The following is a 71,894-nucleotide window of genomic DNA, read 5'->3' as shown; positions in this document are numbered from 1 at the left end:
ACACAAGACCCAAGACACTTTGTGAGGATGTAAGGTGGACCAACTATTGATAAACTAGTACATATATAAAACTTATTGTTGTACATGCCCGCTAAGAGGTTGGCTGTATATGACATGGAAACTTCTTAAAGCCGACCCTTGGTTGTATTATTAACCATGCATGCTCTTAGTGATGTAGCTAGTATATCATAGACGACTAGCTAGTATCAGACTAGCCACAGTGGGAGTAACTTCAGCAGTAACACCGACTCCAACTCAGCAAACTTGCTTATGTGGCAATAAGTTAATGAGGAGAGAGATAGTTTCAGTAACTTAGCTAGTTACTATAGCATCACATGTCCCAATGCAATATGAGTCTGTAACCTAAGAAATGAAGCTTTGCATGACATTGTACTTATGTTACTACCCACTATGAAGGTAGTAACATATATAGTCTAGGGATATCTGTATGTTACTAGTGTACTACTCTCCATTGTGGCTAGTCTCCTACTCCCTCCTTTCCGATTTAGGCTGGTTGTAATGGTATTATCATAAGCGGTATCATACATGCCAACTAGACTTTCCGAATGATGTGGCACACAAGAGAGGATGTGGTATCATATCATGATACCGTGTCATATTAAATATTATACTACTACTTTGTGTGATGCATGACAATTAGTAAGGCAACCTAAGATGTTAACTAATGATACTATGCATTACAGAAGTAGTATCCTAGCTACACTATCATATATATGCATGCATGATACTACTAGTATATATATAATACTCCCCATTACAACCAGCCTTATAGGGTTAAATTCATAAATACGGTCATCTATAATATATACTCCCTCCGTAAACTAATATAAGAGCGTTTAGGTCACTATTTAGTAATCTAAACGCTCTTATATTAGTTTACAGAGGGAGCTAGTACTACTCTATGATACTATATATGGACTATGAAGGTACATACGTAGTATCATACAATAGTATCATATGCATGATACTATATATATATAGTATATGATACTCCCCACTATATAAGGCTGGCCATAGTGGCCGACGATGTCATGCACTCGTAAATAGCAAGTATGCTAATGTGGCAAAGAATTAAATATATATAAAGAGGGTTAGAGTAACATATAGTAGGTAGATACCGTATCATGTTAAATGCGATGCTAATTTGTGTCATGCATGGCAATAAATATGATATATATATATATATGTGATACTATACTCTATGTATTATACTATGCGCTATAATTAATCAAAGGTAGTATCATACACTAGTATCATATGTACTATATATTCATGATACTAGTATATGACACTCTCCACTATACTCATGATTTCTTACCGTGGAAAAAAAATTGGAGGCGAAACGATGAACTCATGTTTTCATTCGAACAAAAATATGATGTTAGGTAATGTAAATGTTTTCAAAGAGCACACGGTTCACTTACGAAAGCCGTGTGTCCACTAAACCGTGGCCGATGCACCCCCAACCCTCTGCCACGCGCACGATCTGAGTCGTGCGGTCTGATTGGCCAGAAACCAAACCCCACGGATCATATGTCTGCACCATTGGATTCTCCATGATTGAACGGCGATCCTCATCCCTTTCGACAACACATGTACATGTTTTCAAATAGCCCCTCCCCAAAAAATGTTTTCAAATAGCACACGGTTCACACACGAAAGCCGTTTGCCTACAAAACCGTGGCCGATGCCCCCCTCGCTGCGCGCGCGATCTGAGTCCTGTGTTCTAATTGGCCAGAACCCAAACCCCACAGATCGTACATCTGCACCATTGGATGCTCCCAGATCGAATGGCAATCCTCATCCCTTTCGACAGGAAATGCAGTCCAGCTAGGAATTGATTTATATGCCAACATGCACGGTAAATGCCAAAAAAATGTCTTACATATAGCACACGAGACCTGAAATGCGCCAGCAAATCAAACCCGTGGTAAAATTGTGATTGGTTTACGTGCAAAAAATTTAGAGGTGAAACGATGAACTCACGTCTTAATTTCAAAATTAGTACGTCTTCATTTCAAATGAAATTATTCTGTTTATGCACACGAGCGCTTTTAGAGGCAACCGTTTGCATAGGCCTTTCCGCGCGCGCGGCGACTGGGGATATTTTTCACCCTTTTCACCTAGGCCGCCAACACCCCCCACCATCCGCCCACGTTTCACTCAACTAGTCCACCCAATCTCCTTCGCCAGCTCCCCCTCCCCCAGATCCACAGCAGAACCCTCTCCGGCGTCGTCGTGCTCACCCCGGTCGTGTGCCCGCTCTTCGGCGTCAAGCCTACCTCCACTGTCGTTCCCAACACGCGGCGGCCCGTGCCTCGCCCTCTTCGTTTGCTCGCCAGCCACCCTCGAGCATATCGATGCAGTGACCCTCGCCTCTCCTATGGTCTGGTCGGGTTTGCATTAAGAAGCATGTTAGTTAGTGCTCTCCATCGCGGTGAGGCATATTTCCTCGCAATACCTCTTCCAACTTCATTCCGTATGTTCCCAAATTGGCTATAAATAATGGAGAGCGTATATATGTTCATTATCTACCTTCCTTACTACATATAAGCTGTATTTGTTCCAATAAGTTACTGCCTATTTACAGATCGCGGGCGCCCGAGTCACACAAACTTAACAAATTAGCCGTACATTTTATAAATTATTGCATGGCATGTTTAGAAAGCTTGATACCAAATTGTTAGTTTTATACTTATCCTCCTTTCTTGAGTTTCGCATGTGTTCTCTGTAGATGCCGAGTAGCAGCGACAGCACTCATTTAGGCCATGTATCTTCATCTGATTCAGACAACCCTAGGTCTTCAGTAGATTGTGAGGGATCAAGTAGTCTTGAACGGGATAGAGCTGCAACAATTACCCTTTCGATCAGGACACAGAGGAACGCTCCAAGGAAGCCCACACAACAGCCTAAAGGTGTATATGAAGTAACCGAGATTGATTTAAAGTCCTGGGCTCCAACTAAACCAGATAGAGCACGCATGAGGTTCAGGAGTGTGTGTGGATTTGTTGGCAGGGCAAGGCTCAACATTAATCTGTCGGGGTTTCGGAAGGCTGACACAGAAACACGGTGAAGGATAGTCCGGGAGATCATGGATCACTTCAACGTTCCAGAGCAGTGGAGAATGCAGGTGGAACATGCTGCACTGAAGAAGGCTAGGGATGCTTGGAGAAACTGGAAGCACGTGTTTTACAAGAAGTACTTGAGTGAAGGCAAGGACCCAATCCCCGCATACCCCCAAATTATGAAGGCAGACTGGGCAGAATTCAAAATGGTTGGGGCAACTCCAGAGTTTGCTGCGAAGAGTTTCAAGTAATCAGAACTTCAGAAGAAGAACATACACCCCCACCGTATGGGTGTGGCAGGATACTACAGCATGAAACTGATATGGGAACAGGAGGACAAAGAAGCAGTAGCGGCGGGTGGGAATCCGGCCTTTAGTGAAATCAAGGGCAAACACGCCATAGACTACTTGTGAGCACGTGCAAAGAGGCGTGATGACGTAACTTATTACTTTGAAAACGCACGTGACGCCAAACTATATGAAGTGATGGTAGAGGCTTCCAAGATCCCTGGAAGGTTCTACAGGAACTCAGGGCCATGTGACATTCTGTCCATTGCTCTAGACACAAAAGAGCCCCCTGGCCGTGCAAGGGGTATAGGTGTTAATGTCCCGCACAAGAGGGCTTTCACACTCAGCAAAGAAGAGAGGCTCAGCATGAAAAAAGCAAGGAGTGAAATGAAGCAGAATGCATTGTTTGAAAAGTTGAAGAAGGAGATTTATCTGGCTGTTCAAAAGGATGTTGAGGAGTCAATGATGATGCAGAAGACTCTAACACTGACAGATATCCAGCAGATGGGAGGGGAGGCGGGCATGGATGATGCTGCTTATTGCGCGACAACACTGCACAAGAGTAGTTGTGCATCAGCTGACCCTAGCGACACTGAGACTGCAGCTGCTCATGATGATGCTATATCTAATCTATCTGGAATGAAAGACAGACTGAAGGGCATGCTTACACATTATGAAGGTACATTAAAATGTGCAACAGCCTGGGTTTGCCCACCCTTCTTGGAAGATGGCCTCTTCTTGGACAATGTGCCATTGAAGCCGGGCTGCGTGAAGTGCTACGTGACTGAAGTAAAGCCTGGATTCAATGAATTTACCCTGAAGAATGTCCTAGGAGACTTCAATGAGCAAAGGACCTTGGGAGAAACACTGTTACATCACATCCAGTGGCCATGAATGGAAATAGAGTTCATCGATGAGATTCCTGAAGCCCCCCAAGAGAAACCATTGTCGCCCCTCAACCGGTGACGCTCTCCTTGCCACAGCAGCTCTCGCGGGCTGATGCATCAACCTATGATCAGCCGGCCCGACTTTGTGGCGTACAGTCCATGTCATCCTCCGCCCCCAAGAAACAAGTGGCAAGGCCTACAACTGCTGATGACGCATCACCGGTTTAGATGCCGGCCGCTGAAGCAGCGGGGGGAGACCCAGCTGCAGCACATGGGTGATGAAGAAGTACATTTTTTTCTTGCTAAAAATAAAGCGGGCGTACTTGAAGCACACAATTACATCCATGGCCAGCCATTTCTTGTTGGCGAATACTTTGATGAGTGCAGCTCCAGTTGCCGCGAGTTACATGAATATTGCATGGATCAAATGTCACAAGGTCATCATCATTTGCCAGTCCACTACAACAGTGATCATTTCCGACACGATGCTGGTTCCATCATTGTGAGTTTCGAGGACTTACATATCTTCCTCAACTTCAACGTGCTCGATGCCACTCTTGTTAGATGCGTGATTTTGTAAGTACTTAACAAACTCTGATCAACTTCTCCATACAAGGTTGTAAATGATAAACAACTAACTGCATTTTATTCCTCTCAGGGGATTGAACGCGCAGAGAATACAAAGTGAGAGTGTGTATTTCATAGATCCTGCATTAGCAAATGACACAACATTACATGAAAAGGACCGATGGGACTGGGCCGTTAACACGGTCGTCCGTATCTTCGAAAACACGTCCGATGCAGAATCATTTCTCTGGCCATATCATGAATGGTAAGTTAAGTAAACAACCACACATACACTGATTGTCTTTCAGATTTTGACATCATTCGTAAGTTCATGGCTTTCTTAATATGTACAAATTACTGGATATTTGTATTCATTGTTCCAAACAAGAACACAGTTTACTACATCGATTCTCTCAGAGAGTCAACAAACGCTTAGGATCTCACGCATCTTCAGCAATTCTTGGATATGTATTGAATTGTATGATGTTGAAATTAATTTTCATTCATATCTGGTTCAATAATTAATGTTGTCAAAATTCCTCATCATTTGCAGTGTGCTCGCATTGTGGAAAACTAAAATAGGGAACCTGTTCAAGAGGAAACTACCTTTGCAGCACGAGATCGTTTCTCCGGTAACACACCGAAATCCATTATTTTCGGAAAAAAATTATCCAACAGTCTGTAAATACCTTTCCTTACGCTAGTCAAATGTTCAAGCTTCTAAATAAACTTATTTCTACAAAATAATACATCTAACACCGGTTAGGTTGTTCCTAACAGGACAAATACATGACTAATTTTGTACAAGAAAATTTAGTGTCCTCAGCAAGAAGCAGGGACCAACCTTTATGGATACTATGTTTGCAAACACATGATCTCCATCTGCAAATCTGCTGATAGTTGTGACGATCCTCGCGAATTAGTACCAGTAAGTCTATATTAATTAATATCTTCTACTCCACTCATATGGCACATTTTGATCTTAAAAATAATGCAGCTCATCTTAAAACCGAGGACCCCTGAGCCGCTCCCGGCTGGTGAATTGCTGATGGTTCGGAGATTTATCAGCGACTTCTTCCTGGATCACTTCATCAGTCCCACTGATGATAATGAAGATTTCAACATGCGTTCTCTTGAAACATTGAGTAAGAGTTAGTCGCTAAACATATAATGCATGGATCCATTGTTTTCCATCCGATGAGGTCTTCGTATTTCGTGCACTATGATTAATTATGTAATGCATATATATGTGGACAAATCATTGGAATTTAGCTACCATATGTTCAATTGCAATTATTGCAAAATCTGATGAATGTTCTTCATGTGGACACTATTTGTTCAAATGAATATTGTGGCAAATTTGTTTTTTGCATGCCGATTCAAAATGGGATATTTTTGTTTATTTGTTCAATTGAATATTGTGGCGAATTTTCTTTTTGTGTGCTGATTCAAAATGGGATATTTTTGTTTTAACCTGGCAATTGCTCCGCACACGGTTCAACTAAATGAGTGTGTGTGATCCACATCGGAAAGCATATGTCAATCGTAGCGGAACCATCGGTGATACACAGCAGATCGCAAATGATTTGCGGCGCTACTACATGTGCATAGGTTCTCTGGAACCATTTGTGATATCGCGTTATCGCACACGAGAACTGGGAGTAAACTGTGCCCAATGCAAAATACAATCCCGGTCGTATCTTTTTTAGGAAACATGTGGGATCCCAAATGAAAAGCACATGTCACTCTTGCGGCAACCATCGGTGATACCTAACAAATCACAAATGGTCTGTAGCACTTGTATGTGTGCAAAGGGGCTCCTGAACCATTTGTGATAGAACATTATCGCAGATGGTAATTGTTGGAAAACGTGTGCGATGGAGTCTAGCATGGTAGACGGGTTACGTAGAAAACTCGTCTGCGATAGGGCACAAATCGCACACAGTTCATATGTTGGCCCATGCGCCTTACATACTGTTTCTGAAATGGTTTGTTACAACAGACCGTATGGTTTCATTACATCATTAGAAACACTTAATCACCAATACCACACGTGCGAAAGAATTTAGTGTGTGTTGCATCGCACACGATTACATTTTGGAACGCCTCTGGATCACTGTTCCATATCCCCGACGGTTTCTAGGTCGTGTGGTAAGGACCCCCTATCGCACACACTCACTTGGCGACGGTTCCGAAGGCCATCGTGGAAAGGGGTTAAAACCATTTGTTTAGGACCGACACGCACTAGTGTGTGTTTTCATTTAATGAACGGGGTTACATCATTAGAGAATGATGTGATGGACTAGACCTATCCGTTAGCTTAGCACTATGATCATTTAGTTTATTGATATTTCTTTCTTCATGACTTATACATGTTCCTATGACTATGAGATTATGCAACTCCCGAATACCGAAGGAACACTTAGTGTGCTATCAAACATCACAACGTAACTGGGTGATTATAAAGATGCTCTACAGGTGTCTCCGATGGTGTTTGTTGAGTTGGCATAGATTGAGATTAGGATTTGTCACTAACTGTCGGATAGGTATCTCTGGGCCCTCTCGGTAATGCACATCACTATAAGCCTTGCAAGCAATGTGAATAATGAGTTAGTTGCGGGATGATGCATTACGGAATGAGTAAAGAGACTTGCCACTAACGAGATTGAACTAGGTATGATGATACCGACGATCGAATCTTGGGCAAGTAACATACCGATGACAAAGGGAACAACGTATGTTGTTATGCGATTTGACCGATAAAGATCTTCGTAGAATATGTCGGAACCAATATGAACATCCAGGTTCCGCTATTGGTTATTGAGCGGAGATGTGTCTCGGTCATGTCTACATAGTTCTCGAACCCGTAGGGTCCGCACGCTTAACGTTTGATGACGATATGTATTATGAGTTATGTGATTTGATGTACCGAAGGTTGTTCGGAGTCCTGGATGAGACCACGGACATGACGACGAGTCTCGAAATGGTCGATACATAAAGATTCATATATGGGAAGGTTACATTCGGACACCGGAATGGTTCGGGTTGTTTCGGATAAGTTTCGGAGTACCGGGGGTTACCGGAACCCCCTCCGAGAAGTTATTAGGCCTTATGGGCCTAGTGGTGGAAGAGAGGAGGCATGCCGAGAGGTGGCGCGCGCCCCCCTAGCCCAAACCAAATTGTACTAGGGCTAGGGGGCGGCCCCCCTTTCCTTCTCTTCTTCCTCACCTTCCTTCTTCTCCTACTTGGACTAGGAAAGGGGGAAACCTACTCCTACTAGGAGTAGGAATCCCCCCTTGGGCGCGACCCTTGAGGCCGGCTGTCGGTGTCAAAACCGGCGGATCTCGGGTAGGGGGTTCCAAACTGTGCGTCTAGGCCGGATGGTAACAGGAGGCAAGGGACACGAAGTTTTACCCAGGTTCGAGCCCTCTCGATGGAGGTAAAACCCTACATCCTGCTTGATTAATATTGATGATATGGGTAGTACAAGAGTAGATCTACCACGAGATCGGAGAGGCTAAACCCTAGAAGCTAGCCTATGGTATGATTATTATTGTCTATGTTGTCCTACGGACTAAAACCCTCCGGTTTATATAGACACCGGATAGGGTTAGGGTTACGTGGAGTCGGTTACAATGGTAGGAGATCTACATATCCGTATCGCCAAGCTTGCCTTCCATGCCAAGGAAAGTCCCTCCCGGACACGGGACGAAGTCTTCAATCTTGTATCTTCATAGTCCAGGAGTCCGGCTGAAGGTATAGTCCGGCTATCCGAACACCCCCTAATCCAGGACTCCCTCAGTAGCCCCTGAACCAGGCTTCAATGACGACGAGTCCGGCGCGCAGATTGTCTTCGGCATTGCAAGGCGGGTTCCTCCTCCAAGTACTTCGTAGAAGATTTTGAACACAAAGATAGTGTCCGGCTCTGCAAAATAAGTTTCCACATATTGCCATAGAGAGAATAATATTTACACCAATCTAATCTGCTGACGTATTCCATAGCGTGACACACCACGGCCAAGCCTTTATCCGAGTGGTTTCATTATCCCACCTCAGCGCGTTATGCGAGGCGGTTTCCTTGGCACGTCTTGTTAAAGCAGAGATCGTGTCCCCTTATCCCGGGATTCTCATCAATACGGGCGTGGGTAACCCAACCATGCCATTGATTATGGCGCTTGGAGATAGGCGAGTTTTACCAGGCTGGTGGGGACATGTAGTTGCATCCACCCATATAAGGGGATAAGGATCCACCTTTTCACCTACGCCTTCTTCCTCCTTCGCCTATCCATTCTTGCGCACTCGAGCTCCAGCGCCCAAGTCCGCACTCCCCACCTCAACCTTCTCCAACCATGTCCGGAGCGGGAGGCAAGTGGATGGTCTCCTCCGTCACGGAGGGACATATCAAAAAGCTGAGGAAGGCCGGATACCTGTCTAACGACATCGCGTACCGGCTCCCCGGAAAGGGGCAGCTCATCCCCACCCCTAGGCCCCATGAGAGGGTGGTGTTCCTCCCCCATTTCCTCCATGGACTGGGCTTCCCTCTCCACCCATTTGTCCGGGGGCTCATGTTCTACTATGGCCTGGATTTCCACGATCTGGCTCCGAACTTCGTCCTCAACATCTCGGCGTTTATCGTCGTGTGCGAGGCCTTCCTCCGCATCCACCCCCATTTCGGCCTATGGCTCAAGACTTTCAACGTCAAGCCGAAGGTGGTGCGCGGCAACCAGGCGGAGTGCGGAGGCGCCATGGTGGGCAAGATGGCCAACGTCCTATGGCTCGAGGGCTCCTTTGTGGAGACCCTGAAGGGGTGGCAATCGGGGTGGTTTTACATCACCGAGCCGCGCGACGCCGAATGGGTCGCACCCCTCGAGTTCCGATCCAGACCCCCTACGTGGCTCACCTCCTGGAAGGAGACGGGCCTGTCTTGGGGTAAAAAAGGAGAGTTGACCGGACTCCAAACATGCATCCAAACCCTGGCGGACGAGAAGCTCAAACTTGTCAACGTAGTTCAGGTTATGCTCATCTACCTGATCCTCCCGTGTCAACAACGGGCTTTCAACCTGTGGGAGTTCGACCCGGCGCGGCACCAAACTCTGAGCAGGCTCTTCGACACGATGTACGAAGATGCCTGGAAGGTGCTTTTCAAAGGCGCCGAGGCTCCCGCATCCGCTACCGAGGATCGCGGATTCAGTGCGCAGCATCACGCTCTCGCGGTAAGCTGTTTTTTTCTTTTACAGGGTATCAGTTTTTCATAGTTTGACTCCATGCAGGATCTAAGCTCCCTTACCTTTGACAGGATTGGCAGGTGATGTCCGGACAGATCAACTGTCCGGCTCCTTTGCCCGAAGGCCCAGCGGACGCTCGCTTGGCGAAGCTGCTGGCTCCGGCACCCTATGTGGTGCCGGAGAAGAAGGCCGCAAAAAAGGACGCGAGGACTCGAAAGAGTGCCCGGCGCCAGGAGGTGTCAGATCCATCATCCGATGGTTCCTAGGCGCATTCCTCCCGTGAAGATGAGGAGGAAGAAGAGGAGAACTCTCCCCCTCTAGCGGGAGGAGAGAAGAAAAGGAAGGCCGCCCTCTCTGGGGAGGCCGGAGGGTCCAAGAAGGGGAAAACCCTTCCTCCGGACTACTCCACCGACGCCGACGGCGGAGAGGAGTGGCAGCCCAGGGCCAAGCCCTTGGCAAAATCGTAAGTATCCGGATACCAGAGTAATTCATAGTATTCGTTTATTGCACAACTTTCCCTTATGTCGAATATGTTTATGCAGCCCACCCAAAGACCGGCTCGACGCGTCATCGAGCGGCTCACTGGACTCGTCGGACGTGAACTCGCTTCCGACGGCTTCCTCCCCCCGCCCTACGGACGACACCGAAGTGTTGTCCCAACAGGTTCCAAGCCGGGAGGACGTGGTCCTGGAGGCGTCGCAAGGCGACCTCCTGGACTCCAGGAGTAAAGGGGATGAAACCCCTCAGGGCTCCAAGTCTGGCTCTAGGCCGGACACCGCTCCGGAACCTTCAAAGGTTCCAGAGTCCGGCGGGGGACCTCCTTCCAAGAGGAGCAAGTCCACCGTGCCGGCGGCCCCCGTCCAACCGGAGGCGCCGGAAAATATGTTGGAGGCGCTCCAAGGCGCCTCCATCGACGAGGAGCACCGCACTATTATGAGTGTGGTGGTCCAGAAGGTTCAGTCCGCCAAGAGCGGGCTGACTGAAGCTTGTACTAGCCTTTTGACAGGCTTTGAGGTAAGTAAAGAATATGTAAATAATAGTACCGCATAGACAGTAGCCCCTGATGCTCTGTTTGGCGTTCGGGAAGAAAAGCCGAATAGAGGATCAAATAGAATTCGCAGGAGTCTAACAAAAATGAGTCAATATGCATATGCAGGCTTCCCTGCTTGCGTCCGCCGCACTAACTGCGAAAGTGGACACGCTAAAGCAGAACCTCGAGCGGTCCGAGCAAGAGCTCGGGCGTGCCAAGAAGCAGCTCGAGGACAATGAAGGTAAGAAATACCTTGTTTTTAAATATATATATAAAAAGGTGCAATTGCAAAGAATGACAGGATTATCGTGGCTATTTTAGGGGCCATGTCTGAAGTGGCGACCCTTAAGCAGGCGCTGGTCGAGGCCGAGAAGAGCGCGGCCTCGGAGCACACCGAGCGGGAGAAGTATGAGGCCGAGGTTGGCAAGGTGCGGCAAGAGCTCCAGGCTCTCATGGAAAAACATGAGAGTTTGGAGCTTGACTCAAAGATGCGAGCGTCCAAGCTCGCGGTGGCTATTGAAAATGCCAAGTCTGCCAAGGCCGAATCCCAGAAGACCCTCCAGGAGTTGGATGAGGTGAAGAAGATAGCGGCGGGTAAGGCATTCTTTATGCAAAGCAAACACATAAACGTGAGTTACTTGTTACTTACCCGAATCCAGAGCTCTCCAGGAGCGTTCGCAGATCTTCCCCGGAGTGTGTCCGATGCCGCCGCATTCTATCGAGCCGAGGAGGGAAGCTCGACAAAGAAGGTGTTCTGGTCTCAGTATGCTGAGGCCGGACACCCCGTGTCCCTGAGCGACCAGCTGAAGCAACTGGTCGAGCTCCACAAGGCGGCCGAACAGGCCATGAAGGGCCTCATTGTTCGGCTGTGGCCTGGAGGGGCTCTGCCTGGGAGCTATTTCAGGCTGGTGCGGCAGTTGGTGGAGGCCTATCCAAGGCTCGAAATCATCAAGCGCTCCGTCTGTATTGAAGGTGCCCGTAGGGGCCCTTGCCCGTGCTAAGGTGCACTGGGGCAAGCTGGATGCTGAGAAGCTGGTGAAGGACGGGCCACCGCCGGGGAAAGAGCATCGCAAGCCCGAGAATTACTATTAAGAATGTTCCGAAGGGTGCCTGCCTTGTGGCGGATGAATGTTCTAGGGATGTAATTTTTGAGTGAAACTTGCTCGTTTTGTCTTGTGCGCTGAAAACTTGTTTATATGTGCTAAGCAATGCTGTTGGAATTTAAAACATTACCTTCTGTGCAGCTATTTATCAATTCTGAGAGATGGTGAGTCGTCGGCTTCTGCCCCCATGCCGCTAGTGCTGGGGTGTTCGGGGATAAACCTGAGCGCTCTTTTTCCCATGTTTGGGTCCTTCGAGGGAGGCGCGCAGCCCAACGAACAAGGCAATCGGACTATAATGCGTGAACACTCTCACTTAGCCATAGAATTCTATAATTTTAAATTTCAGCGAAGCCCCTGGTATTCAGAAGACCGAGTTCGGGGCGCTATCCACGCCTTGGCTGGATAGAGCCGGCTCCTCGCCCTAAGCGGCATAAGTCTTTAGGGACTCGAAAAACCTCTCGAACAGCGACCAGCTCTCGCTTCATCATGACAGTCAGTTTTAGCTTTCTCCACTGAGGTGCTCGACCCAGCTCAACTAGGGCACAATCGCAGTGGTTCTCCTAGTGCTACCTTAGCCGATATAGCGGAACGTAAGGCACCAAAACATAGGAGCCGGGAAAACCCAACTATTGACCCTAGACATGATTCGGAGCCGATGCATATAATGCTATAAGTTCGGGGTGCCGCACTTGTTAAAGTGTTCGGACTTCTCACACCGTATTGAGGGGTACTAAAGCCCCTGGCGTATTTTGGCCGTACCAACGTGTGCGGGTGCAACATGTCGTTTAAGGAACATATATAAAGAAAAAAAGGTAATGCAAAAATAGACGAAAGCTATGCATTGTTTATTAAAAAGGGTTGCGATCAAAGCAGAACGATACAAATAATGCGATAAGTGGAAGGTTGGACTAGTTAACATGTCCATTCCAGGGGCAAGCTGCAGAATAGTATGCGGAACAGGTATACTACTCGTGATAGAGACCACCTGGGAGTTCCGTACTGCGGCGTGGCTTGTCTGCTTCCCTGGTTCTTGCATCGTTTGTGCGGCAATTGAACTGCCGAACAGGCCTTCCGAAGGATGGAGTCCTGAAAGTAAGAGAAAATTAAAAAATCGGCAGCCCCTGGTACGGTTTAAGCCGTATTTTTGGGCGTGCCGTGATGGTGCCCCTCCCCCTGTACCCATGGTATCTCTAGAGCGTAGTTATGTACGTGAAGTATTGGCGTCGCCTTTTTGCGAGGGTTGGGATTGGGCCGCATTGCTACGCCTGCTCGGATCATGCCAGGCGGTCTTGTTGTAGGTTACTCCGGGCGCGCTTGACGGTGTCCGGTCGTTTAGTGGCCGGACTGGAGAACTGCCTGGAGAGGCTGCTTTGTACTTCCGCTGCAAGGGCCGCTATGTGCTCCTCCGTTCGGAGGGAGCGTTCGGTGTTTCCATTGACCGTAATTACTCCTCGAGGGCCTGGCATCTTGATCTTAAGGTATGCGTAGTGCGGTACCGCATTGAACTTAGCGAATGCGGTTCGCCCGAGCAGTGCGTGATAACCACTGCGAAACGGGACTATGTCGAAGATTAACTCCTCGCTTCGGAAATTATCCGGAGATCCGAAGACCACTTCAAGTGTGACTGAGCCTGTACAGTTGGCCTCTACACCTGGTATTACGCCTTTAAAGGTCATTTTGGTGGGCTTAATCCTCGAGGGATCTATGCCCATTTTCTGCACTGTATCCTGGTAAAGCAGGTTCAGGCTGCTGCCGCCGTCCATAAGGACTCTAGTGAGATGAAATCCGTCAATAATTGGGTCTAGGACCAATGCGGCGAATCCGCCATGACGGATGCTAGTGGGATGGTCCCTTCGATCAAAGGTGATCGGGCAGGAGGACCATGGGTTGAACTTTGGGGCGACTGGCTCTACCGCGTATATGTCCCTTAACGCGCGCTTCCGCTCCCTTTTGGGGACGTGGGTTGCGTATATCATGTTCATCGTCCGCACTTGTGGGGGAAAACCCTTCTGTCCACTGTTGTTCGGCGGTCGGGGCTCCTCGTCGTCATCGCTATGCAGCCCCTTGTCTTCATTTTCGGCGTTTAACTTGCCTGCCTGCTTGAACACCCAACAATCCCTATTGGTGTGATTGGCCGGCTTTTCAGGGGTGCCATGTATCTGGCACAAGCGGTCGAGTATTCGGTCCAAACTGGACGGGCCCCTAGGATTCCTTTTGAATGGCTTTTTCCGCTGACCGGATTTAGAGCCTCTGAATCCGGCATTAACTGCCATATCCTCAGCATTGTCGCCATTAATGCGGCGCTTCTGCTTGTTGCGACGCGACCTGCCACTACTGTCCCTGGTGTCTGAATTACCAGGGTTCTTGGTCATATTGTTTCTACGACCAAGCCAGCTGTCTTCTCCTGCGCAAAAGCGAGTCATGAGTGTCGTGAGTGCTGCCATAGATTTCGTCTTTTCCTGTCCAAGGTGCCGGGCCAGCCACTCGTCACGGATATTTTGCTTGAAGGCTCCTAGGGCCTCAGCGTCCGGACAGTCGACTATTTGATTTTTCTTTGTTAGGAACCGTGTCCAGAATTGCCTGGCCGATTCCTTTGGCTGCTGAATTACGTGACTTAGGTCATCGGCGTCTGGGGGTCGCACATAAGTTCCTTGGAAATTGTCGAGGAATGCGGCTTCTAGGTCCTCCCAACAACTGATTGATCATGTTGGCAAGCTGTTAAGCCAATGCCGAGCTGGTCCTTTAAGCTTGAGTGAGAGGTATTTGATGGCATGGAAATCGTCGCCGTGGGCCATGTGGATATGAAGGAGATAATCCTCGATCCATACCGCAGGATCTGTTGTGCCATCATATGATTCGATGTTTACGGGTTTGAAACCCTTGGGGATTCAATGATCCATTATTTCGTCTGTAAAGCATAGTGGGTGTGCGGCGCCTCTGTACTAGGCGATATCATGACGTAGCTCCAATGAGCTGTGTTCGGCCCTACCGAATTTGTGGCCGGCGAGACGGTTACCGTCTCGAGCCGTGGGGCGCCCACGCGATCCGTAGATCAAGCGTGTTTGCCTTGCCTTGTCCTCCAACATGTCTCGTAAGTCCGGCGCATATTCCCGTGCCTTGGTACGGGGTGCGGCTTGAGTGGAGGGCCGGGAGGCCTCTCTGTCGCGGCCACGAGGTGGCCGGTCGGCCGCATCAAGTGCTTCCTCCTCTAATCGGGGTAGCAACCTACGCTTTGGGTAGCTCTTGGAGGGGCGTTCGAGTTTATGCTCTTCGGCCGCAAGGACTTCAGTCCATCTGTCGACCAGCAAATCTTGATCAGCTCTAAGCTGTTGCTGTTTTTTCTTGAGGCTTCTTGCTGTGGCCATAAGCCTGCGTTGAAAACGCTCTTGCTCGACAGGATCCTCTGGCACGACAAATTCGCCGTCGTCGAGGCTTGCCTCATCTTCGGAGGGAGGCATATAATTATCGTCCTCGGCCTCTCTGTCTGCCGCTCTCTCATGAGGGCTGGTTTCTCCATCCTCCTATGCTAAGTCTTGCTGGAGGGGGTTTTCTTCGGCACTTTCCGGAGTATTATTATCTCCCGTGCTGGAATCGCCGTATTTGTTTTGGCAGGATTTTGAGCGGCGCCGCTGACGCCGGCGCTTAGGCTGTTTCTTGGAGGGGTCATCCTCCGCTGTTCCATCGCCATCTCCCTCTTTTGGGGTGTCCACCATGTATATGTCATATGACGAGGTGGCTTTCCAGGGCCTAGTAGGCGCTGGTTCTTCATCATCTCCTTCATCGGCGTCCATACCGTCGATGTCTTCGGAGTCGAAGTCGAGCATGTCGGTTAAGTCGTCGACAGTGGCTACAAAGTGGGTGGTGGGTGGGCTTTGAATTTCTTCATCGTCCGTACCCCAACCCTGCTGACCGTAGTCCGGCCAGGGCTCTCCTGATAAAGAGAGAGACTTCAGTGACTTCAGGATATCGCCGAAAGGCGAGTGCTGAAAGATGTCCGCGGCAGTGAACTCCATAATCGGCGCCCAATCGGATTCGATTGGCAGGGGCGCGAAGGGTTCAGAGTCCGGAGAGGAGTCCGGCTCCTTGGAGTCACGAGTCTCGCAGAGTACGGGGCTGGTGTTTGGCTCAATCACCGTCGGGGTCGCAGTCCCTGAGGTGGCGTCCAACCGCCCATCCTCGATCGGCGCAGTTGGCTCCGAATTAAGGGTCGGAGCCGATGCGGGTGCGGCCTCCAGGGCACTGTTCGGCGGCAGAGCTAGATCATGCTCGTCGTGATAGTGCGACGCGCTCGGCAGTGGCTCGAATCCGTCGAAGATCAAGTCCCCGCGAATGTCACCGTGTAGTTTAAACTTCCAAATCTGACCTGACGGCCAGGGGCGTAGCTTTCGATCTGCTCCAGACGGCCAAGCGAATTGGCCCGCAGTGCGGAGCCGCCAAAGACGAAGATCTGTCCGGGAAGGAAGGTCTCACCCTGGACTGCATTGCTATCGATGATCGTAGGAGCCATCGAGCCTGGCAGCGACGACACAGAGGAACTCTCAATGAAAGCACCAATGTCGGTGTCAAAACCAGCGGATCTCGGGTAGGGGGTCCCGAACTGTGTGTCTAGGCCGGATGGTAATAGGAGGCAAGGACACGAAGTTTTACCCAGGTTCGGGCCCTCTCGATGGAGGTAAAACCCTACGTCCTACTTGATTAATATTGATGATATGGGTAGTACAAGAGTAGATCTACCACGAGATCGAAGAGGCTAAACCCTAGAAGCTAGCCTATGGTATGATTATTGTTGCCTATGTTGTCCTACGGACTAAAACCCTCCGGTTTATATAGACACCGGATAGGGTTAGGGTTACACAAGGTCGGTTACAATGGTAGGAGATCTACATATCCGTATCGCCAAGCTTGCCTTCCACGCCAAGGAAAGTCCCTCCCGGACACGGGACGAAGTCTTCAATCTTGTATCTTCATAGTCTAACAGTCCGGCCAATGGAGATAGTCCGGCTGTTCGGAGACCCCCTAATCCAGGACTCCCTCAGCACCCCTGCAGGGAATTTTATCTATTCGAATAGTCGTGTCTCTCGGTAAAAGGACGACCCAGAGTTGTACCTTGACCTTATGACAACTAGAACCGGATACGTAATAAAACACACCCTTTCAAGTGCCAGATACAACTCGGTGATCGCTCTCTCATGGGCGACGAGGAGAGGATCGCCGGGTAGGTTTATGCTATACGAAGATACTTGGTGAACTTACCTTCTACTCTCTTCTATATGCTTCAAGATTGAGGCTACCAGAAGTGTAGTCTTCGATAGGACTAGCTATCCCCCTCTTATTCTGGCATTCTGCAGTTCAGTCCATAGTTACTACCCATTTCATTGATAACTATGCATATGTAGTGTAGATCCTTGCTTGTGAGTACTTTGGATGAGTACAAACGGTTGCTTTGCTCCTCCTTTTCCCCCCTTCTATACTTGGTTGTCGCAATCAGATGCTAGAGTCTAGGAGCCAGAGGATCCCGAGGATGATTCTATGTGGAGTTCGACTTCGAGGAGTAGTTAGGAGGTCCCAAGCAGGAGGCCTTGCCTTTTCAATCATTGCTACTTTTGTGCTAGCCTTCTTAAGGCAATCTTGTTTAACTTATGTCTCTACTTAGATATTATTGCTTCCACTGACTCTTGTGTCTTCGAGCATTTGTATTCGAGCCATCGAGGCCCCTGGCTTGTAATATGAAGCTTGTATTATTTTATTTGTGTCTAGAGTTGTGTTGTGATATTTTCCCGTGAGTCCCTGATCTTGGTCGTACACATTTGTGTGTATGATTAGTGTATGGTCAAATCGGGGGCGTCACATGATAGTGAAAGTGCGTTATATCGACTAGAGGGGGTGAATAGGCGATTTTTATGAATTCTTCACTGAGGAATTTGCGGGTGAGGAAATTCCTGAGTGAAGAACTACTTGCAGCGGAATAAGTACTCAGAAGTAAACATAGCAGTGCATGAGCATGGTCTCCATGATGAAATGAAAATAAGTACAGAGTACAGAAAGCGTAAACACAGGATAACACAGGATAAGATAAACAGACTGAAGTAATTGAACTGAGGAAATTGAGAAGGTCTTCAGTCAAAGTCTTCAAACAGATACGAACAAGCACTCAACACATAAAAGAGAAAATGGAAGGGTTGAGGAAATGGAACCAGGTACCTTGGTGAAGACAATGATTTGGTAGACCAGTTCCAACTGCTGTGACAGTTGTACGTCTGGTTAGGGCAGCTAGGTATTTAAACCTGAGGACACACAGTCCCGGACACCCAGTTCTGAACACGCAGTTCAGAACACTCAGTCCTCACCGTATTCCCCTTGAGCTAAGGTCACACAAACCTCGCCCAATCACTCGTGGTAAGTCTTTAGGTGACTTCCAGACCTTCACAGACTTGGTCACTCGCGATCCACAATTTCCCCTTGGATGCTCTAGACCATGACGCCTAACCGTCTGGAAGATCCACAGTCTTCAAAGGTAACAAGCGTCAGATCCACGCAAGATAAGTCTCTTCAGTGATGCTCAATCACTTTGGGTTTGTAGGTGTTTGGGTTTGGGTTTTCCTCACTTGATGATTTTCACTCAAAGTCCTCGGAGGATGGGATGCTCTCAAATGACAAGTGTCAGTTTCTCTCGGAGCAGCCAACCAGCTAGTGGTTGTAGGGGCGGCTATTTATAGCCTAGGGAGCAGTCCGACATGATAAGACATAAATGCCCTTCAATGATATGACCGTTAGGTGGGTAGATATTTTGGGACAGCTGGCGCATAGCACAACAATGGTCAGAATTTTGAGTAGCAAAATCCTCAGGGCTATCATGTTCCTCACTATGTACGCAATCCGTAGTGGCGAATTCCTAACTCCTCAGTCAGAACAAATTCCTCAGAGACCAGAAAAACTTTGTCTCTGTCACTGAATAATATGACTGAACTGTATGAGATTTCCAATGGCTTCACTCGAAGGGATTGGTAGGTGTAGGATTTGAGTTGAGCATCACATGGAAATTTTTTCTTAGTATTTCCTCGACCCCCTTTAACAGTACGGTGTTTCCTATGACTCAAGAAAGAGAAAATGAAACTACGAAAACAAAAGTCTTCATGCTTCATGTTCCTCGAATGAATACCAAGTCTTCAGGATTGCATCAATTTCTTCACTTTCAAAGTCTTCAGTTGAAGAACTTCATTTTTAGGGGTCGAATTTCTCTGTAAATATCAAACTCCTCATAGACTTATAGACCTGTGTGCACTCACAAACGCATTAGTCCCTTAACCTATACGTCTTCAATACACCAAAATCACTAAGGGGCACTAGATGCACTTACAATCTCCCCCTTTTTGGTGATTGATGACAATATAGGTTAAGTTTTCAACGGGGATAAACATATGAAGTGTAAATACTGGAATTGAGGAATTTGATTGCAAGATATAGAAGAACTCCCCCTGAAGATGTGCATAGTGAGGAATTTGCTTTTGAAGCAATGCACACTTGAAGAGTAGAATCATGGAGATCTCCCCCTATATCTTGTAATTCATACACGCATTTAACATATAATATGAAGAATTTGAAATGCATGATGAAATATGGTGACTGATGTAATTCAGGATGCGTGCATTAATATTAACAAGGAATAAGTATGCAGAAAAACTCAGCAAAAGTATCAGACCACCATAGAGTTTAAGTTTACAACTCGATCGAATAAAGTCTCAGAAGAACGAGAGTTGTAACTTAGAAAAAAAATGCCCATATAAGTAGACCCGCTTGAAGACTAACTCAAATTTCTCCCCCTTTGTCATCGAATGACCAAAAGGGTTGAAAATGAGGACTAACGCCCCTGAAGAATATCAAGTTGATGGAGGAGCGCCAGCATTGTTGTGGTCGTTTGTCATTGTAGGGCTTGCCGCAGTGTCGTCCAAGTCTTCATACTCGTCGGTGTCGCGGGATGAAGAATATGAGCTGGCCACCAAGGTAGGAACTTTGACCTTCTTGAATTTCTTCGGAGGAGGTGAAGACCAGTCAAAATCTTCCTTGAGACCCATTTTCTTCATATCTTCTTCACCATACAGATGTGATAGGACAGCCCAGGTGCGACCGAAGACTTCATGGAGGTAGTAATGGTTTTTCTTCACTCATTATGTGTAGCAGTCATGTTGTGAAGAATAGAACCAAACTAACGCTTAACCCATTTATGATTTCGATCCACCTTCTGGTGAAGACTAAGAAGCAGCTCACGGTCAGTCATCACACGTGGAGTTGTGGCTTGAGGAGTAGACTTGGGTGCATTGGCAGCAGAATCATGAGTGGCAGAGTCATCATTGGTGGAGTAAGATGCAGCTTTGCGAAACTGACCATCCAATGGACGAATGCCTTCATCAATGACAAGAGGTGTCTTGCCCTTTTCATCAGTTGAAGTAAAAGTCTGCTTGAGGACTTCAATCAGGGGCAGATAGCTGAGGTGATTCTGAAAACCAGCCTTGTAGTTGAGTGAAGACCTTAATCTGAGGAATCTCATAATCCAAGGAGCATAAGGCTTCAGCTCAAACGGAGAGAGTGCAACATTTGCCAGAGTCCTCATGAAGAAATCATAATAATTGATAGGAATGCTATGAATGATGTTGAATAGCAGATTCTTCATGATGCCAACTATTTCCTCATCAGATGAGTCGTGGCCTTTGATGGGACTCATTGTCCTCGTCAGAATGTGATAGATTGTTCTGGGCATATAGAGTAAGTCCTTTACGAGGAATTTGGTCCCTGTGGCTTGACTGGGCTTCAGAGACTTCATTAACACTTGCATGTAATGAGCAGTGAGTTCAGGTTATTAGTACAGGCAGCGAGCTCCTTCACTGGGTGGACTGATGGGCATGGCATGAAGCAATTCAGAGGCCGGCGCCTTATAATGAGTATTATCGGTCATCCAGTCGAAGACCCAAGAGTTGATATCTTCATGATCACCTGTGATATGCAGTGTAGCATAGAACTGAAGAATAAGCTCTTCATTCCAATCAACAATGTCAGAGAAAAAGTTGAGGAGGCCTGTGTCATGAAGCACACTGAGCACAAGAGTGAAACAAGGCAATGATTCCATGTCCACATGAGGAATATGCTCATGGTAGAAGATTTGGTCCTTGTTGAAAAGCAGCAAAGAATAGAAATTGGCCTGGCTGGCAGTCCAGAAGCGCTTCCTCCTAAGACGAGCAGAGTCATAAGGATTGTAGTCAGTGAAGAATACATGCTCGCCAAAGAATTCATCAGCCTTGAATTTTTGTTTTTTTGAGAAGGGATCCTTTGGCTTGGGGTGAGGAGTGTCAGTCAATTGCATCACAACCTCAGGGATCTCAATCTCAGGTTCCACGGGCTGAGGAATTTCAGGTACTTCTTCAGTGGCAGCCTGGGACTTCAATTCTTCATTTACATGTTCATCAGCGCTAGGGGATGGAATTTCTTCATGGATGGACGGAGTTGCACGAGGTTCTTCAGATCCCATTTGGACTTCAGTAGTTACTGGGGACTGAGGAATTTGTTGAAGAGGTGTGAATAGAGGAGAGTTGGGGTGCTGACTTTCCCAAAAGTCATCATTCAACACTAGCGTGGTGCATCCAATGTCCACATCAACTTCTTCATCCATTTCTTCAACGCCGGCCTCTTCAGAAGTGAACTGAGGCATGGGCGAAGAGATAATCGGGGTTGAAGGGATTTCATCCACTTCAATTTCTTCATCCAACTGCTCTGACGAAGCAGCAGAGGGATTCTCTTCATCGGATTCACTTGGAATCGCATATTCTTCATCAAAAGGAATAAGGCCCTTTGATGGCATGGTTGAGATAGGAACAACATCAATTGGGTTGGCAAATGAGCTGGTCAATGGCTTCATCTTCTTCGGGGCTGAAGAATCTGATGAAGTTGATGCCTTCCTTTTCTTCACTGCTGCGCGCTCTACAGCCTTGGTCTTCTTCACATCTGATGCAGATGGAAGGATCAAAGTTGGTGTAGGCGCAGGAGGAGCAGAGGTATTTGGTTGAATTTCTTCAGGCGCAACTGATGCAGTTGCCCTGACGTCTTCACTTTCTTCGGGCAAAACTCTAGTGGTTGCCCTGGCAGTTTCTTCAGTGGCTGGAATGCAATCATCAGCCCTGGAATTAGCATTTTCTTCAGCGACCTGATTGTCATCAGTGGTGCTGGCATTTTCTTCGGTAGGCTGAGCAGATGCTTCAGCTTGAGGAATTTCCTATTACGTTGGGGTTGCAACATTTGAAGTGAAGTTTTCAGCGAGTCTCACAAAACGAACCTTCGCTCCCAGCCAATCAGCATGGTATGCATCAAATTCATCACTGAGTTTCTTGATCTCAGACTGTATATTGACGAGTTCTTCAGTTGTCATAGAGGCAACATTTTTCTTCTGGTAGCGCTCCTTTTTGTACTGCGCTTTCTTGATCTGCCTGGCCTTCTCAAACTTCCATTTTTCTTCTTGTATGAAGTGATTCAACATATGACTTTGGCCAGGAGTCAGCTTGAAATCAGACATAGGAGTATTTGGGTCCTTGTGCCATAGGTCAATGTACTCAAGGATCAACTTTGGATCCAAAAGCAGAGGCACACTTGTGCCCTTGGCTCTAGCAGCCTTGACCTGCCTGTCTCTGATGATTTCTGCAAGTTCATCATCATCAGCTTCGTCTTCGTCTGACGGCACTTGAAAAGCGACCTGCTTCTTTTGAGGACTTGGTCGAGAGCCTCGTCCAGCAGTTGCCTTGGTCTTCAATAGAGTGGGACCAGTTGAAAAATGCAGTGGTGCTGAGGAACTAGCAGATGCTCCTGAGGCAATAGAGATGCCCCTCGTCCTTTGGCACGTGGCAAGATGCGCAGGTGTTGAGGATTTGGTTGGAGCAGCTGAGGACTTTGGCGGAGGAGCTGAGGATTTTGAAGTGGGAGCAGCTTGAGGAGTTGGTCGTGAGGGCTTTGAAGAATCTGGTTGTGAGGGCATTGCTGAGGAACTTGACCGTGAGGGCATTGAGGGTGAAGCACTTGGCTTGTGAGCAGGCTTCTCTGGCATGGCCTTCTTTGGCTTGCTTGTAGAGGCCTCAGCAGTGGCAGCAGCAGTAGCAGAATCTTCATTGAATTTCCTCACTGCTTCTCTTGCTTGTCTGGCCAACTTGGCCTGGCGCTTGGCCCATTCATCAGGATAATCCTCACCGCGCTTGAGGCTGCTGGGATCTTCTTCTTGGCCAGGTGCCAATGGAGGTCTTGGGCATGGAGGATTTAGAGGGAATTTCTTCATGTACTTGGGAGTAACATACCTATACTCCCTCCACTCTCTTGCCCATCTCCTCTCTATTCTTTGAATGCGCACTTTGCGCTCATTCTTGGTTTCGTTTCCATGAGTGGCCTCATCAGGAGTGCAATAGTCCTTGTATACGTCATCAGGGATTTCAAACGCAGTATTGACCTCAGGCCTCTTTCCTCCCTTCTGTGGCTTCTTTCTATCAGCCATTTTCTTCAGATGAGTAATTTAAACAATGGAATTCTCTGAAGATGTATGCAACTTTTCTTCAAGGAACACTGCAAATGAGTTAAGTTGATGAGAACCTAGTGATTCAGCAGCTGACAAGAATACCTGTGAATAGAGTATAGTTGCGAGGAATATGGAGAGGTCATATGCATTCTCAGAGGTTTTTCAAAAAGGAGCAAGTTTGAGGAATTTGACCAGATGAGTCTTGAAGAATTTCACTAAGCATTCTTTGTCTTAGGTTCCAGAGATGTATAGATCGAAAATCCACACATTTGAGGAATCTTGAAGAAAAATATAGCTTTAGAGAAATGACTCAAGAACAGATGACATGTGAGGTGTTCAGTGTGTGATGAATTTGAAGAATAAACACCTTTGAAGATTTTGTAGTTATCATTTGAATCAAAGAGGGCAGTAAAAGTAACTTTTAATTACCCAGGACGAAGAACACGATGAACTGAGAGATGTAGATGTGAAGTTCGTCAGTTCAGATCTTCCACGCCCTAACTTGGTAGAGGAAGACAGCTACGGCGGCGGCGGAGTGAAGAAATCCGCAGCCGGCGCGAGTACGACGGCGACGAGGTCAAGGCAGTGAAGCTCTTCCTCGCCGGTGACGATGAAGTAGCGGCGGCGCTAGGGTTTGAGAAGCTCGAGCTGGAGTGAGAACGAGCGGAGTAAAAGTGAAGTGAGGAAGGGAAGGGGTATTTATAGCCACGGTGAAAAAAATTGTCCGCCCGAAGAAATTGGACAAACGTGCCCCTGTCCCTTCTCATTCGCTTGACATGTGTCACCCACGTACTGAGAAGTGGAGATCGTGTGAAATCGTGGGTGAATGGATAAGTGTTGTCGTGGGATGTGGAACGGTTTGAGCGGCAAAGCCGAAAATTTAGATAAGATAGGTTTTAAAATTTCGTCGCAATTTCTTCAGCTAACAAGGACACAGTGAAGATTTTGAACGAGTTTCAAATAGAACGCACATGAAGAATTTGTGAATAGACTGGGTTGAGTTTACCTTAGAGGGGGAAGGGTCCGATCACATTCACTTAGCGAAACAAGCAACTTAAAGAAATAGCAATAAGTGAATGTTGTAGAGGACATAAACTCATATATTTATATAGCCAATGAAGAAAAACGACGGAAATGGTGAAGATAATGCAAATTGACAAACAACTGAGGAATTTCAAAGAACTGAGGAAAAGCTCAATTGAAGATTTTCAACATTTGTGGTGGCATGACCCATCGTATAAGAATGATGATTTCAGACACCACGTACAATTGTCTTAGGGTTCTGAGAATCAAATTCTTCATTAATTTCTTCACACTTAGAGTGTTAGTCTTCATTGATTGAAGAAAAACGTTTCTTCATGTGTTGCACATCTAAGTCATCAATTTTGCATAAGTGTTAGGATGGGTGTCCTTTTCAAAGAACATTCGAAGATTCTAGGATATTTAGCTCACACTGCAACTTGCTAAATCTCTTCCCATCCAAGGGCTTAGTGAAGATATCGGCTAGCTGTTCTTCAGTCTTCACATGCTCAATAGAGATATTGCCCTTCAACACATGATCATGAAGAAAATGATGACGAATCTAAATGTGCTTTGTCTTCGAGTGCTAAACTGGGTTATGAGCAATCTTGATGGCACTCTCATTGTCACAGTAGAGTGGCACATTCTTCATGTTGACGTCGTAGTCCTTGAGAGTTTGCTTCATCCATAGCAGTTGAGCACAGCAAGAACCAGCAGCAATGTACTCAGCTTCAGCAGTAGACAGTGATACGCAGTTCTGTTTCTTCGAGGACAAAAAGACCAAAGATCATCCAAGGAAATGGCATGTCCCAGATGTTGACTTGCGATCCACACGATCACCAGCATAGTCAGAGTCTGAAAATCCAATGAGATCAAAAGCCGAGCCCTTGGGGTACCATAATCCAAGTGTTGGTGTGTGAGCTAGATATCGAAGAATATGCTTTACAGCTTTATGGTGTGATTCCTTCGGTGTAGCTTGAAATTGGGCACACATGCAAACACTAAGCATAATACCTGGCCTAGATGCACATAGGTACAATAAGGAACCAATCATGGAGCGGTATACCTTTTGATCGAAGTCAATACCATTTTCATCAGTGCATAGATCGCCATTTGTGGGCATAGGGATTTTGACTCCTTTGCAATCTTGCATGCCGAATTTCCTCAGTACATCCTTGAGGTATTTCTCCTGGGATATGAATATGCCATTGCGCTGTTGACGAATCTGAAGACCTAAGAAGAATTTCAATTCTCCCATCATAGACATTTGATATTCTTCACTCATCATATAGGCAAATTCATCAGTATATCGTTGGTCAGTACAGCCAAAGATAATATCATCAACATATATTTGGCATACAAACAATTCACCATCATAAGATTTAGTAAAAAGAGTTGGGTCAAGTGAACCGGGTTTGAAGCCTTTCTTCATGAAGAATTCCTTCAAAGTATCATACCACGCCCGTGGGGCCTGCTTGAGGCCATAGAGGGCCTTATTGAGTCTGAAGACTTTGTCAGGATGCTTTGGATCTTCAAAACCTGGGGGTTGAGCAACATATACTTCTTCCTCAAGCTTACCATTGAGGAATGCACTTTTCACATCCATTTGATATAAAGTGATATCATGATGGCTAGCATAAGCAAGTAATATGCGAATAGCTTCAAGTCTAGCAACAGGTGCAAAAGTTTCATCGAAATCAATTCCTTCAACCTGTGTGTAGCCTTGAGCTACAAGCCGTGCCTTATTCCTCACCACAAGGCCATTTTCATCTTGCTTGTTGCGGTAGATCCACTTTGTGTCGATGATATTGTGCTTGCGAGGATCTGGACATTTGACCAATTCCCAGACGTTGTTGAGCTTGAATTGATGTAATTCCTGTTGCATAGCTTGAATCCACTCAGGCTCCAGAAATGCTTCATCTACCTTAGTGGGCTCTGTGATAGAGACGAAAGCAAAGTGCCCACAAAAGTTAGATAAATGTGAGGCTCTTGAGCGTGTGAGAGGACCTGGAATGTTGATGTCGCTGATGATTTTCTCAATTTGCACTTCTTTTGCGACGCGACGATGAGTGGGTTGACGTTGAGGAATTTGATCAGGATTTTCTTCAACACCATTTTCCTCAGGTGCATTAGCATGACGTTCTTCATGCTCTGGAATAACTTCTTCAGCTGATTCTTCAGTAGGAATGACATTCTCTGTAGCCTTGAGCTTAATAGATTCCTCAGGAGGTATTTCATCTATCACAGGAGGTAGGTGCTCTCTTTGCGAGCCATTAGTCTCATCGAACCGCACATCTATAGTTTCAACAACCTTGTGATGATAGGTGTTGAAGACTCTCTTGGTGTGCGAGTCCTTACCATAACCGAGCATAAAACCTTCATGTGCTTTCGGTGCAAATTTAGAACTGTGATGAGGATCTCTAATCCAACATTTAGCACCGAAGACTTTCAAATAACTCACATTGGGTTTCTTGTCAGTGAGAAGTTCATATGTTGTCTTCTTGAAGAATTTGTGAAGATATACCCTGTTGATGATGTGGCACGCAGTATCAATTGCCTCAAGCCAGAAGCGAGGAGGCGTCTTGTACTCATCAAGCATAGTGCGGGCCATCTCAACAAGAGTCATGTTCTTGCACTCCACGACGCCATTTTGCTGAGGAGTATAAGGAGCAGATAACTCATGAGTAATACCAAGTTCATCAAGATAGTCATCAAGGCCAGTGTTCTTGAACTCAGTTCCATTATCACTCCTGATGTGCTTGATCTTCACACCAAAGTTAGTTGAAGCCCTCGAAGAAAATCGTTTGAAGACTTCCTGCACTTCAGATGAGTAATCATCAACAATGACAAAGCCATATAAAGATGCAGCATTGGTAAATGTGGCATAGTGAGTAGGGCCAAAGAGATCCATGTGAAGCAATTCAAATGGTCGAGTAGTAGTCATGATAGTCTTTGTTGGATGCTTGCCCTTGGTCATCTTTCCAGCTTCACAGGCTCCGCATAAGTGATCCTTGAGGAATTTGACATTTTCAATGCCAATGACATGCTTCTTCTCCGCGGGCGTGTGCAGATTCCTCATGCCAGCATGACCAAGTCGTCGATGCCATAGCCAGCCTTCTGAAGCTTTTGCAAGAAGACATGTGGCAGGTTGTGGTCCTGTAGAGAAATCAACAATATACAAATCTCCTCTCATAAAGCCTTCGAAGACTTTGGAATTGTCAGTTTCCATGATCACAACACAACGATACTTGCAAAAGAGAACCACCATATCAAGATCACAAAGCATTGAGACAGACATGAGGTTGAACCCTAAGGACTCAACAAGCATGACTTTGTCCATGTGTCGATCCTTTGAGATTGCAACCTTACCTAGACCCAATACCTTGATTTTGCCTTTGTCAGCATAGGTGATATGCTTCAGATGTGATGGAGATAAAGCAGTGTCCATCAATAAGCTCCTGTCACCAGTCACTATCGAGGACCCACTCAGTGGCTTTGGGTTGATCATCCTGCAGATGAATTAGTGCAACTTACGAACTCATATACTTCACCAATGAAGAATATGGTATCAATTTCATCAGACAATAGAACAGATAAAACAATATGAGGACGTGAGAAATGAAAATTCATTTCTTCATGATTAGCTTGCAGGTGAAGAATTAGCAGTTTCACGTTCAACGCACTTCAAACATGGAGGAACAAATTCATCCTGGGTAGCGCTGATCTGTTGAGCAAGTAATGAATCACGCTCCTTCTGAAGATCTTCATAACTCACTCTTAGCTTCTCAAGATCTTGCTTTCTTTGAAGAAATTCGTAAGAAAGCTTCTCATGATCAGATAAGAGAGTGTTATGATGAGCTTGAAGATTGTCAACTTGGATTGAAGTCTCTGAAGATTTTCAGTCAAGATTTTAGTGCGATCAATTTCCTCGCCTAACATATCATCGCTTTTATCTAGCATATTTTGAACCTTTTCAAGAGCTTTTTGCAGTTTCACAGCAATCTTAGCAAGTTTAGGATAGCTGGGTTTGAGGTTTTCATCAGATTCATTCTCACTAGATTCAGATGACGGATATTTGAGTACCTTTGAGCCTTTTGCCACAAAGCAATAGGTGGGAGCGTAGTCCTCATCGCCGTCATCGCTAGTGTTGGGGAGGTCCTTTTCTTCAGAGTTGAAGATGGACTTGCTGACGAACGCGGTAGCGAGGGCTAGGCTCGCCACGCCAGAGTCTGACTCATTAGATTCCTCCTCTTCCTCATTTTCCTCAGATTCAGCCCCAGAATCCATTTCCTTGCCAATGAATGCTCGAGCCTTCTTGGAGATGCTCTTCTTGTGAGATGAGGACCTTGAGGGTCTTGATGACGAGGACTTTGAAGATTTATTCTTCTTCTTTGAATCATCAGAACTGTAATCCTTGTACTTCTTCTTCTTCTTCGATTCCTTTTCCCACTGAGGACAATCTTGAATGTAGTGTCCAGGTTTTTTGCATTTATGGCAGAGTCTCTTCTTGTAATCATGGGATGAGGAATATGATCTCAAGTAACCACCTCTTGAGGATTTACCAAAACGACCATGTCTTGAAAACTTTTGGAACTTCCTCACGAGCATTGCTAGCTACTGGCTCAGTTCTTCATGGTCACCAAGGCTGCTGTCAGAATCTTCACCATCAGATTCGGATACTACCTTGACCTTCAGAGCCTGTGATCTACCATAACGTGGTCCATAGATATCTCTCTTCTCAGCAAGCTGGAACTCATGAGTGTTTAGTCTCTCGAGGATATCAGCAGGATCAAGTGACTTGTAGTCTCCACGTTCTTGTATCATTAATGCCAAGGTATCAAATGAGGAATCAAGCGGTCTCAGCAATTTCTTCACCACCTCATGGTCGGTGATATCAGCGGCACCAAGTACTTGAAGCTCATTTGAGATGTCAGTGAGGCGATCAAAGGTTTGCTGAACATTTTCATTGTCGAGTCTTTTGAAGCGGTTGAAGAGATTTTGAAGAACGTCAACTCGAGAGTCACGCTATGTTGAGACTCCCTCATTGACCTTGGACAGCCTGTCCCAGATAAGCTTGGCTGTCTCCAGAGCACTCACTCTGCCATACTGCCCTTTGCTCAGATGGCCACATATGATATTCTTTGCTGGAGAGTCGAGTTGCTTGAATCTCTTCACATCAGCAGCAATGATGGTGGGAGTGACAGAGGGACACCATTCTCCACAACGTGCCAGAGATCGTTATCAATTACCTCAAGATGCATGCGCATCTTATTTTCCAGTAGGGGTAGTCCGTCCCATCGAAGGTAGGACACCCAGCAGAAACCTTGATCATACCTGCGGTCGACATAACTAAAACTCCAGGCGATTAAACCAAAATCACACAGAACAAGAGAGTGCCTTGCTCTGATACCAATTGAAAGTGTGTTATATCGACTAGAGGGAGGGTGAATAGGTGATTTTTATGAATTCTTCACTAAGGAATTTGCGGGTGAGGAAATTCTTGAGTGAAAAACTACTTGCAGCGGAATAAGTACTCAGAAGTAAACATAGCAGTGCATGAGCATGGTCTCCATGATGAAATGAAAACAAGTACAGAGTACAGAAAGCGTAAACACAGGATAACACAGGATAAGATAAACAGACTGAAGAAATTAAACTGAGGAAATTGATAAAGTCTTCAGTCAAAGTCTTCAAACAGATACGAACAAGCACTCAACACATAAAAGAGAAAATGGAAGGGTTGAGGAAATGGAACCAGGTAGCTTGGTGAAGACAATGATTTGGTAGACCAGTTCCAACTGCTGTGACAGTTGTACGTCTGGTTAGGGCGGCTAGGTATTTAAACTTGAGGACAAAAAGTCCCGGACACCCAGTTCTGAACACGCAGTTCAGAACACTCAGTCCTCACCATATTCCCCTTGAGCTAAGGTCACACAGACCTCGCCCAATCACTCGTGGTAAGTCTTCAGGTGACTTCCAGACCTTCACAAACTTGGTCACTCGGCGATCCACAATTTCCTCTTGGATGCTCTAGACCATGACGCCTAACCGTCTGGAAGATGCACAGCTTCAAAGGTAACAAGTGTTGGATCCACGCAGGATTAATCTCTTTAGTGATGCTCAATCACTTTGGGTTTGTAGGTGTTTGGGTTTGGGTTTTTTTCACTTGATGATTTTCACTCAAAGTCCTCGGAGGATAGGATGCTCTCAAATGACAAGTGTCAGTTTCTCTCGGAGCAGCCAACCAGCTAGTGGTTGTAGGGGGCGGCTATTTATAGCCTAGGGAGCAGCCCGACATGATAAGACATAAATGCCCTTTAATGATATGACCGTTAGGTGGGTAGATATTTTGGGACAGCTGGTGCATAGCACAGCAACGGTCAGAATTTTGAGTAGCAAAATCCTCAAGGCTATCATGTTCCTCACTGTGTAGGCAATCTGCACTGGCGAATTCCTAACTCCTCAGTCAGAACAAATTCCTCAGAGACCAGAAGAACTTCATCTTTGTCATTGAAGAATATGACTGAATTGTATGAGATTTCCAATGGCTTCACTCGAAGGGATTGGTAGGTGTAGGATTTGAGTTGAGCATCACATGGAATTTTTTCCTTAGTATTTCCTCGGCCCCCTTTAATAGTACGGTGTTTCCTATGACTCAAGAAAGAGAAAATGAAACTACGAAAACAAAAGTCTTCATGCTTCATGTTCCTCGAATGAATACCAAGTCTTCGGGATTGCACCAATTTCTTCACTTTCAAAGTCTTCAGAAAGTCTTCAGAAATCCAAAGTCTTCGGTTGAAGAACTTCATTTTTAGGGGTCGACTTTCTCTGTAAATATCAAACTCCTCATAGACTTATAGACCTGTGTACACTCACAAACGCATTAGTCCCTTAACCTATAAGTCTTCAATACACCAAAATCACTAGGGGGCACTAGATGCACTTACAGATAGCAGTAGTAACTTAGCAGGAATAATATAAGATAAATTCGTAGGCATTGGATCGGTGACTTGTTGGATGATATTCATCATGAGACAGTTATAACCTAGGGCGATACGGCACTAGCTCCAGTTCGTCAATATAATGTAGGCATGTATTTCATAAATAGTCATACGTGCTTATGGAAAGAACTTGCATGACATCTTTTGTCCTACCCTTCCATGGCAGCGGGGTTCATATTAGAAACTAAGGGATATTAAGGCCTTCTTTTAATAGAGAACCGGAACAAAGCATTAACACGCGGTGAATACATGAACTCCTCAAACTACGGTCATCACCGGGAGAAGTCCTGGTTTCTGTCACTCCGGGGTTGCCGGATCATAAAACGTAGTAGGTGACTATAATTTGCAAGATCAGATCTAGAGCATGGATATAATGGTGATAACATAAATGGTTCAGATATGAAATCATGGCACCGGGGCCCAAAGTGACAAGCATTAAGCATGGCAAAGTCATAGCAACATCAATCTTAGAACATAGTGGATACTAGGGATCAGGCCCTAACAAAACTAACTCGATTACATGATGAATCTCATCCAACTCCTCACCGACCAGCGAGCCTACGAAGGAATTACTCACTCCCGGTGGGGAGCATCATGGAATTGGCGATGGAGAAGGGTTGGTGATGATGAAGAACGAAGAACCCCCTCTCCAGAGCCCCAAACGGACTCCAGATCCGGCCTCCCGATGAAGAACATGAGGTGACGGCAGCTCCGTCTCGTGGATCACGATAATTCTTTCTCCTTGATTTGTTCTGCAAAAATAGGATTTTATAGCGTCGGTTTCAGAGTCTGCGGGGCCACCAAGTGGGGACAACCCACCTGGGCGAGCCAGGAGAGAGAGGCGCTCCCTGGTGGGTTGTGCCCACCCAGGTGCCCCTCTCCGGTAGGTCTTAGCTCCAGAAATTCTTATATATTATATAAAAATTCCTCGCAAAGTTTCATTCCATTCTGAGAACTTTTATTTCTGCACAATAACAACACCATGATAGTCCTGCTGAAAACAACGTCAGTCCGGGGTTAGTTTCATTCAAATCATGCAAATTAGAGTCCAAAATAAGAAGAAAAGCGTTAGGAAAAATAGATACGTTGGAGACGTATCAGCGGCAGTTCTGTATCGTAAAACGTGATGATTCCTTCTCTCTAATTTATTTCTCCGCGAGACGGTATTTGTGGAGTTGGAGGTGGGGCAAACGGAGGCTCGTGGGACCCACAAGCTCAGGTGGTGCATCCTAGGGGGCGTCACCTGAGCTTGTAGCTCTGTGGCGGCCCCCTCCAGCAGCTATTTTCGTCAATAATTCTTATATATTTCGAAAAAAATCTTCGTTTATTTCTGCAAAAAAATAACATCATAGTAGTTCTGTTGAAAACAACGTCAGTCCGGGTTAGCTTTATTCAGATCATGCAAATTAGAGTCCAAAACAAAAACAAAAGTGTTTGAAAAAGTAGATACGTTTGGGACGTATCCCCCCCCAACACACACCCGGAGTAGATGCCCGCTGGAGGAAAAGGTAATAATTTAGGTAGTCAATGTTCAGTCGATTAGGTCGGCCAACCCCATATTCCGGTTTCTATGGCCCGCAAGCTCGATCTTTTTCTCTTCCTCCTCCATCTCTTCTACTCCTGCTCCCTCTTCACTCTCTTCATAATGCAACAACTCCTCCACCCGCACCTCTTCTCCCCTTTTTTCTCCATTGCTAATTTTTTTCCAGTTGAAGGTCGCGTGGCTTACCTCCATGAATGACCCACGGCTAAGAAGTTGTTATTGAGGGATGGATGGTTCCGAGCTTGCCCGACTGGGCTCCGGCAATACAAATTTGCCATTGACGAGCCCATATTGGTGAGGGCGAAATTTTCTGAACATTGTCGTGATGTTCCAACACGCTGCAAGCGTATATGATGTTTTTTCTTGCGATGGAAGTATATACGGTGAGTTTTCTTGTGACGGAAGCGTGTATGATGTTTGTTCTATACATATGAGAAATATGTTGCAATGATTATGGACAACAATTGGAAAGGTCAAATTTGTATATGCTGCAAAGTTTGTTAACAGTTATATGCATGTTCTTGTATATATACTCCCTCCGTTCTTAAATATAAGTCTTTGTAAAGATTTCACTATGAACTATGTACGAAACAAAACGAGTGAATGTGTACTCTAAAATGCATTATATACATCTATACGTGATTCATAGTAGAATCTCTACAAAGATGTATGTTTAGATAGAAAGAGGGTATGTTGCATGCATTCTGCTTTTCATGTTCTAATATGCACTAGTTAAAGAAAGAAAGATCACGGAAACTCCTGTCCATCCAAATACCTCGCGAGGCTGCGCAACCGAAAGACGCGAACAAGACACGTGTGGGCGGTAACCACCCTTCCCGCCAGCACCATGCATGTGCCAACGCAGAATCAGGATCCATCCGAAAATCCTTCTCCTCAGGCGGATCCGGGGTTAGGAGCTCGAGCCTCCGTCCGGGCCACCGCCGCCCACCGTCGACGTGTAGATCTCGATCGATCGCCCGCCCGCCCGCGCAACCACTGCATGCCGCCACGACGCAGCAACCGGGACGCCACCGCCGATCAAATCCGATGCCCTCGGCCGATATCCCATCATAATTCTGCCCCGCGCGGGCTGCCGATGCGGGGCAGGGGCCGTCGTCTCCGGAGAACACGAGTCCGTCCCCGAGATCACGCGATCGAGATCAGGGACAAGAGCATGCGTACGTGTGCGACAGGGACGCGACCAGCGGCGGAACCCCGGCCGGCCGGCACATGGGCCGCCGAATCGTTGCGGATTAATCTAGTCCGACTACGCGAACCCGGCCGGAATATTTACCTAAGCTAGTAGGAGTAGCATAGTGCCGCGGCACTCAACCACCGTCGGGTTCCCCGGCGCCGGCTGTCCACTTGTGCACGATCAGCGCGCGTTCGTGATTCATGCATGAACCGTCGGCGTCGTTTACGGTTTACTACTCGATCAGGGGTCAATTTGAATACCCAAGGGCCAAGGTCGGTTGTATAAACGAAAACAAACAAACAGTGCTCGAATGCTCGATCAAGGTTTCGTTGAGGAGAAAAAAGATACTAGTACTCCCTCCGTTTCTTTTTATTCTGCATATAAGATTTGATCAAAGTCAAACTGCATAAAGTTTGACCAAATTTATATAAAAAATATAAACATCTACAATACTAAAACTATATGGTATGAACATACGTTTCATGAGGCATCTGATAATATTAATTTTAAATTGTGAATGCTTATATTTTTTAATATAAAGTTTGTTAAACTCTAAAAAAAATGACTTCGATCAAACTTTATATACGGAAAAAAAAATGGAGGGAGCCATCAATTAGCAGGTAAATATCCTCCGTTATGCATGATGACAATTCTGATGTCTAGCTTGTACTTGGAGGAAGATACGGAGTATGTAGTGAAGAAATGTTTGGTTCGGCAGCAATTATGCCCCGGCGTGCCCTCTGTAATAAGCAATTTGCACGATTAAAATGGCTTCACGAAACTTCACCGCGAAAGAAATCAGCTGATGGAGCAGCCGGCGTATTTCGGCCTGTGCCCAGACTATAAAAGCATCTACAGCCGGGTCCTCCAAGCCCGCTTTAAATGTCCTGGTGGATAACTCGATCACAAAAATTCAATTCAGACGGGCTTTTTAAATAAGCTTTAAACGTTCGGATTGACCGGCACACTTCACATCCAGTCAAAATATTGAGAGAATCTTTTATTTAACATTATCTTAAATTTTGTTTCCCTATTTGACACTTAAAATATTTCTCTTCCTTATCTAACATCAAGATTAAATTTTATGCTTTTTATAACACTTCCGTCTATTTTAAACCTTAACGGTGTTAAATGACACTTGAAAAGACCCTTTTGCCCCTAATGTGATTTTTGACCAAAATTTTAATACTTGCATGCATGTATAATTAGCCGGGTGTATTGGGTGTATACGCATACAAGACAACACACGAATACCTGAATACGCATGCGCACATGGTATGGTGCGGTCATATGTGAGATAGCACGTACGAGTACATGCATACACCAGCTTCATGACCAATCGTGCATATATATTTAACCTGCCGTTAAAGCTCATCGCGGATAAGAAAAGAAACGTGACCCTGCTGGCACTTGCGCTGCTCCCGGCCTCTGCTTTCCTACGCAGCACTGGCCCCACTCGTCTCATAGTGCCACTGCTCCACCGTCTGCCTGCCGCCGGCTGCGCGCCACGCCACAGTGAGCTCCATGCATACCGTATAACCGTAGGCACATGCCGTCGTGCTGCCACAGCTGCTGTTGCCATAGCCCAGGTCGCGGAGGTGAGCACTGCATCCTGCACGTCGCTGCAACCCAAGCCGAATGAGCTGCACACAGCAAAGCTTTCTTCCACTCACGTTGCTAGTTGAACACACATGCAAGAGCTCTATGTGTAAGGGCAAAAGTATCTTTTTACATGCAATCTAACACCGTTAAACCTAAAAATGGACGGAAGTGTCATAAAGGGCATAAAATTTACACTTGGTGTTACATAGGGAAGAAAAAGTTTTTCAATGTTAAATAGGGAAACACAATTTAAAATAGTCTTAAATAAGGAATTCTTTCCAAAATATTAGATGGATATGAGGGCGTCAATGCACATCCACCACGTTGGACCTGATGGCCCTATCCCACCTTAAATTGCATCAAATCCATCAAACCCTTCCTCCTTCTCCCGCCTTCCTCCTATCTTTCCCACGCCTGAGTCCTCATCGCCTGCCACCCTTGGTCCCCATCCTCACCACAGTCCTGATCCGCTGCCCTAGATGTCGTCCAGCCCGTCCCTGACCACCGTGACGAAGACTGCGTCCGCCTTGTCTGTCGGCGTCCCGTCCTCGGCTCTGTCGTGCAAGGCGGAGAAAGCCGGCCGGAGGATGCGGCAACGCCGGCAGCAAGAGAGGGAAGCGGCGGCGGCGGCGTAGGGAGATGCGGACATGGACGAGCAACTGTCCCCCCCCCCCCCCCCCCCCCCCCCCCCGGGCGCCCTGAACCCCGCACCCCATCCATCCGTCCGTCGACGCGGGTTGCGCCATCGAACCAAGACAGAGGAGGATCTGACGGCCGGTTGGGGCATCCCGGAGAGCTTTCCGCCCACACAATGCCGGCAGTAGACGTATGTCATTCGCCGCAGCTCGTTCGGGCACGGATGAGCACGGGTACCGAAGACGCCCGGGCTGCCCATGACCTGTTCGACAGAATGACACAACAAGAGTCGGTATGTTTTTGTTGCTCCTGTCCAATCAACTTTGCATATGGCATGCTTGCGAAGGAGAAGGAGAAAAACGAGTGTTGGGAGTACGAGGCGGCAAGGGCGACAGCGGAGCATGCGGCAAGGATGCAGGTGGAGCACGCAAGCGGAGCGGCAAGCAAGGATGGCCTCGAAGCAGGCGGCATGGAAGGCATCCGACAAGTGATCCGGCTAGCAAGCGAGGCATTCATCATGATCAAATATTTATTTCATTTTGGCATGTCGGGATTGTTGAACTATGATTTTATTTGCTTTTTTTGAATTATTGAATTCGGACAATTTGTATCATATGATTGACATGTATAGATTTGAGGCTCCGCATTTAAGACATATGAATGTGCAGCAGCCCATATGAGGGACCGCAGGGGCTGTCTGCGGACGCGCCCGGGGCGTATAGAGAGCTGGATTTGTGAAGTCCGGTCGTAGATACTCTAACCAACCAATCTACAAGATCTTGCACCGAAATGTGCGACGCACATTCATTTTGCTCAATATCTTCCAGCTAAAAACACAAAACGTGGAAAAATATCTCTGAATAAACAACATTTTTGCGAGGCGACCGCCGTCCACCACAACTCAACCACAACACTAGCGCGAGCGCCCTGCACTTGTTTATTCCAATTTGGAAGAAGAAGAAGAAGAAGAAAAAAGGAGTGGTTGTTTATTTCATATTTTTCTAAAAAGGGATTTGTTGGGTTTTACATATGCAACCGATTCAGTCATCCAAACCCACTACGTACCCGCCCAGGCCTAGCAGAGAGAGAGAGAGCAGCAACCACTGCACATGGGGCGCCCGCTAATCAAGCTCCCCAACCAATCCGTCGCACGAGTTGCGTTCCAGGACAAAAATCCATCCGGCCGCTGCATTATCAAGTTTGCCATATCGTAACCAACAAATGATCCACCTTCGGAGCAGCAACCTCCATCGCAAGCTTCCTCTCCATTGTTTTCTGCAAAATATGCTCTCTTTTTTTGCGGGTCTTCTGCAAAATATGCTGTGTAATGCTTCGTGGATGTGAACAAAATGTGGTGTGATGTGTAGTGCAGGACACCATCTGCATCGATCATCCGTTTAGAAAAATGTTCCCAGTACGTAGCCAGTTCTGTCAGTGCGTGCTGACAGAGAAAGAAAGGCCAGATACTTAATCTGAAATAATGTTCGTCATTATCTTGCTAGAAGAAAACGCACAGCCAACTCAAAAGAAATACACATGGATTAGCACGAATGATCTACGAAGAAAACGAAATTTCATTCCATTTCTTTGGGATGGTGATCGAGGGAGCAGTACAAGAAGCGATCGGGATGAACAGCATGGGGGAGCAGAAGAGAAGCTTCAAAATAGGGAAGCTGCTATATACACACACCAGCATCAACATCAGCATCAGCATACGGATGATGCATGGGAGGGGGAGCTTCCGGCGTCGCCTGCTCGCCTCTCAGCCCAAATCTCCCTCCGTTCTCGCTGTTCTTCCCGCTTTCTCAAGGACACGACGCTACATGATAACACACGTACGTGCACGGTGCACCTACGACGACTCCTCCGGGATGCTCGCCAGCGCGGGCCGCCACCCGGCCGCCGCGGCGGCATTGGCGGCGGCGCGGCGCGCCTCCATCCTCTTGATCTCGGCCACGATCTGCGCCGCCGTCTTCTGGCCCCCGACGGTCAGCGACAGCAGCCGCGCCGCCTCCTCCTTGCTCAGGAGCACCTTCACCCGCACGACGCCCTTCCTCTGGCCACCGCCACCACGACCTGCCGCCGCTCGTCTCGGGGAGGCCTTGATGCTCTTCACGCCCGCCCCACCTACTTCGGATTCCGGCGAGGACTTGCCGCCAATCTTGCTGCCGCGCGTCGTCTTCTTCATCGTGTGGAGGACCTTCATGAGAAGCTGGAGCGAGTACATCCTCCGCCTGGGCTTCGCCGCCGCCGGCAGAGCCTTCACGCCCTGGTCGACCAAGCACGGCAGAGCGTTGCCCATTACTCTCGTCTCTCTGCTGCTTGCCGTGCGCCGGCTCGTGAACTTGTGGCTGTGCTTTGGGTGCGTGAGCAGAGGTGGGGAAAGAGAGAGAGAGCGAGAGATGAGCAGTGCCAATGGCCGCCTGGTGGTGACAGCCATGGCGTCTATATAACGGACGGCACAGCCGCGCGAGGACAAGGGTAGGAAGGAAACGTAACTACGTAGAATATAGTACGTGAGGAGTAGGTTGCACTGCCCAATGGACAGCATTTGCTGCAAGAGCTTGGGGGTCAAAATGGGGCTTGGACAGTTAGCACTTGTCCACGGCAAGTTGACACATATTATTACTACCACTGCACAAACCAAAACTAATCACATCAAAGCAAAGTCGGCACATGCATGCTGCGTACCGCAATACAACTTGGCCAGCATTTGTACTGTTACATCACTTGTTATTTATTCGGAAAGGAGAGGAACACGTGTGTGTGATGGCACTTGATCAAAGTGGGTGTTGCATGGAGTTTTGTGGGCGGTGACATGCGCATAGGGTTCGTGGATGACTACGTTTCTGCGGGAAAAGGAGACGCCGTGGGGTGGAAAGGCGACTGAAAATACGGGTTATCGTGACCAGGATAATAATCTTGTACTTGAGCTTGGACCGGAGTAGGCCGTCCATTGCATCATGTGCGGGATTCCAACTAGTCCAATGGAGCAGAGACCCTGGAGAGTGGGGAGGATCAGGCTGGCTGGGTCGCGGAACAAGTAGATCACAGCTACTCTGCTTGAGCCCGGCCGCTAGGATCCAGGTGCACGCGGACAGAGGTGGGTGCTGTTGCTGATTTGCCTAACCACGTGAGTGGTAACCGGAACGTGTGCAGCATTTCGGGCTCCAAATTAGTATTACATCCGTCTCAAATTACTTGTCTTACATTTGTTGTCTAGATACGTATAGCATTTGGCGCTGGCGAAGAGGGCCGGGGGAACGAGCCGATTCGGTATGACAAGTTTGCGCCTTTCAGAATTGCCATGCCCAGTTGATGGAGAAATCAGTCTGCAGCTGCGAGTTCAGACTTCAGAACTTGAAGCTCTCAACACAACAACCAGCTTAAAGCTCCACTGCGCACGAACAGCAGCTTTCCAAGGAAGAAAAATTACCGGTGATCCTTGCTGCACCGCGTCTGCTTTAAGCCATCTGCACTGCTTCTGCTTTCAGGTTGCTAGCTATCTCTTCTGTTCTGCATTTGTGTTTGCCTAGCCGTATACCAAACCAACTCCATTCTACTGCTTAGATTTACACACACGTTGCAAGGCTGCTACGAAAGGAGAAATATAGGTCTTGTGGGAAATGCATTTTGCCAACAAGGTACGAAGGAACCCACAAGATCGATGGCCATAATCAGTACTACTCTAAGTACTAAAACTCCCTCCCCTTGCACCCTCTGACATCTACAGATGCTCCATCCACTTAGCGCGTCTGTTTCACAACTGAGTACTCCCTCCTTCCATCTATATAGGGTCTAATGCATTTTTCAAGGCTGCCTTTGACTATTGATAAGATTAATAATACATGAGATATATAATGTGAAAATTATATCATTGGAAGCTTCTTTCACGTACGAATTTGATGGTATGCTTTGTGTAACTTGCATGTCATATATTATTGCTCCAAAACTTGGTCAAAGTTAGTATCAAAAAACATATTAGGCCCTATATAGATGGAAGGAGGGAGTAGCATTATACAGAATAGAATCAATCACACAAGAAGTTTGCACGAAAAAAAAACAATGAGTGGACAAAATACATAAGCAGAAGAGTTATCCTTGTTTTTTTTTCAGATTTTATTCAAGTTGTGTCAATCGTGATCTAACAGTGCATGGAAAAAGAACACTGCCCGAAATAACTAGGAAGCATCTAAAGTTCACCAGTGCTGTGTTACCCATGTCTGAAGAACTCTAATGCTGTGCATCCAGTCTACTATGCACACGGTAGATAGAGAAGCAGCAAGCCAACCAAGCAAACAGAGTAAATCCAGCACATACCAATACCAAGGTAAGCTCGAATAATCCACAAGGTGCTATATATATTTATATATATGCTCAAAAAACTGTGCAGCTCTTCGACGAAGTACAAATATACTGCATTAAACATTGATCGATAAAACAAACAACAGAGAGCCCGCCCCATTTGTGCAATTTCCTACTTTCCTTTTCTAATCGCCGATTTAATTACTCTACTCTCTTTTTTCTGCGATGGAATTTATCTACCCCACTGTACCCCTTCCTTTGTGACTATCCCCCTGTCAGCGCTAGCATCAGAGCAAACTAAATACCAGGCATTAACACATTTCCACAACGCAGCATCAAGGAACCCAGCCAGAAATGAACCAAGCACGAACGAATCACAGGAGCTGCTGCGTGATCCTGACAGATACGATCTGCCCACCCCTCGACATGTCCCGCATCGCCTGGAACCTCGACAGCAACCCTGTCATGAGAGACACGCGCATGCCATAGCATGTCAGAACTAGACTTCAGGCAGATAAATGCTTTGCTTCAGGTCATGATCTTGCTGGAACTAGACATACCTTCGTTGGGCTTGAGGTTGCTGCTGAGGGCGACAGCGACCGGGGTGAAGCATCCCTTTGGCAGCAGGTTGGTGCGATCCCGGATCCAAGACTTGGAATTGAGAATATCTGCACAAACGATGCCACAGTCAGCGTGAGTGTCATCCTCATATCCGGGCAATCACACACGAGTAACGAAGTGCTGGAATGGATGAATAGTTCAGGAACAAACTTTTGATGCATGGGGAATCGATGTAGTCGTAGTTGAAGATGGCAGCGGCGGCAGTATCCAGCTTCCCATTGCTGAAGTGACTGCCAAGGTCCTCGTACTCCCAGGTCCCATCCCTGAACTTGTTCTCCAGGTACAGCTCGCAGTGCCGCGCATCCAGAACCTGCATCGTCCCTGTACCACAGGTTGTTCCAATCCAAACCAAATTCAGAAACAAGCACCACAATGGCAGGACCAAGAACAAACTCCAGCCTAGGATCATCACCTTCGCACTTGTTGAGGTTGCACACGGGGCATCGCACCATGTTCATGTCTGCAACATTCAGAAGAACCAAAGAACAATGAAGAATGTCAGACATTTTAACAAGACCAGCAAGTGAGCCAGGAATGGCCAAGAAGAAGGGCACATGATCATGATGTATGCACGTACCAGCGATCCAGATGCCGGGGCGGACATTGGTGAGCAAGCAGGCTCCCATGAATCCGATGGAGATCTCCGGGCCATCATCTAGGATCGGCCTCCACTGTGGCAGTGCCAGCTTGGCCGTCAGCAGCAGCTTCGGCGTGTCCATCAGGAATCCACCAATGCGAAACCACTCTGCACCACACCAAGTCGTCAGGTAAACACATGACAGTAAACAGCAAGAAACAGGTCAGGAGAGGATTTCGGTAGCCGGCACGTCGCTTGAGGTGTGCTCACCAATGTGCTTCTCGGGCTGACGGAAGCAGTACGCATGGGTATCGTCTGAAAGAAACAGAGGGCGGAGGAGCACGCATGTCAGTACGTGCGACTGGTGTCAGTGGGAGGAAGGAGAAGCACACGGAAGACTCGGCGCATACCGAAGGCGGTGGCGTAGAGGAGGCGCCAGGAGCGGTGGAACGGGCGGGGAACGTGGAGGAGCCTGAGCATCTTGGGATCGTTGGTGCGGAGCGAGAGGTCGCGGAGGAAGGCGTAGCGCCAGATGGAGTCCTCGTAGAGGAGGCGGAAGAACCAGAGGCAGGTGGCGGAGAGCCTCAGCAGGTCAGCGCCGTGCAGGTGCTTGGCCACCTCCGTCCAGATGTCCGGCTCATACCTGCACCAAACAACATGACGAGAGTATTCAGATTTCAAACCTGCAGCACAAATCACAGAATAGACAGATAACGAATTCCTGAATCACAACACAAAGCAGGAAACCACGACTCCAATCCCAGTAGAATTCCTGAAGCATCGGAATCACAAGTAATCGGTTCATGCGTCAGGCATTATGCGTTGGTCAGCAAACACTTGGCTCCAGCGAATTTGAATTCGAACCAAAAAACAAGATGACACAGCAGTAGTCCTAAACTGCGACTAATTCGAACACCTACTGCTTCAAAACCACCAGCAGAACCGGACCCGAATCAATTCAAACACACGAAGCTATGCCCAGCGACTCTGCATTCCTAATTGGGAACACTAAGCCCAGAATTTCGAGGGCGCAGCGCACCAGTTCTTACCCCAAACACATCTGACGCAACAGAAATTCGAATAATCTCCAAGCTCCAGTCTACTACATCCAGAGGATTCAAACAGCAACACACACTGCAAACTGGTTTAAGTTGCGATCGCTTCAGTACCAAGCTCGATTCACAGAAGCAGAATTCAAAGCAGGTCAATAAGAGATTCAATAAGCAATTCGGTAGGTAATTTGCACGGATTCATCACACAAATGCTCAAGTCCAATTCCCTCCCTCCCATCCGACGCACCAAAGTTCCAGAACCACACACGCACACTTCATGACCACAGGATTCAAACTAGGAACTCGAATCGATTCGAAGCGCAGTCCAACTAAGCCCACCACCACGGGAAAATTCAAATCGACAGACCCGCACGCACGCATACACCAGACAGAGCAGCGGGAGAGCAGAGAGAGAGGGGGGGAGAGGAGGCGGGGAACAGCTTACCAGTTGAAGGGGACGCGAGAACGGGGGATGAAGGAGACGCGCGAGAGCGGCGCCACGATCCTGCAGCACCTGGAAGGCTGGAGCCCGGCGACGGGGCTCCCGATGCCCTGCTGCACGCACCTGGCCCTCTTGCTCGGCGCTGGCGGCTTCTGCGCCGCCGCCGGCCGCCGTGGTGGCTGCTTCCTCTCCGCGTCCTGCTTCCGCGGCCGCTTCCTGGGCGGCGTGGGCGGCGGCGACGAGACGAAGTCGGGGTCGAGGCGCCGCGGCCGCGGGCGCTTCCTCAGCTCCATCACCATCCCCTCCCCCGGCTCTCTCTGTGGCTGTGGCTCCGGGCGCAGGAGGGAGAAGGCCTTGCCCATGCAGCGCCTGGGGCTGGGAGGCGGAGGCGAGGTGCCGTGCGCTGCTGCTGCTGCGTGTGTGGGGGGAGGAGGAGCAGCGACGATCGCATATATAGGTGGAGGCGAGCGACACGGGTTTCGAAATTTGAAAATGGCTGGGAGAACTGAAGCAGAGCTGGAGTCCACGCGTGCCGTCCCACCGGTTCACTGGCGTGTGGGCCCGCCGCGACGTCCATTCTGGTGGGCCCCACAAGCCAGCGGACACGAACGAAGGTTGCCTGGTACACTTTCTTCTGCCAGAGGGGAATGAAAAGTGCAGGATTAATAAATAACTGTATGTGCAGGAATGGCTGCAGCTTCTGAATGCAAGCACAGAGACTACTCTTGCAGAGCAAAGATGCCGTTTATATCTGGGTTTTGTAGCAACTACTGTAATTTGCACAGAATTTGATTCAGTTCAAATAAACAAATGGAATCAAGGATTACAGAAGGGAGTTGTGAGCTGCACAAGTAAAGTGCCGCTCGTGTAGCATTTATGCACAATACGGAGCTTGATCCAGCCACCAGTCATCAGAGAACAGGGAAATGGGCGGAATACATGCACTGCTGGAGCGATGGAGATGAACCGGGTCTCTGATTTTGCTGGAGCGATGAAATCATAGTTCAGTGTCGCAGAGCTTCACCATCAGGTCGGAGACGATCCGCCGAGCAAAAGGGATGTAGCTCAAGCTATACCTGAGGTGAAATGAGGAAAACATGGTCAGGTAATTCTGTCTTCTTCTTCTGAAACTAGGTAATTCTGTCAGTTGATTGAAAGGGGGAAGAACAGGAAATAGAGATACAATCAGCGCATTGTTTCCTGGGTTGGGTGAATTTACAGTGTCCAAATATCCTGCATCTATGTTCACCGCATGCTATGTACACATCTGCGTTCAAATAGAGCATTATATCATGTTTCCCTTTGGTTCAAACTGAGATACCGTATCCTACTGTACACTGCTGCTGGACCTTGATTACAAGAAGAAAAAGTTGCAAGGACACACGAGAACTGCATGTCATGATTCAGCAAGGAAAACGCGACGGCAACACTATCATACAGGCCAGTTTAGCTGGTAACTCCAGTTATATTTTTTCTTCTGGATCCTTGCAGCATTACTTATTAGTTCTTACACTCGACAAAAGTTTGGCTACTGATTGCCCCAGCACTTTCAACAGCCCTGAGGAGCTAATAGTCAGGCATTGCTTACTCCAGGTTCGCACATGCCACGGACCGTTTATACAGAGATGATGCTATGACCACTCATGGTTATGGGCTACTAATAGATTATTTGGTACTCCCTCCGACCCATAATGAGTGTCGCAGTTTTGAACTAAGGTTTTACTGCGACACTTATTTTGGATCAGAGGGAGTGGCATTTTAGGTATGTGCTGTTTACAATTGTATACTTGTATAGCTATGTAGGTCCAACTGTACAAGAAGAACGTTATCAAAAAAGACATAGTCAAGGCCCATGTATAACGGAGTGCATTCAAGGACTGGGCGAATTGCATATCATCCACTGATGTAAATGTGCTTCCACCACTCAAATCTCAAATAAAAAGTAAGTTAGAGATGTAGCTCTATTTCGAATTCCAAAAGTAAGTTAGAGATGTAGCTCTATTTCGAATTCCAGGTATTGCTTCTTCGACAATTTGACATGGCAACTGAACGTACTACACATATACAATGACTTGAATAACTAGGGTGAAGAGGTATACATAAGACAAAACGAAAAAAATGAGGACAAGCTGAAAATGATTCCTGAAAATGCAAGAGGACATAACAGTTTTCTATCATCTTGAAGTATAAGCTAATCTCAGTTTTGCTAATGGTCATCTAGACACACATTCGGTGCATGATAGCACTCAAGGATCAAATGACTGCACATAATTAACTGTGTCCATGTTATATGCTTGAAAAATATTGACATGTGTTCAGATTATCCTAGTGCATGCAGCAGAACGAGCAAAACAAGCAAGTATTTAGGTAGTCTTATGTCTTCCCTTGGTCTAATTGAGGTACATCATGCCTCAATTCAATTAAGGCATATTTGCAACTTTTCAAGTGACATTACAATGTGATAGTTGAAGGATTAACAAGTCAGTAAGTCTACTATTCGTAGGAAAGGCAACTTACCAGAAGAGTGCACATATCTCACATATGATTGCAATCAATGTTAGCAGCTTGTCATGAATCTGCACATAGACCACAATCAGAACACACGGTTATCTGTTGGGTTTTGATAGCTGTTTATTCAACTAGGTTATTTACTTACAGGAATAAAGCCATAAAATGAACTAAGGGTTTAGAGATTACTAACCAAAAGAGCGAAAATCAGAGCAAAAACAGCACATCCAGCATAAATAGCCGTTGCATAAACACGAACTGGGTCAAGCATCATCCTCAATTGTTTATTTACCCCCATTACGAAGACTGTGCTGCCAAACAAAGGTTGAAATCAACATATTGCAACAGGTGAATATTCAAGAGAAAGTTAAGTAGAGCTAATGCATGAGCTGAACATATGTATCAAACTGGCATTTGACAGGATCATATGATTCACTTGAAAATTTTACTGCAGTTATATATAATAAATAGCAACACCGATATAGGGAAGAGTACAAATGTAAACAGAAAGCCCATCAGTTAAAATCTGTGTAATCACCTGCCAACTGCCATTATGTTTCCAAATGTAAACAACAGAGAAAATTTGATAGGTCTGGCGAAAACAATAAGTGACTGCAAAATAAAATAAAAGGTAAGTACTAAATCATATGAAGAACTTACATTTAGACACGTTTTATTTGCTGCAGCTAACTTCTGGTAAAGAGTTTAGAATTGCCAGCATATCTTACTATAAGTTTGAAGCCTAATGATACAATTTTCACACACTAAAGGAATTAGGTGAATTAACAATTGTCTCCGTCATCCAAGACAAAATCAGAACAAATTTTGCATAAGCATGGCATTTAAAACCTTAATAACTCCAACTAAGAGAAGGCAAAGCATCAGTTCAGCAGTTCGCTAGCACCGACAGGGGACAGGTTAAATGTGACATGAGCTTACCGGGAAGGGCTCACAAGCACTGGCAGGTTAAATGTGACACATTAAATGTGACATGAGCTTACCGGGAAGGGCTCACAAGCACTGACAGGTTAAATGTGACACAAGCTTACCAGGAAGGGCAAATCCAGCGAAGAAATCAGTGTCTTGGGTTAACTAAAGTTCTTAATGCTGAAATAGGCATTTAAGCGTGTGACCCATTTCTTTCGACTTATAGCTTTGTTAAGCCTAAATGTCTGAATGACATATTCGATATTTGGAAGGAATAGCATCAGGCATTGCCGGAAATAACACAGTAAGCACAACTCTTAACTATAGTTCTTAATCCCTCAATGTATAGGATCCAATTGCTGAAAATAGCGTCAGCTCGGGCAGCCAACATGGCTAATTATTCACCTGCAGTCAACTACAGCAAAAGCTGTGCGTGCGACAGATCATAGGCGGAAATTACAGCGACGTACCAGCATCATGAGGGCGAGTCCAGCAACCAAGCAAGCCGCGAAGGCGTAGAGCCGCTGAACCAGGCAAAACAAGCAGAACACATCAGATCGACAAGGACCAAGAAAGTAGAAACAGCTGCTGCGGTCGAGGGTTCTTGGAGGGGTCTGCTTTACCTGGAGAGGGGACAGAGAGCAGAGGCCTTCGGTATCACCGAGGATGTCGTCCTCCTGCCACTCCTCGTCGTCGCCGCCGGCGAGCGACCGGTGGAGGCGGGTGAGGGCGTCCATTATTGCTCCGATCGGGTTCTCTGCTTCAGTTTTGGGGATCGGCTTCCATCGGGTTGGCGTGGACAGGAGTGCTTACATGAAATCTGGGCCGTCCGTTTGGCTCCTCGGCGATCTGAAAGCTGAGAAGAAGTCGAGAGTTCGGTGCTAGGAGCATCCGCCGTGTCTTTTTTTTGACACTCAAGCGGTCATATACACGCGCATACACTTATCCCTATAAACGCACACACACAGATTCTACCTGTATGAACGCACACACGCACACCCTATTCTTATGAACATCCCAAAAGACTGAACTGGCATATTATCTCAAAATTTACGAAGTCACTGTAGGCACCTCGTCGTCGACGGAAACATCTCCTCTCACTAAATGCGCATCACCAAAAATCCTGAAATAAATCTAAAAATAAATGCGAATACCAATATTTGAACACTGGTGGGATGAGGATACCACAGTCCCTCTGACCATTCAACCACAGATTGGTTCGCATGTCCGCCATGTTAATAAGGATGCGTTTGGTTCCTCAGACTTTTGTTAATTTGCATATGTGGGCGAGTAGGACAGGCTGAGCTAATGCAGGGTCAAAATCATGTTTTGCATGTTGTTTGGTACTACCTTCTCCATTTGGGTTTATTGGTATTTTTAGTATTTTGTGTCCAACTTTAACCATAAATTTGACAAATAAATTATAAGTTGTATGTCTATTGTTAGATTCATTTTTGAAAGGGGTTTACACTCATGCTATATCTTTTTAAATAACAGTTATCCTGCATTCATTAAAAAGAGTTGCTCGTTCATTAAGGAAAACCGAGCGAAAATCAGATTGCCTAGTTAATTATAGAGAACCAAACAAAAACTATCACAACCGCTAAACAACACATATGAAAAATTCAGACACATCACTCCAAAAAAGGCCTCGGCGAGACCACACGCAGGCGTATTAGGCCTCCAATGGGCAGGGTATGGCAGCCGCCATACCTTTGACTCGGAGAAAAAAATTGTATGCCTATATATGTTAGGCTGCCTCGCTGGTTAGTTTTGATCGCTGGCAGTTTTACGCTAAAAGGAGAGTTACCGCTGGCAGTTTTACACTAAAAGGATAGATGGGCCGATGCATCCAGCTAGTTGGGCTAGAATGAATCGAGCGCCCACGCACGAAGCACATGAACCGGTCAAGGTGTCGGGAATTCCCTATTCGCTGCTTACTGCGGCAAGTAGTCGCCGCTTTGCACAGCGCGCAGCTCACCCTGGGCCGGCCCATTTGAGTGGTTTCGTCTCGCGAGATGAACCGCAAAAAAACAATGGCGCTAGGGATCGAAGCTACGACCTCCAGTAGCGATACACACACTAGCCACCGCGACCGGCTCGTGGATCTGTAAGAAAGCAATGCTAAACTTAAAGAAACTAAGAGCGACGAAAAACCCATATGTTCCTTGTACTGTTTTTTCTTCAGTCTTATTCTGTTCTTTCTTGTTTTCTTGTTTTCTTTGTTTTTCTTTTTCAATATTTTTTACTTTTTCTTTGTAAGCTTTTCAAAAAGTTCAAATATGGTTCAGAATTTTCGAAAATGTTCTTTTTGTCAAAAATTGTTCATATTTCTGAAATAGTGTTCACATTACAAAATTTTGTTCAGAATTTCGAAAATTTTCATGCTTTCTTTGTTTGTTTGTTCTGATTTTCAAAAAAAAATTCACATTTGAAATCTTTTTAAAATTAATTCAAAAAATGTTCGAGTTTCAAATCTTGTTCGCATTTTCAAAAAATGTTCACAATTCGAAATAATGTTCGCATTGCCAAATTTTGTTCAGAGTTACAAAAAATGTTCCCTTTCTCAAAAATTGTTCACGGATCCAAAAATATGTTCGCTTTCTTCAAATTTTGTTCCAAGCTTCAAAAAAATGTTCGAGTTTCAAATCTTGTTCGCATTTTCAAAAAATGTTAACAATTCAAAACAATGTTCGCATTGCCAAATTTTGTTCAGAGTTACAAAAAATGTTCCCTTTCTCAAAAATTGTTCACAGATCCAAAAATATGTTCGCTTTCTTCAAATTTTGTTCCAAGTTTCAAAAAATGTTCGCTTTTTCTATTTTTCGTTTAAATTTTTATGAAATGTTCTTGTTTTGCAAAATTTGTTCAACATTAAAAAAAACTTTGCTGCTTTTCAAAAAAAATCAAAGGTCAAAAAATGCTCAACATTTTAAAAAAATTATTCGCTATTTTTGGAATTGTCCGCGATCAAAAGAAGATACAGGTTTTGAAAACGAACTGCGTTTTTCCTGCAAAAAAAGAATGAACTGCGTTTGAACTTCTATAAAAGTTTAGATCTGTCGTGGATTATGTTCTTATAGTATTTGCTGCTTAGTGTTGGCAAAGAACGTTTAGTGGTGCAATGGTTACCGCACGCGGGTATTAAACGGGATGTCTCGAGTTCGATTCTCTCCCTCACATTTTTGCGTTGTATTTTACGTCAGTAGCTGCTCCTTCGTGGGCCGGCCCAAACGAAGCACCCCCTGGGCGAAGCCCCTCCAGTCTGCCGCAGAATGCGGCAGATAGGAGGTCCCAAGGTGTCGAGCCAGGTCGAGAACACATGACCTAATCGAGACGCACACGCACGGGAAAATACCAAGTGCTCCTATCCTTGGAGTGATCCCCATGCTTCAACTTGAAAACATTAATTTTAAATGTCTTAAAAATTTCAGAAAAAATGTGAATGCTCACAAGGAATATGACTATAACCCCTAAAAATTTCAGACCCAAACTCGAAATATACATTGAGAAATAAAAAAGACAAATACAAATGTAAATAGTGCCTAATGTTGCTTTTGTCTTTTCATGACACTATTCATGCTAGATTTCACATTTTCGCTTCTCTATTTTCATTTAGAGTTTGGATCTGAAATTTTTAAGACTTGTAGTTACATTTCTTTTGAACATTCACAAAGTTTTTCAGAACTTTTTGAAACATTTAAAATTGATTTTTTTAAGTTGAAGTGCGGGAGCACCCCAAGGATGGGAGCATCTGATATTTTCCCGCACACGCGCATCTCCACGACTCCATCACTTCTTACTCCACCTGGCGGCCGACGCATCGAGCCCTAACTAGCGCGGCGACGCCGTTTAGCCAGGTCGCCAGGACAAGGCGGGCGACCACAACGAGGCAGCCAACGGCAGCTGGCCAGGTCGCCAGGACAAGGCGGGCGACCACAACAGGGCAGCCAACGGCAGCTGGCCAGGTCGCCAGGACGAGGCAGGCGACCGTGACGGGGCAGCCAACGGTGGCAGGCTAGGGGCCTAGAGGGCAGCGACAACAACGCTAGTGGCAGCTCCAGCCGGGACCTATGCGCCTAGCGGGTAGGGCACTGGCATTGCCTTGGTCTTCTAGCCATTGAAAGATTCATCGATATGTTTTAGGTTGTTTTCCTATTGAAATATGCCTACATTTTTATTGTATTTGATTTTTTGTTGTAATGTGTATTGACTTTTTCGATTTGTATCAAAAGAATTATTTTCTTAAGACTTCGCCATACCTTAATTTTTTTCCGTCCTCCACCTCTGGGCGTCATCGTCATCCCTCCCCCCTAGAGGCGTCTTCGTCATCCCTACACTCTGAGCAAACGACTTCGACTTCACTATAGGCGATCATCGACTCAACCAACATTGTAGCAGACGCGTGAAGCTGCATGAAGATCTGCGCTAAAACTCAGCCACCAACAACCAGACAGCGCAGCTCCGACTCTGGCGAAGAACTCTAACGGATAAAACCAGACGCGACTGGCACCACGGGAGATCACCGAACAGCCACCTGCAACTAGTCATCGTATACCATGGGGCCCCGCTGAGGGAGTCCTGGATTAAGGGGTCCTCGGATGGTCTGGCTATGTGACATGGGCTGGACTGATGGGCCGTGAAGATACAAGATAGAAGGCCTTCCCCCGTGTCCGGATGAGACTCTCCTTTACGTAAACGGCAAGTTTGGCGATCGGATGTGTGGTTTCCTTTCTCTGTAAACCGACTTTGTACAACCCTAGCCCCCTCCGGTGTCTATATAAACTGGAGGGTTTAGTCCGTAGAGGCAATCACAAGATCATACAGGCTAGGCATCTAGGGTTTAGCCATTACGATCTCGAGGTAGATCAACTCTTGTAACCCCTATACTCATCAAAGTCAATCAAGCAGGAAGTAGAGTATTACCTCCAGGCCCAAACCTAGGTAAACATCGTGTCCCCCATCTCCTGTTACCTTCGATCCTCAGACACACAGTTCGGGACCCCTTACCCGAGATCAGCCGGTTTTGACACCGACATTGGTGCTTTCATTGAGAGTTCCTCTGTGTCGACAACAAAAAGATCGATGGCATGCCTTGTCATCAATGACAAAATCGCCTCCGGGTGGCAATAGGGTGTGAAGTATGCTGAAACTGAGAACCAGCATGAGAGGCACTTGGCTTCAACCTTTGCCATGGTGTAGTGGTGCAGTTGTGAGATATCCATCCATGACCACTCCGTTGCACCTTCCTCTCCGTGCGCTTTGCTTGCTCCAGAATATCTTGTAGGGTCTTATAGGGAAACATCTCCACAAAATCTGAAATTTCATTGTTGAGACCATGCAGAAATCTTGCCATCTTTGACTCCTCATCTTCATGAATACGAGCACGAACCAGCAACAATTCCACCTCTTTATAGTACTCATCCACCGTGTGCGTACCTTGGTTGAGGCACTGCAATCTGTTTCGGAGATCTCTTTGATATTGTGAAGGAACAAACATTCGCCTCATGGCTTGTTTCATCTCTTCCCAAGTGTCAATGTGGTCACGGTCTAACAGCAACTGATTTTCCTATAGTTGATTCCACCAAGTGAGTGCATAACCAGAAAACTCAACACAACCAAGGTTGACTCTCTTGGGATCGGTGAGGTTATGGATACGAAAAATCTGATCACACTGTTCTTTCCAATCAAAATATGCATCAGGGTCTTCCTTTCCTGTGAACCTGGGGACGTGTAACTTGATTCTTGCTATGTCATCTCGACCATCTCTGTCATGACGTTCTACATGACGCCCATCATCACCATATGCAACAACATGACGGTATGGAACACCACCGTAATCATCAAGGTCATCTCCATGACCACGAGCAGCACGCTCATTATGGTCATAGTAGTGCCCACGAGGGTCGTGGCCTCGCCCTCGAAGTTGTCCTCCTCGCTGCCCTCCATGAGTAGCAGCACCACGCCCACGAGGAGTAGGCACATGTCCACCATAACTGTTGTTATCATCCTCTGAGGCACCATATCCACAACAGCATGCATGGAATTCTCATCTCCAACTTCTTGTCGAACCCTATCACCACCTGCTGGAGGACGCACGTGAAACATCCTTTCCATGGCTTGGAGTAAGTCGTTCTCGAGTTTCTGTAGCTCGACACGTGTGGCCGGGGCATCTTCCTCCCCATGGTTTTCTCCATGAACACTCGATCTAGATCATGCCATGTTAGTAAGGCCAAAAGTGGAATAGTATAATTTTGTGGAATCACACAACCTCACCTCTTACTCACCAAAGTTCTTATGAGTTCACATCAGATTGTGCTTCTCCCAGGTGTGTTAAAGCGATTGAAAGATAGGGATCAAAGAACTAGCTTTTATTTTTTTGGTTGAGCTAGGTGGGGTAAACAAAAAGGGGCTTGTGCTGAAATCAAGTTGATGCAAACCAAGAAAATGTGCGGATGGATCTGCTGGACCTTTGCACCAAGATTGAAAAATACACAACACACAAGCTTCTGAAATTTTTCTACCAAGCTGAAACTTTTGGATCTTACACAACACTTTCCTTTGTTTCCCTCTTGAATTTTTAGCACTCTTTTATTTTTCTCTTTTTCCAAAGCACAACAACCAAATATGAAAACAATTATGAAGATGAACTTGGTGCAGATCTAAAAGATGAAGAACATGCAAGGTATGCAACAACAAGTCTTGGATTTTTTGGTGGGCCTTTGGATTTCTAGGACAGAAATGTAGCATGAAAAACACTTGATCTAAAGGTATGTAGCAAGATAAACTTGGATAACAGATCCTACCGTGTCAACGAAGGCTCTGATGCCAGATGATAGGCGGGAACCTGATGAACGAGTTCACGCCCGAGGGAGGCCCGATCTTCACGTCGTAGGATCGAATCGAGAGGGATAATTAGCTGCAAGCAGCCGGGATAACTAGCTTTATACCTGCCAAGGTTAGATGCAACCCGGACGTTGGGGATGGCTGACTGAAGCTACAAGAACTCCAACCCGCTGTCCGAACAATCATAGAACCACAAACCGAGATTAATTTACACAAAACGACCGGACCCGTAGAGTACAAATTAGGGGGAACCAGAGGCTCCTTCTCACGAATCCGAATGAACTCGCAAGAGCAAAGGTAGCAAGGATCTCTCGGATCTCTCTAGCAGCCTTGCAGCATAAGCTTGTAGCATGGTTTGACCAAAGGTTCTCTAGAGGATGGGGGAAATGGGGTTTTATAGCGGGGACAACCCCCTTAGCTAGGTGCAAAAATGGTTTCAAAAGTAAGCAGGTTTGCATGGTTTTCCTGGGTGAATAAGCAGTCGATTTTGGGAGTTTTTGGAGAGCTCCTCGGAAATTCGCGAAGCCTTGATAGCCTGGACACCTTCCATGAGAATGACTAGAGCTTTTGACTCACAACTCAAAAATGATGCGAGGTTTTTGCATTGGAAAGTAAATTTGATGTAGCTTCTGGTGATGTATCTCTATGGCTCCGTCTCTCCACCATATAGGTGTGGCACAAAGAAACATTGGAGGTAAAAACTGACAGCATCAGCTTCACTTGAAACTTGTTTTCTCCAAACTTGTTCCTCCAAATCGGATGCTTCAAGAGCTCATAGATTGTTGGATTTTCTTCCATGTGATACCTAAATTCAACCAAAAACAATGGGGATGAGAGCATAGTTGTGTCATCAATGTTACAAGGTAAACTTAAGTTAGCATTCACCTGGTCACTTATTAGTTTGTAACATCCCAAATTTCCAATTTGGAATGTTATACATTAGATCATCTATGCATATCATATTTTATTTTTGCATTTTGGTTGATCCTAGAAATTCTACGCAACTCAAGGACCCACGGAGAGAGTTGGGGATTTCGTTATTTTCATAATTGAGTTTCCTCAAATTTTGAGAATAGGATCATTTGATTTTATTTATTTTATCATCAATTATTTCTATTACAAAAATATGAGAGAGGGAATAAAATGACTTTCCCAAAATAAAGAAATATTGAGGATTTAATAATAAAATCAAATAAGATTTTATTTTGGAGTTTTTCGGTGTTTTATTTGAATTTAGGAAAAATGTGCGTTTTTCAAAATTGCATTTAGGTCCCAAATAAATGTTCACCTTGTGCGGCTTGATTTTAGAAGCCCGTGAAAATTTATTTCGGAATTTTTGTAGTCCATTTAATATTTCTTTCTATTTTTCTTCCGAGCGAAATAAAAAAAACGAACCGACCTACGGGCCGTGTCCGACTAGGACTCCGGCCCGCCAGGGCTTTATAAGCCGGGGCAGCCCAGCCGCCGACCCCGCCCCCAGCCGCCCGACCCCGCGCCGTGCCGCCACCCGCCGCCTCGCCGCGCCGCCGCCCCGCCGCGCCGCCGCCTCCCCGGAGCCGCCGCCCCGCCCGAGGTTCGCCGCGCCTCGACTTCCGTGCCATCGGTTTAAAAAAATAGATCGGTTTTCGTCGGTTTATTTTTTTTCCTAGTTTCGGTTTTTTGAAATAGATCGGTTTTTCCGATTTATTTAATTTAGCGAGCGTTCGTCATTTTTTTTTCTCGAATTAAATCCACGATTTTTCTGATCGCGATTCCTGATCCGGTTTTCGATCTAGTATAACTTTTCGCTCGTTTATCGGAATCAGGCGATTTAAGCGCCTAGAGTTTCGTCTCGAAACCCTCTATCCGTTTAACCAACTTAAACCAGTTTTTGCTACTGTAAAATTTGCCCTAGATCCAGATTACTAGAACGAAGTTGTTTTCTTTCGCCGTTTGACTTTCGTTGCTTCGTTCGATTTGATTCTTTTGCCAACCGGAGTTCTTAAGTTGAACTTTCTAGTTAGATCTCTTATTTGAGTTTTACCTGTGCATTAGGGGAGTACTTATTGTATGCTTGTTTGTTTGTCTGCGATAGAATACCCGGAGTGCGCCGCCTGTTACTTCGAATCGTTAGGTTTCCCGGATCATCAGCAAGGCAAGTAACGCTTTGATCATTCCTTTTCTACTACCCAGTTTTATTGCATTAGATCAATCCTCACACATTGCATGATTAGGATTTAATCAAATTGTGGGATGGGAAGTAGTTGAGGTAGTACCTATTACCTGTTTATTTTCAAACCTTTGGGAGTTACTTCTACGTTTGCTTATTATGCCATGCTATGCTAGTAGACGTGGATTGGGTGAGTGATATCCATGACAGATGTGAGTTTTGGTAATTAATGGTTTATCTAAGGTGGCAACTTAAACACACATCTGGGTGGATTGAGGCACCTGGGTATTCCAGGACTTGCCTGTTTTCTTTTGGACCGTCACCCAGGCTCAAAGGGATCATGAGACTATTCATACTAGAAACTTCCGTGTGCAGCCACAAGCTATTATGGGCTCTAGCATAGTTGACTAAGTCGTGCGAACTCTTACAGTGGTAGACTAGCAGATGTAGGGGATGTAGGTGGTACGGTCTACCCGATCGTAAGGTGCTAGCGCTTCTGAAAGACTATGTCTCGGTCATCCATCTTCTCAAACACCATGTAGTGCGAGAAACCAAACAGAGGCGATCGAGTCTTGTGGGGAAAAGTGCGCAAACCTCTGCAGAGTGTAATAAACTAATCATGGTTAGCTGTGTCCCCGGTTATGGACATCTTGAGTATCTAGTACTTGGATTATCATGTGAATCTCAACATGTTACTCTAAATAAATTTTTTTGGGTTATGTTTAATGATGATGCTTAATTGGGATTGAGAATGCTGTCAACCATTCTCAATGTTTAACAACTACCATGATAGTTAAATAAATTTTATTTCTTTGAAGTAGGGAAAAATTGGCTTTACGCAAAACTGTAACCATAGAGCTTTCCACCAGCCAAATATGCATATAGTATAGTTGTTTCATTCCATTACTCTCTATGTGTTACCTTGCCAGCATATTCCATGTGCTGACCCGTTTCGGGCTGCAACGTTAATGTTGCAGACTTTTCAGACGACGATTAAGGAGTTTTAGGTCGTGGTTCTATACTCAGTGATGCCGTTGGAGTTGATGGACTCACTTATCTTCCAAGCCTTCCGCTGTTATCGTTATTAGATGGCCTTAAGCCATATTTATTGTAATAAGTTCTCTTCTGAGACACTCGATGTAATAAGTGTGTGATTGCTACTCTGCTATAAATCCTCTGAGTACTGGATGATTCAAGTTCAAGTTCCAGGAAGGACGTTCATGCCAGTCACTGAGCCCATAGAGTTTTCTTTTGATGCACCAACTTGGAGTCTAGGAAAGAGCATGGCAGCTCACATCGCCATGGGACACATTGGAGAAGTCTACCACAAGGATCTCAAGGATACTATCGACCAGATTTGTGGGCGCCGAGATGAACACTGGGAGATGATCAGCACCAGGAAGGATAGATCAATCGCAGCTTTTATCCAGGAGTTAAACCAGCACATTCGACGACAGGAGAACCAGATGTGCGCCGACATGGTAGATCTGAAGAAGGCTAAGACTAGAATCAAGGAACTGGAGGAAGAACTCAAGGCTACACGTGAAGATTATGAAGAAGAAATTGAAGTACCGGCGGAGAAGAATGACGACCTGATCAAGAAGATTGGAATATTTATGGGAGGCCCTACGCCAGTAGATGAAGACGAAGAACCCAAAGAGATTAGCCCGGAAGACTACATCATCATCGATGACACCGACTCGGATCCAGATAGTAGCGATGATGACTATGTTGATGAAGCTGGAGCAGATATCATGGAGTCTGCAACCAAAGAATATTTCTAGTAGACCACCTCATCAGTAGTAGTAGTCCACCATGTAAATATAATAGTCCGAGCACTTTTGCGATAGATAGATCGATTGTATGCCCTTGTTTGATTGAATGAAGTGAATTGTTTGCTTTTGCCTCATGTGCATATGGGTAGTGTTTTCTCTTTAGACCCCCTCTATTCTTACATCTCATCTTTTCTAAACCCTCAGATGCCTCCGAGACGTGACCCCGGATTTGCCTTTCCACCGGAGCTCACTCAGTTGATCCAGCAGCAGAACACATTGATGCAGTTGCTAGTCCAGAATCAAAATCAGGGGAACAACAACAACAACCCACCACCACCACCACCACCACCACCTGTTGACCACTTAGCCCGTTTTCTTAGGCTGAATCCGCCAGTGTTTTCCAGTAGCACCGAGCCGATAGTAGCAGATGATTGGCTCCTCAAGACAGCTAGGGAGTTTACCACAGCAGGATGCACAGATGCGGAGAAGGTGAAGTTTGCCGCACATCAGCTAGAAGGACCCGCAGCATCATGATGGGAGAATTTCACCGCCACTTTCCCAGTCGACACTGTCACATGGGACCAGTTTCAGCAGGCTTTTTGTACTGCACATGTTTCAGCAGGAGTTATGGCCATGAAGAAGCGTGAGTTTCGCAACTTGCGCCAAGGAGGTCGGACAGTTGGCAGTACGTGGAGGAATTTAGTAAGTTAGCACGTTATGCACCAGATGACGTCGCTACGGATGCAGCTAAGCAGGAGAAGTTTCTGGAAGGACTGAATGATGAGTTGAGCATGCAGTTGATGGTAGCCACCTTCAAAAACTACCAGGACTTGGTAGATCGTGCTCTTATGATTGAAGGGAAGCAACAGCAAATTGAGAATCGCAAGAGGAAGTATGGATAAGGAAAGTACAATTCAGGAGCTCAGCAGAAGCCATGTTTTACCCCTAGACCGGGAGGACATTTTCAGCATACCCATGGAGGAGGTAGCTCGCACAATCACAATGGCACCAAGAATGGAGATGGAAATGGAGGTAGCAACGGCCAGAATCGCACCAACCCATCAACCCCAGCCAAGAAGGACCTGATCCAAGTCACTTGCTTTAAGTGTCAGAAGACCGGACATTATGCCAATGAATGTCCTGAAGGACAAAATGGCAATGGTAGTTCTGGGAAGAAGCTGAACCCTTTCAACAGGGGGCAGGTGAACCACGTTAGCGTGGAGGAGGTTGAAACTCAGCCCGATGCAGTAATAGGTAAGTTTTGGTTAAGTCATTTACTGCACTCGTTCTTTTTGATACTAGTGCATCACATTCATACATCTCAAGGCGATTTGTGGATAAGTATAACCTATCGACCCAAGCCCTTAGGTCACCCATGTTAGTAACCTCGCCTGGAGCAGAGTATGTGGCTAGTCTATGGCGTGATCGGTTACCATTAAGGATTGGTAACTATGTTTTTCCCTCAGACCTAATAGTATTGGAATATTAAGGATTGGACGTGATATTAGGCATGGATTGGTTATCAAAGTATGAAGGGAATATTGAATGTGCTAGTAAGTCAATTTTGCTTACCACCCTAGAAGGGAGAAGGATCAAGTATGTATCCTGACATGTGCCAAGGAGGACTCAAGTAAATTGCCTAACAGGAGTTGTGCAGGAGGAAGTACCAGTGGTAAGGGATTTTCCTGAAGTATTTCCAGAGGAGTTGCCAGGCATGCCACCGGATAGAGATATTGAGTTTTTGATTGAGCTATTGCCAGGCATAGGGCCAATATCAAAGAGACCATATAGGATGCCTGCAAAGGATTTGGTGGAAATTAAGAAGTAGATTAAGGAGTTACTGGATAAAGGATATATTCGCCCAAGTTCTTTGCCTTGGGGATCGCCAGTACTACTAGTGGAGAAGAAGGATGGATCGTTAAGGATGGTTGTTGATTATCGAGGATTGAATGAAGTAACGATCAAGAACAAGTACCCACTACCAATGATCAACGATCTGTTTGATCGATTGCAAGGAGCTAAAGTATTTTCCAAGATCGATCTGCGATCAGGATACCACCAGTTGAAGATTCGAGAACAGGATATTCCTAAGACAACTTTTACCACCAGGTATGGGCTGTATGAGTATACCGTTATGTCATTTGGTCTGACTAACGCACCTGCCTATTTTATGAACATGATGAACAAAGTGTTTATGGAGTTCTTGGATAAGTTCGTCGTAGTGTTCATTGATGATATCCTGGTTTATTCAAAGAATGAAGAGGAACACGAGGAGCATTTGCGTTTGGTACTTGGAAAGCTCAGAGAACATCAATTATATGCCAAGTTCAGCAAATGTGAGTTTTGGTTGAAGGAACTAGGATTCCTCGGACACGTTATATCTGGAGAAGGTATAGCAGTTGATCCCACTAAAGTTGATACCGTGACCAAGTGGGAAGCCCCAACAACAGTTGGAGAGATCCGGAGTTTTCTTGGACTCGCAGGATACTACCGGAGATTTATTGAGAATTTCTCAAAGATTGCGAAGCCTATGACTGAGTTGTTGAAGAAAGATACCAAGTTCATATGGACAGAGGAATGTGAGGCTAGTTTCCAGGAGTTGAAGAAACGTTTGGTTACCTCACCAGTGTTGATTTTGCCAGACCAGACCAAAGATTATGAGGTGTATTGCGACGCTTCACGTCGAGGACTTGGAGCAGTGCTTATGCAGGAAGGGAGAGTTGTTTCATATGCCTCAAGACAACTGAAGCCTCATGAGTTGAATTATGCCACGCACGATTTGGAGTTAGCAGCCGTAGTGCATGCTTTGAAAACATGGAGGCATTTCCTCATTGGAAATCATTGTGAGGTGTACACGGATCATAAGAGTTTGAAGTACATTTTCACCCAGAAGGAGTTGAATCTCAGACAAAGGAGATGGTTGGAGCTTATCAAGGATTATGATATGAAATTGCATTACCACCCCAGAAAGGCTAATGTAATAGCTGACGCATTAAGCCGTAAGAGCCGTGTCAATACGTTAATGATGGGAGAAATACCCAAGGAGTTAGCAGATAATCTTCGTGAACTATGTGTGGAAATAGTTCCGAAAGGCTATGTAGCAGCATTGGAGATTCAGTCAACTTTGATGGATAGAATCAGGGAAGCTCAGAAGACCGACAAAGAGATTGCCGCTATAAAGGAGAAACTTAGCAAAGGAAAAGCTAAAGGATTTCGTGAGGATGAACACGACACCCTATGGTTTGAAGACCGTGTTTATGTGCCCAATGACCTGGAGATTAGGAAGTTGATTCTGCAAGAGGCACACGATTCACCATATTCGATTCACCCAGGAAATACCAAGATGTATTTGGATTTGAAGGATATTTTCTGGTGGACCGGAATGAAGAAGGATATTGCGGAGTATGTAGCAGTTTGTGATGTATGTCAGAGAGTAAAGGTAGAGCATCAGAAGCCAGCAGGATTGTTACAACCATTGCCGATACCTGAATGGAAGTGGGATAAGTTAGGCATGGATTTTATCACGGGATTGCCCAGGACTCGTTCAGGCTATGACTCGATTTGGGTTGTAGTTGATCGATTGACGAAAGTAGCTCATTTCATCCCAGTAAAGACCACTTACACCAGTGCTAAGTTGGCAAAGATATACATGACCAGGATCATATGTCTGCATGGAGTTCCAAGGAGTATCGTATCAGATAGAGGAACCCAGTTTACCTCAAAGTTCTGGAAGCAATTGCACGAAACTTTGGGAACCAGGCTAGAATTCAGTACAGTTTTTCATCGGTAGGAGACAGTTTACGAAGTCAGAGATAGAGCTTATCTTCGAGTATCTCCACTTCGGGGAACAAAGCGTTTTGAAGTTAAAGGGAAGTTAGCGCCACGATTTGTAGGACCATATCGAGTTTTGGAGCGTATGGGAGAAGTGGCCTACAAGTTGGAATTGCCTGAAGGATTGTCAGGAGTTCATGATGTGTTCCACGTTTCCCAATTGAAGAAATGTCACGCGGAGATGGCTGACATACCGTTGAGAGATACAGTGCCTTTGGAAACTATTCAGTTGGATAACGATTTGACCTACGAGGAGAAACCAATTAAGATTCTCGAGTTTGCCAGCCGAGTTACCCGCAGCAAGGTTATCAAGTTTTGCAAAGTTCAGTGGAGTCACCACATGGAGGATGAAGCCACCTGGGAACGAGAGGAAGATTTGCTCAAGGACCACCGTCACCTATTTTCTAGCCAACCCGAATCTCGAGGGCGAGATTCATCTTAAGGGGGGTAGGTTTGTAACATCCCAAATTTCCAATTTGGAATGTTATACATTAGATCATCTATGCATATCATATTTTATTTTTGCATTTTGGTTGATCCTAGAAATTCTACGCAACTCAAGGACCCACGGAGAGAGTTGGGGATTTCGTTATTTTCATAATTGAGTTTCCTCAAATTTTGAGAATATGATCATTTGATTTTATTTATTTTATCATCAATTATTTCTATTACAAAAATATGCGAGAGGGAATAAAATGACTTTCCCAAAATAGAGAAACATTGAGGATTTAATAATAAAATCAAATAAGATTTTATTTCGGAGTTTTTCGGTGTTTTATTTGAATTTAGGAAAAATGTGCGTTTTTAAAAATTGCATTTAGGTCCCAAATAAATGTTCATCTTGTGCGTCTTGATTTTACAAGCCCGTCAAAATTTATTTCAGAATTTTTGGAGTCCGTTTAGTATTTATTTTTATTTTTCTTCCGAGCGAAATAAAAAAAACGAACCGACCTACGGGCCATGTCCGACTAGGACTCCGGCCCGCCAGGGCTTTATAAGCCGGGGCAGCCCACCAGGGGGAAACCCTAGCCCAGCCGCCGACCCCGCCCCTAGCCGCCCGACCCCGCGCCGCGCCGCCACCCGCCGCCGCCGTCGCCAACGCTGCCGCCGCCGCCCCCCGCCGCCGCGCCGCCTCGCCGCGCCGCCGCCTCGCCGGAGCCGCCGCCCCGCCCGAGGTTCGCCGCGCCTCGACTTCCGTGCCATCATTTTTTTTAAAAAAAAATAGATCGGTTTTCGTCGGTTTTTCGTCGTTTTATTTTTTCCCTAGTTTCGGTTTTTTTAAATAGATCGTTTTTCCGATTTATTTAATTTAGCGAGCGTTCGTCATTTTATTTTTCTCGGATTAAATCCGCGATTTTTTTGATCACGATTCCTGATCCGATTTTCGATCTAGTATAACTTTTCGCTCGTTTATCGGTATCAGGCGATTCAAGCGCCTAGAGTTTCGTCTCGAAACCCTCTATCCGTTTAACCAACTTAAACCAGTTTTTGCTACTGTAAAATTTTCCCTAGATCCAGATTACTAGAACGAAGTTGTTTTCTTTCGCCGTTTGACTTTCGTTGCTTCGTTCGATTTGATTCTTTTGCCAACCGGAGTTCTTAAGTTGAACTTTCTAGTTAGATCTCTTATTTGAGTTTTACCTGTGCATTAGATGAGTACTTATTGTATGCTTGTTTGTTTGTCTGCGATAGAATACCAGGAGTGCGCCGCCTGTTACTTCGAATCGTTAGGTTCCCGGATCATCAGCAAGGCAAGTAACACTTTGATCATGCCTTTTCTACTACCCAGTTTTATTGCATTAGATCAATCCTCATACATTGCATGATTAGGATTTAATCAAATTGTGGGATGGGAAGTAGTTGATGTAGTACCTATTACCTGTTTATTTTCAAACCTTTGGGAGTTACTTCTACGTTTGCTTATTATGCCATGCTATGCTAGTAGACGTGGATTGGGTGAGTGATATCCATGACAGATGTGAGTTTTGGTAATTAATGGTTTATCTAAGGTGGCAACTTAAACACACATCTGGGTGGATTGAGGCACCTGGGTATTCCAGGACTTGCCTGTTTTCTTTTGGACCGCCACCCAGGCTCAAAGGGATCATGAGACTATTCATACTAGAAACTTCCGTGTGCAGCCATAAGCTATTATGGGCTCTAGCATAGTTGACTAAGTTGTGCGAACTCTTACAGTGGTGGACTAGCAGATGTAGGGGATGTAGGTGGTACGGTTTACCCGATCGTAAGGTGCTAGCGCTTCTGAAAGACTATGTCTCGGTCATCCGTCTTCTCAAACACCATGTAGTGCGAGATACCAAACGGAGGCGATCGAGTCTTGTGGGGAAAAGTGCGCAAACCTCTGCAGAGTGTAATAAACTAATCATGGTTAGCCGTGTCCCCGGTTATGGACATCCTGAGTATCTAGTACTTGGATTATCATGTGAATCTCAACATGTTACTCTAAATAAATTTTGTTGGGTTATGTTTAATGATGATGCTTAATTGGGATTGAGAATGCTGTCAACCATTCTCAATGTTTAACAACTACCATGATAGTTAAATAAATTTTATTTCTTTGAAGTAGGGAAAAATTGGCTTTACGCAAAACTGTAACCATAGAGTTTTCCACCAGCCAAATATGCATATAGTATAGCTGTTTCATTCCATTACTCTCTATCTGTTACCTTGCCAGCATATTCCATGTGCTGGCCCATTTCGGGCTGCAACGTTAATGTTGCAGACTTTTCAGACGATGATTAAGGAGTTTTAGGTCGTGGTTCTATACTCAGTGATGCCGTTGGAGTTGATGGACTCACTTATCTTCCAAGCCTTCCGCTGTTATCGTTATTAGATGGCCTTAAGCCATATTTATTGTAATAAGTTCTCTTCTGAGACACTCGATGTAATAAGTGTGTGATTGCTACTCTGCTATAAATCCTCTGAGTACTGTGTGGTGTCAGCATTACTGATTCAGGGATGGCACCGGAGCATAGAGATCAGACTGTTTGAGGTCTGGTCGCTACATAGTTTGGCGCGATTTTCTATGATTGGACCTATAATAGTTGGAGACTTGTCGATGGTTGTGGTGTCCTCATCAAATTAGCAATACACGCCATGTCAGCACGCCGCCATGAACCACTGAAGCACCGCAACCGGACCGCCACCAAGGTCACCGTCACCACCATCAGAATGTTACCGCCACCGCCGTCGATGTTGCTGTCACCGCCGCCGCCACAACCGCCGCCATCAGATGTCCGTCAGATTGCAACCGCTTCCACCACCGCCGCCGATCACTAGCGACTACCAGCACCACCTGCCACACCATCACCGTCGTCCATCATGCCACCGCCAACTGGGCATGTAGGTTAGGTTAGCTATTGGGAAAGATTTATTGGTGATCTTCTGGAGCATTCATCCCCAATAACCAAAAGGTGTTTTCCTGCAAAGTATTTTCTTTTTTTAGAGAATTGCGCAAAGTTTATCTTATAGTGTGATGCATTTTCAACGCTCGTGAGATAACTTGTACTATGTGGCAATGAAGGGTGATCATCTAGGTAGATTACTGAGATGCATCATTTGTATTGCCATTAGACCTATTTTTCAAGATAACAATATCAACACTTTTTACAAAATAGCAAATTGTCAAGAACACCTTCTCCCTTTTGATACCAGCATATCCATCACAAACCAGAACACATTCAAGCTCTCTCGTTTATTGCAATCTTTTATTAACAACGCCTATTTTTATTTTAATCTTGCTAGGTACCTTAATTAGCTCCTGAAAACCTATGTTGCTAAGTATCTTAGTTATTACACTTGCAACCTATCTTAGTTATAAAGATTCTAGGTAAATTAAACACTAAAGTGCATAGATCGTTGTGTAAGTGGCATACATATGTGAGAATATTAAACTTACCTGTAGCTCCTATGAGGTATCGTCACTCATATACTTCGACACCTACTTTCTAAAGTACAACGATTTCCCACGCTTGCATATTTTAGGGACCCCTGGTCTGCGCCACGATATTTGGGTCTCTTACGCATAGAATTTGGATCCCCAATTGCAGAGTTGTGGTGGTGATGGTGGCGCCTTTCAGATGAAGAATAATGTTTTCTCGACTCCTAGCCCATCTCGTCGCTGGTAGTCTCATCGACGATGTAGATGAGGATGAGGGATCGTTTGGTCGCTTCTCTCCTGGAGTGGTGGATCCGGACGTGCCTTCGTGTTATGGCGGTGGTTTTCGAATGTGTATTCTCAAGGAGGGGGCAATGTCGCTTTGTGTGATGGTCCTATGGCTACTTTTTTGCGGGCGATGTTCGACCAACTTCGGTCTTGTTGGGGAGCTAGTAAGGTCTCGTCTCCCTGGATCTCTTTGGCTAGATCTAGGGTGGTCATTCAACCCTCTTTCTTGCCTTCTTCACCGAGACGACATGTGTTTCAAATCAATGTCATCGACGTCTTCTGTCTCTTGGCCAACGAATTTTTTACTGTTGTGTCAACAATGTTTCCCTGGCTCCGATGGTGTTTCGAAGGTCCCCAGACAACATCGAGCTTCGCTCACGGTGCACCACTGGCGAGTGCAGTAGAAAGACTACATCAATTTTCTACAAGGACCTACGCATAATTTTTAATTTGTGTAAAGATGAACTTGTAAGGGTTGGTCATTTTAATTTATGATTTTTTTCCTTTTTGCGATTGTATAAAAAGAAATTCTAGATCAACCCTACAAAGTTCCTACGAAATTCAATCAAACAATTTTTTTTATATAAGAACATAATTCAATTAAACAGAGAGGCCCCGGTCGTGTGGGGCAAGACAACGAACCCAAACCCACCCCGACCCACAGGAGGAGGACCGTGCGAGCCCGACCGGAGTGCGTCGAGCCAGAAGTCCGAACAGCATCCCGCCTTGGTCTCGCCGCCGCTGCAGCTCGCCGGCGACATCTCCGCAAGCCCCGCTACGTTCGTGCCTACACAAGCTCCAATTCCAGCCCAACCCACACCTCACGCCACCATCCCGCATTCTGTACGGTCTCGCCACAGCTGCAGGTCGCCGGCGGCAGCGGCCCGCAAACCTCGCTCCCGTCCTGCTACGCCGCCAACCCCACCGCGATGCAAACCCCACCTGTGGCCACTTTCCCCTGATTCTCACGCTCTCGCTGCTGGCGCTGAAGCAGGGGACGACGACCTATTCCACCGTGCGCCACTCCACCCAAGCCTAAAACCCTACCCGTATTGGACGCCGTGGGCGAAATGGAAGAAGGTAGAGGACCGAGAAGAGGCCAGAAAAATAGCAGAGGAGGAGGCGGTGGTGCTGTTCAGGGAGACGGTGCTGATGGCTCAAGCCATGTCAAGTTCATCAGGCCTCCTCCTGTGCCTGTCGAAGCGAAGGTAAAGTGTCGAAGATTTTTTTGCATTCTGTGAGTTGGAAGTACAGATCCTGGTACAGTCTGAAAACTTGCTTGCTGCAAAAAACTTCTGCAAATTTATTTCCACCTTAGATTTCATCTGATCGTCACTGTGGAATTCACCCGGCCACATCTGACATTATTTGTCATGCTAGATAACATCATGTCGGCTTTGCAACAAATATGAACTTATGCCACCTACTTTTCCTCTTTGGCAAACTGAAGCCCTCTAAAACAGGCCATTTTATTTATACTCAGCATCTCATACACAGAGTGAAGATAAATAGGGCTTGTGTCCTTGTGACATTCTCCTGCAAAGATACTTCTGCACCTGCAGAAAATAGAGATTTGGAAGTCAGGGTGTTAGACTGCTTGATTTTATTTGCCAACTTCTGCACCTGCATCTACTGTATGCTTAACATGAATGTATGTCTAACCATGGTTTGTCGTAACGTGCAGAACTACACGGTACTGAATCTAAATGAGCCAGCAACTGCTGCGCTAGTCAGCTATCGCTCCACTATTCGTGGGTTCCGGCTGTGGTGCTATAACACTTCTCCTGACCGTTTCTGTTTTGGTGATAAAAGACAAAGCTGCCGACTACCAGAAGGAGGACACTTCATTGTGTACATTCATTATCACTAGTAGCTGGGGCGCGCCCAGGGTGCACCTCTTGAGGCGTGGCTGTGCGCACTTTTCTTGCTGTTGGATTTATTGTCGTGTTTGTACAGCCTAAATATGATAGATGGATCATATATATAGGTGGTGGGTGCTGCTGAGGACGTTGCGTCTAGAGACGATACAGTGGCTTGGTCTTCACTGAACATTGGTGCTTGGTTGATCTGATTGTGTTGTGTGTTGCTGTCTTCTTTATATTTTGTTTCCCAGGACCCAAATCATTACTGGGAGGAATTCAGAAAGAAAAAGTTGGTGCAAACTTAGAATGCATATCTCATTTGTTTCTGACCTAGTAGAAATGTACCCATCAGAAACAGAAAGGCCAACAAAATTCTAGTCAACAGTAATTCATAAATTAGTCATCCAGCAAAATACTGTTTCCTTTAAGCCAAAAGGCAATTCAAAAGTATACAAAGAAATAATTGAGGTAGATTTAATCTCAAATGTCAATAATTATTCTTACATAAGCCAAACAGATTTTTTTTGAAGGAAAATTGTGGGCTTGCTGAAACTTATCATACTACTAAGTTACCGACTAACCCGACTAATTGAGGGGTCAGTGCAAGAGAGCTAATTTAAATAACAATGCTAATGTTTATTGCCATTCTGCCATGCAAAAACATTCTCAGCCGTTTGGGCAAATGAATGTCTGTTCAAAAGAAGGTTCTCCATCCTCGCGCATTTCTTTTCCCTCAGGATATCAAATACAACAGTCGACCCACAGGCTCGCTCATCCGCTCCCGCGAGCGGCCGGGCGAAAACCCCAGCCCGCCGCCGTAGCCCCTCTCCACCCTCGCCCCCCTCCCTCGCCGCCGCCAGGGCACGGCGCCGGGCAAAGCCCACGCGTACGTCGGCGGCGGCGGGGCCCTTCCCCTCCCCGCGAAGCGCCAGGACGGTGCGGGACGGCCGGCTTCGCGGCGGGGCATGGCCCGACGGCGGATCTCCTCGGGTCGGAGGCGATCTACGGTTGGCTGCCGGGGGAGGCTTCATCGGGCGATGGGCGGCTGTTCCGCGGCTTGCGGCGTCGAGCGGCGCATCCATGTGAGCGGATCTGGTGCGGCGCCCGGGAGATGGCGAGGTGGAGGAGGAGGGCGCCGAGGGGGGTCGCGGTAAAGGAGGAGGAGGGCGCGGGGAGGAGGGCCGGTGCGGATCTGGCCGGCGTAGGGCTGGGCAGCGGTCCGGCGGTGGCAGTGGCGCGGATCTGGCGCGCTGCCGCCACGAGGGCCCGAGTTCCGCCCCGTGCTTCTCCTGGCCTGGCGCGGAGGTGGGCGCCGCGGAGGGCGGCATCGGCACTGCACCGGGCGGCGAGTGGAGGGCGTCGAGGGAACTGATGGGCCGCACTAGATCTGGGAGGGCTGCACTTGCTGGAGCAGGGAGGCTCCAACCGTGGTAGATGCGGGATGCGGGGCCCGATCTGGCCTCTGCATACTCGCCGTGGGGAGGTGGACCATGCCTTCACGGCTTCAACAACAAGGTGCTGCGGCGGCGGCGTGAGACGACATGGACGAGCTCTGTAGGGCTTGAGCGGAGGTGTGCGATGATACGAACGAAAGTCCTGCACAACAAGAGCCGGTGCCGATGGCGCCTGAGGGTGTCATTTTCCTCCTTGGAGGCGCCACCGAGGTGTGTCGGCATCTTCCCCGGGCTTGGTTGGTAGTGTCTCCGGGCGAAAGCCTAGGTCCGGTTGGATCGGCGTGATGACGGCGTCTCCGACGTCGTTTCTCTGTTGGGAGCATCATGTTTTTGAGACACTACTTGGAGGTTCTATATGGCGCTCCTCCGGTGCTCGCTGCTGATTTTGGTGAAGCTCCAGACGCAATGTACGCCATCGCTGATAAGTCCAAGACGAAGCTTTTTCTGGGACCGACCGAGTTCCGCCATCTGCCTGCACTCTGCTTCAAGGGTGGATGGTGCGTTGACAAAGAAAGTCTTAGTTGGAGCTGCTGTTGTCTCCGGAGGATACCGGTGTTGGTCAAGTGACGCGGTGGTCACGCTTAGCCTAGGACATGCCCTTTTTGCTTTGTAGTGGTGTTGACTGTGGTGGGTAGCTCAGCAGCTAATAGGGCTGTTGTTTTTCTTTTTCTTTGATCTTCGGATCTTCATATTGTTGTTCTTCCGTTGCTTCTTGCTAAATCGAATCAAGCCAGCATTTTGCTGGATCTTTCAAAAAAAAATACAACAGTCACATTTCGGCTAGTGTCTGGCTTTGCTCCCTCCGAAGAATCAGCAAGCTGCACATTAAGGAGATTATATGAATCCACTGTTGGAAGTGATCATACATTTTTTAGAAAATAACAATGTATGGTAGGGAAAGAAGTCTAGCTAGCAACCCAGAAACTTAATAGCGACTACAGAGTATAGCAAGCATATGAATGATACTGCCTAAGATGTGTCTTTCGAAAAAACAAAAGGTGCTCGATAACTTTAAGCATATAATTAACTAAGATTTAAGCAATAGTAACCAAAGATTGTACACATTACGTTGCCCGTCAACAACAGAAGGCAAACAGATGGGAAAACAAATCATGGGAGAAATGTACAAATGGATGATATCAATCTCTAGTGCTTTATTAATTATCATAGATGAAAGCATGTGAATACCTCTTCAGGACAAGTTTTTTTAGTTGTCCTACTTCTTTTTCAATTAAAAACTGAAAGCTTACGCTGTTTTACTTCCATATCCATGGGTCCAAGCCTGCAAGGTTTAAGAGGGTGCATGGTTTAAGTCATATACCAAGTAGGCACTGCAAAAAAATGTTAAGAATTAATAAGGAGAAAGGAGCTTAATTACATGGTGCGGCATCCAGGTGCAGCCCTGAAGGCATGTGAATCAGAAAGCCCAATATCAACCTAGCGCAATGAGCCAGGCTCGGAATCAAGGGTTGCTTGCTGCCCAAATTTCTTCAGCAATGCTGTTACGAAATCAGAAGGTGTGATTCCTTCACCTGATTGGGACCTCACAGATTTTACCAAGGTGGTTGTAATGTCCAGTAGAGCCTCTGCATCCGCTATTTGCTCCCTGGGTCTCTACACTGCAGTGTGGAAGAACATCTCATTTTGTGTTTTATATATAGCATCAATGTTTCAAAGCTATAACTAGTAAAATATAGAAGATGATAGACATTTTATTATATGGTAAGGGCGTGTTCCAGTAGGAGAGGGGGATTTGGAATTTAGTTGGATAGAAATCCTTCAGATTCTGTGTAATCTTTAAAAAATCCAAAAACCCTCATCAACACACCTTCAGCAAATATTTTGACATGGCACAGTGAGCTCAAGGCATGCCAATACTCGCCCACGTTTGTCTGGAAATGCAATCTTGCAGACAAATGTCCATTCAACGAGTGCCAAGATGGAAACGTGTTCTACATGAACATGCAAGAACAATCTGCAGTCTATTTATGATGCATACTACAGAGAGATCTAAAATAAAACATGATAGAATTACAAACATGACGTGAAAGTAAACATATGATCATGCTGCACACTCTACAAGATGCGCCAATGCTACATAAACAGAGGTTCATATCATTTGCTTGATGGTTTACTTCTAGTGATGTCCCCTGGACACCTGTAACTGAATATGCAGGAAAAAGGTAAAGCTCTCCTTTAATGTCAGGTAGAAGCTCACTTACAGGAGGAAATTAACTTCTTCAATTCTTTTGCCTGTTCAATGCAGTTCCCAGCTGCTTTTGCTTTCTGAATGTAGTTCAGAATAATTTTCGTACCTGTCATTGAATTTGGCAATACAAAAAATAAATTGGATTTGCAGTTTAATATACCAAAAGATATAGTAGTTTTTACAGAAGAATATACGCCAATCTATGTAACATATTTTTTTGAAGAAGAGGCATACTTTCTTTACTAAAGATGGTCATAGCAGCCTCCTTTTTCAAGTTTAGGGCATCTCCAGCCGCGCCCCTAGGAAGGCCTCCCCAGGCGATTTTTTCGTGCCGGCGCCAAAAAAACGGCCCAGTCGCGCCCCCAGGAGCCCGATTTTCGCCGGCCTGGGCCGAAAACAGCGCCGACGGATCCAGGCCGAACCCGG

At 46.2% G+C, this 71,894-nt stretch overlaps 3 protein-coding genes and 1 pseudogene across 3 annotated transcripts; all 4 read right to left on the bottom strand.

Moving 5' to 3' along the window:
- Window positions 1-38,280: 38,280 nt before the first annotated feature.
- LOC125548166 lies at window positions 38,281-39,026 on the bottom strand. Its single transcript, XM_048711839.1, has one exon. It carries the CDS (start codon window positions 39,024-39,026, stop codon window positions 38,577-38,579), a length of 450 nt encoding a protein of 149 aa, XP_048567796.1. The 3' UTR covers window positions 38,281-38,576.
- Window positions 39,027-41,065: 2,039 nt separating this feature from the next.
- On the bottom strand, window positions 41,066-44,316 carry LOC125543262 (probable F-box protein At3g61730). The gene is made up of 8 exons (XM_048706556.1): window positions 43,725-44,316; window positions 42,638-42,870; window positions 42,498-42,542; window positions 42,228-42,395; window positions 42,063-42,110; window positions 41,801-41,971; window positions 41,590-41,697; window positions 41,066-41,489 (listed from the first exon to the last, which is right to left on the bottom strand). The coding sequence occupies exons 1-8, from the start codon at window positions 44,081-44,083 to the stop codon at window positions 41,404-41,406; spliced, it is 1,218 nt and encodes a 405-aa protein (XP_048562513.1). The 5' UTR covers window positions 44,084-44,316; the 3' UTR covers window positions 41,066-41,403.
- A 155-nt stretch (window positions 44,317-44,471) lies between these two features.
- LOC125543263 (vesicle transport protein SFT2B) lies at window positions 44,472-47,999 on the bottom strand. The gene is made up of 6 exons (XM_048706557.1): window positions 47,780-47,999; window positions 47,627-47,680; window positions 46,768-46,841; window positions 46,423-46,540; window positions 46,239-46,297; window positions 44,472-44,797 (listed from the first exon to the last, which is right to left on the bottom strand). The coding sequence occupies exons 1-6, from the start codon at window positions 47,891-47,893 to the stop codon at window positions 44,719-44,721; spliced, it is 498 nt and encodes a 165-aa protein (XP_048562514.1). The 5' UTR covers window positions 47,894-47,999; the 3' UTR covers window positions 44,472-44,718.
- A 20,435-nt stretch (window positions 48,000-68,434) lies between these two features.
- LOC125546728 lies at window positions 68,435-70,897 on the bottom strand (annotated as a pseudogene).
- Window positions 70,898-71,894: the final 997 nt, after the last annotated feature.

This window comes from Triticum urartu, chromosome 3 (assembly GCF_003073215.2).
Source record: "Triticum urartu cultivar G1812 chromosome 3, Tu2.1, whole genome shotgun sequence".
Taxonomy (NCBI): domain Eukaryota; kingdom Viridiplantae; phylum Streptophyta; class Magnoliopsida; order Poales; family Poaceae; genus Triticum; species Triticum urartu.
Note: the sequence above shows the minus strand (reverse complement) of the source record. Positions and strands in the feature narration are given on the sequence as shown.

Bases quoted from the DNA above. Each gene is read 5' to 3' on its own strand.
- LOC125543263 (XM_048706557.1), bottom strand. From the start codon at position 47,893: ATGGACGCCCTCACCCGCCTCCACCGGTCGCTCGCCGGCGGCGACGAC. The intron at 46,298-46,422 runs GTTAGTAATCTC...GTCTATGTGCAG, and splicing joins CTCTGATTTTCGCTCTTTTG to ATTCATGACAAGCTGCTAAC. The intron at 44,798-46,238 runs GTAAGTTGCCTT...ATTTCACCTCAG, and splicing joins GAGATATGTGCACTCTTCTG to GTATAGCTTGAGCTACATCC.
- LOC125548166 (XM_048711839.1), bottom strand. From the start codon at position 39,026: ATGGGCAACGCTCTGCCGTGCTTGGTCGACCAGGGCGTGAAGGCTCTG.
- LOC125543262 (XM_048706556.1), bottom strand. From the start codon at position 44,083: ATGGGCAAGGCCTTCTCCCTCCTGCGCCCGGAGCCACAGCCACAGAGA. The intron at 42,871-43,724 runs GTAAGCTGTTCC...TGTTTGGTGCAG, and splicing joins TCTCGCGTCCCCTTCAACTG to GTATGAGCCGGACATCTGGA. The intron at 42,111-42,227 runs GTACGTGCATAC...TGAATGTTGCAG, and splicing joins CCCCGGCATCTGGATCGCTG to ACATGAACATGGTGCGATGC.